General features: G+C 54.6%; 2 protein-coding genes across 2 annotated transcripts; both read left to right on the top strand.

The window, feature by feature from the left end:
• Positions 1-30,849: 30,849 nt before the first annotated feature.
• On the top strand, positions 30,850-32,491 carry LOC149810946 (uncharacterized). The gene is made up of 2 exons (XM_089994052.1): positions 30,850-31,238; positions 32,104-32,491. Exons 1-2 carry the CDS (start codon positions 30,850-30,852, stop codon positions 32,489-32,491), a joined length of 777 nt encoding a protein of 258 aa, XP_089850178.1.
• A 20,579-nt stretch (positions 32,492-53,070) lies between these two features.
• On the top strand, positions 53,071-55,797 carry LOC149810945 (uncharacterized). The gene is made up of 3 exons (XM_089994051.1): positions 53,071-53,334; positions 53,678-54,322; positions 55,360-55,797. Exons 1-3 carry the CDS (start codon positions 53,071-53,073, stop codon positions 55,795-55,797), a joined length of 1,347 nt encoding a protein of 448 aa, XP_089850177.1.
• Positions 55,798-71,614: the final 15,817 nt, after the last annotated feature.

Below are 71,614 nucleotides of genomic sequence, written 5' to 3'. Positions count from 1 at the left end.
TAGGTAAAGGCGGTGCCTTCACCATACGCCCCGGGCCGAGACGCGTCTGTACATATTTTTAAAATTACAATCGGATAAGTATTGAGGAAGTTGTGGTTAGGGGAGTGCCGGAGATAGTCATGACTTTGGCCATAGGGTACTGTGCCTTAATCAGCTCGGATGGAGGCGAATGAGGGCTCTATGGACAGGTCTCAAGGCGTACTACAACGTTTAGAACGGCGGGATTTTGGGAAAATGAGTTTCCAGACCACAGGTGTAGCTGTAAGATGGGCTACACAACAGCAGGTTTTCGCGCGAAACATGGGGTGACTTCATATGGGCCCTACTACCCGTGGCACACGCTACAGGCCATGTACTTTTGGGAGTGATGTCAGAACTCACATTCTCATATTCCCACGCTGCGAGCATGTGAAATTCTTTCATCTGTGCACGTGGGGGCTTGATTGTGTGGCACGGCGACTACGCGCACGTACAGGCCAGCAATCATAGGACTGTATCTCCGGCCTCAGAGCGCACCAGAGTAGGAGACCGCCGCAAAAACATAGCAATTACACTTGTGTATGCTGTCAGGAGGGAGGGGGGAGCCCCTCGCCCGGTCAAGGGTGGGGGGGGGCCGAGGGGGCAGCCACCTTGGCACCCCGAAAATATTCGACTGCTGGGGGTATATGCTGGGTTTGGTGCTATGTAATGTGCATGAAATCGCAGGATTTGACATGTTTGAGCCGTCCACCATGTCAAGGGGCGTCTGGGCTGTCGATTGAGCCATTGCAAGGTGGGTGGTGCAAGTCAGCATGTCGTAAATGTTGCCAATTTCCTGTGTATAGCTAATAAAACTCCACCCTGTATGCCAAAGCAGCACTCCAGACCTGTTCACATCGTCTGCCTCACACTTGCTTCCCAGTGCTTCCCGAACCAATTTTAAAGCGTCCGTGTGTCGTTGAGTCCTCATAGAACGAGAGGGGACCCACAGCTTCCCTGCGGCTACCTTGATAAAAGCTAAAGCTGGAACCAAGCAATTTGGGACCTCCAGCATGCAAGGGATGCGCTTCATGAGGGCAGGCCACACCCGACCCCAAGCGGCCGAAACAAGCAGCTCACGAACAAGAGCTCCTGAATCCCCACCAAGTCCGAGAAGAGAGGCAAGCTCATGGGCGTCTGTTGCTTCCGTCCACCACGCCATCTCACAAGCCCCTTTCTCGGTGAGGCATCCTACCTAGACTGCAGCGCGAAGCTTCAACGCTTGCCTTGCCATACAGGGTGATGATGGCGGCTGCCAGAGCACATCGGTCATCACCGGCCGTGGGCACTGGAAGTTTGAGAAGGCACTCCTTGCAGCCAAAATACTCAGAGAAGAGGGCGTGGAACGAGATGGAATCTGCACAAGTAAATGGGTGGGTAAGCTATACTATGGTTGCCGGTGTTGACATGGCCAATGAGCCTTATTTGACGGCTACATGGTTTGGCAACTAATGCAGACTCCATCATACATGGTCCTAAGTGCTCGCGTTTCGGTCTTGCTGCGAGGGCAATGGGGACAGTATATACAAGCTTGCTTCTGTTGATGCGAATGATCCTCTTGCCTGGCATCGCTAGACAATATCTGAATGAGTGGCAGCTCGTTCGGTGACCACAGCATGTATGCACATCTCCACAAGAACAAGCGTAGTGCTCAATATGCTGAGCACTCCATGCACAAGCACCTTGTTGGATATGTCACTTAGTCACCCGGGATTAGCACTCGATAGTACCCAGAGGAAGGGATATATCTCGTGCATCACTATCATGTCTAAGCTCCCACACCAAGGTACTCTACGGTGGACAACAAAAGATGAGCAACATGAGGATAGTACAACATGTGCAACTCACCTATCCTCAACGCTTCAACATTCTTGTTACCATGACAAGCTCAGTAGCAACATACATCTTCAAGTCGGGGTGTCCAGGGCATTGGTAACGGCTGTGCAAAAGCGTTGTTCTGAATGTCTTTGATGCACCTCTGAACAGCCGATTCCAGTGATGTCGCAAAAGCAAGAACGCTGCTTAAGGGCACAGCGTGACGCAGAATTTGACGAGTGTGCCGCACATGCCCCCAGCCTGGAGGGCAGCAACCACGTCAATGGTCGCGGGGATGCAGGCGACCCTCAACGGCAGCTCTCGTGCTGCAGGACTCGGCCCCGCGCAGGGAACGCAAGAGTGCAACGAGCAAGGCAGCCAGTCCGGAATCTGACCAACGTCTCCCTCATCAGGTGTGCAATCTTGCAGCAGCCGCATTTTTAAGTGCCCGACTGTTGCTGGCCATTCGTGCCCACATGCAAACAAACGGATCCATTTCCGTTCCTGTGGAGCTCAAATAACGTCCGGTGTACGCATGCCGTGTTGGCATCGTCTGGAAGCACGTAGTGACTGTATCATGTCACTTTCATTTGGGCAGAGCTCCACCAGGGCTTCGACATGAGGTGTCGATATTTGAACTGAAACTTTCTCCCACAAGTCTTGTGCCAGCACACCAATGGTGAACGAATGCAAGTCGGCCTTAAGAATACAGGCATATGCAAACCAAGATGCAGCATGAGATCAAAACAAAGTTTGCCAATGCTGCTGTTCACTTTCACAAGCCAAGAACCACAAGTACATTGCCATTGCCCCACGTATTAAAGTGGACATCAAGCGCAACATATATCCTGTCCAGTCGCAAGGAACAAGCAACAGCACATGCTCCATACGTCCCCAGGTACGCTTGCCTCAGGTGATGGTAGCGGCAGCACTGATTTCCAATTAGTTCTTGGAGTTGCCAATGTCCATGTGGATGCGGTAGTGTTGTAAAAAAGATGCATCATCGTCACATGTGAACCCATCTCACCCAAGGTTGTAGCGTGGCGCGACTTTGGTTGATCGAAGGCATCACCATGAGAATTGACACAGGACTGGCGCCAGCGATAACCTCTCACAGACTAGTCAGGGACAAGCCGTCTGACGACCCGGCGTTTCACCCCCAGCTCAAAGTCATCGGAAAAACCACATTCCCAGAAGCGAGGTGGAGTGGCGGGGGGCACATATCGCATGCGGTGTCGACCCGCAAACTGCCGTGCTCCAGCCCCCCCTCGGGCGCCTGACGGCCCAGCAGCGCCATCCACCCCGCATCCAGGGCATGTGAAGCCATCGATCACATCAACATCCATGCCCTGTGCTCTCAACGCTTCATAGAATTCCGCGCATTCCACGCATTCAAATGCTGGCAGCGCTTCTCTCTCTGCGTGTTTTCTCACGCGCTCCTCATACTTGTATCCCACGTGCTCTCCCGTCCGGACAGCGCGCCCCGTCCTGACATTGTATCGTCCAAGAGTAGGCGCGACAGCGGCGGAAGCGCCCCTCCCCCCGGTGCCCCCAGCCTCCCCAGGAAAGCCCCTGCCAGGGCCGATAGATGCAATGTGCAGCGGAGGAGGCCTGGCGGTCCAGGGGTCGCCGTTCCGCTCCCGAGCGCTTCGCGCCGGAAGCGCTGTGGTTGCATCCGTTCCTTCCTGCCTGGTCCTGGCACCCTCTGGTGCACCAGGGTTCTCTGCACTGCCGAGTTGCGCCATCGGCGACTGTGACAAGTCCGTCACAACCGCGTCAGCAAACACACCGTCCAGCACATCGGCAGGTGCAACAGGAGGTCGCACAGAGTCACGCCTCAGGTGTGTATTCCTCAGTGATGTGGCATGCACTGGATCGGCGGCTGGTGTGCTGTTGTTGTTGTTGTTGCACCTGTCAGCGCCGTGCTGCCTATTGCGAGCAGATGCTGTGCCCGCCACGGTAGGTGTGTGGGTGTTGTTCTTCCAAAGCTTGGGGACCGCTCCGGTACGCGTTCCCTGTGCCCCTGGAGCTGCGCGGCGGCCATGGGAGAGAGGCTGTGAGCATCCTTGCAAGGGGATCCGCTGAGTCATCCATGAGTCATCCAATCTTGTCATGGAGATAGGCTTTGCAGGCGCGGCGTGCGGCAAGTCCTGCATCAGATGCCGACATGTGTCATCAGCTTTCAAGAACCCTGCTATGTGACAGCATCACCTTCAAATGTATCAATACACTGTGAAATACAATGATACTATGATTGGCACTGTGTTCCTGTGGCTGGCACGATACCAGACAACCACGAAGCATCGTTGCAAATGCCGGATCGCAGATGGGGCTAACATCCGTTCAGTCACACAAAATCCTTCCAGTTGCTCAACAAGTATGGTCAGTAGGATAGGTCCTTGAAGGCGTTCTGCGAGCCCCGTGCAACGTCGACGTGGCGAGACGGCGGGGTTTGAAAGCGAGAATCCTGCTGAACGAGCACAGCCCTTGAGATTGAATGCATGGGTGTTGAAAACCTGCCTTCCGTTTTGTTGCTTGCAGTACAGGCTTTTGGAATGTTGACTCATGTATCTGTCTGTCGCTATGTTTGTTGACTGCCATACTCATACTGTGTCTAGGTCCACATAGAATATAAACCACGTACGTCTCCATGGATGGGGAGGTCGACTGTCAATGTATAACACAGGCCATGTGCATTCGGTAGTGGTGTTGAAAGATGCAACACATCATCACAGGCAGGCAAGGTACAGCACGAGTATGGGCGTTTTGCATGAAATGTCAAATTCTAGCAAACCCGGGAGATTACAACCTCTTTTAGCATCGTAAGCTTGCCAGGCACCCAGGCAAGGCAAAACCAACCTGACAAGGACAAAGATGTTATCAGGGGCAGTCGCTCGTCAGGGAAGAGCACGCTCACAAGATACGACAACGATCCTTGCATCGCCTGGCCGTTATGCCCTGCTAAACTGCGTAACTTTTCACCTGACCTCTTTTCACTCTCAGTCTTGACCTTACTCTTACATGGATTGGGGGAGCATACGTCCAGCATGGATGTCACAACTTTGCGCTTCTGCCACTTTCCGCTGCCCTGTAGCAGTCTGCATTTGCGTTTCTCCGCTGCTTCCTGCCCTCCTGTCCCGCGCGCAGATCTGGCAGCTCGCAACGCAGGGGGCCCTGGGCCCCCTTCTCCAGTCTGCCTGGAACCATCCTGCTGCCCAGCTGCTTCAGAGGTGGCCGCACGTAGGGGAGCGGCACAATGCGGAGGGGGGGGGGGCAAGCGCATCGGAGCAGCGTCTCGAGGGCGTGGTTGTGCACTTGCAATAACCGACACGCCGCCATCAGCGGGGGGGGGCGCGACATCGCCCCTGACATGCCGCACTTTGCTGTTGCATGGCTCTGCAAAACCGGCACTCGCGGCAGCGTCGGTCACAGCTGTTCCCGGGCAAGGAGGGCAGGTCTGAGAGCCCCTCAGCCCGCCATTCCCAGTTGCACCTCCAGGCACAGTCGAGCAACTCGAGGGTGGGAAATCCTTGCTGCAAGGGTTGGAGTGGAGCCCTGCAGGCCTATGCTCGCGCATGCGGTAGGTCTCGTCCGCTGCGATGTTGTCAAGCCCTTCAGCAGGCCGTCGGCGCTTCTTTTTCCTGTGACCGTCCGTTCTTCGTGTGCCCTCCGTTTCGCATCCCCCGCGTTTCTCGTTCCTCCCCACTGTCGGAAGGACGGCTGCGTTGTGATCTGCTTCGGGTTCGGAGGCAGACTGAGGGTCTCGGCTGGCCCCTTCAGGGATGTCCATGGCCCTCGGCGGAGGCGCTATGGGCGCTTGGGAGCTTGCGTCATACGAGCCGGGTAGCTGCAGGGCGGCGACGGGCTCCGAGGGGTGTGTGGGTGTTGATGGATCGTATTCGCCATATTGGCTGTCTGCAATCGCACCGTTGAATGCATCGGCAAACACAGCAGACTCATCTGGAAGGAGACCTAGCTCACAAGAGGGGGGGGGGGAGGGCGTGAAGGCTCCCTGTTGCATTTGTGAATGCATCGGCGAGCTGTCCGGAAGTGGTGCGCTGCAGGGGAAAAGGCGTGCCAAAGGGCGAGCGCCCAGCGTGGGCATGCTCGGCCGCCGCGGCTGCGGTGTCTACACCGTTTAGCTGGACAATGCACATGGCCTCGCCGATTGTTGCGATGACCGAAGACGCGGAGGGCTGTGACCTGGCCGGAAGATGCTGGTGAGCTTGCTCGCTCATCGACCCGGCAGATGAACTTGCTCGGTGCATGGCGTCTTCACGCAGCGCCTTCCCCCACCCCTCCTCGAGCGTATGAACGGAGCGGAACGTTGCCCGTCCATCATCGTCCTCAACTATCCCCCCTTCACTCGAGGGCTGGACTTCGTGCCGATCGACCCATTCGATCTCGACCTGGCCAACAGGTGCAATTTCTCTCAGCGAGGAACCCTGATGGGCGTTATGCAGAGACAGTTGCTGCGATGTGAGCGAAGCAGGAGAGGGCTTCTCCAGCGCAATGGGGACATCTGCGCAGTACTGAGGGCGCACTCCATGAGCGCTTGAGCCTGGTGCGTCTGCAGACAGTGCCAGGGCTACTGCAGGAGCACACTCCTCTGCAGCGGGCGTGTCCTGTCGCTCGAGGCAGGCGCCTCCGAGAGGGAGCATCTCGAAGCTGGCCGACACAGCAGGCGAGAGGGGGTCGTCGATTTCGCGTTGGGCAGTGCAAGCGGCAGCAAACAGGGGCCTCCGTGGGAGAAGTATAGCAGGTAACAGACCCTGCAAGTCATGCTCGTACCGCACGGGAAAGTCCGCGGCAGACACGGGGCCCTGGGAGTTGTGCTCGGGTAACTTGCCTGCGGAGTCGATGGCGCACAAAGCCGGTTGAGACGAAGGTGGCGTCTGCGCTGCCGAATCCGCAGGAGAGATTGCGTTGTGGGCCTTGTCCTCGGGACATGCCACAATCTCGGCGGTTGAGAGCTGTGCCTGGGAACGGCGCTGAATGGGCACTTCGAGAACGGGCTCCGATTGGAGAGTGGGAGACCATGGCCTGCGTGCTATGGGACTTTCGCAGGGTGTCCTTGCAGTAGCTGTGGCTGAGGAGTTGGCAGCGAGAGCTGCTGAATCACGCGTGAACGGCGCACAGTCATGCATGGCAGCTGTGTCATAGTCCACGCCATCATGGCAGCTGGCTCCGGGGGGAGTGTTCGCCTGAGCGGGCTGAGGGGCACTGCGAAGGCCAGGTGGGGAAGCAGCGCAGTCAGGGGCGCTTGCGGGGGTGGGCCTGTGTACGCATCCCGCAGGAGCCGCAGCGCTGTCCTGCCATGTTGGGTGCGGTGTTGTGGGGTCGACGGAATGTGGATCCGTGCGCCGCGGAGGAGGCAGCGGGTAAGCGTACGATACGATGCGGCGGGAAGGGGGCGTGGGGGGGCAGGTTTCTCGCATTCCTGGGCGCCAGAACGGCAGAGCGGCCACGCAGGACCTCGATGGATCCTCTCCGGCGACCTCCAGCAGGGGGGTGCCTTGGAGCTGGCAGGGTGCCTCAAGACACTGGGCCGGAGAGGGGGGGTGTGGTTCAGGGCCAACGGGGGCCTGCAAAGGCCTGCACGCTATAGTACCGCCACCAGACTCATGCGAAAGCGCCACAGCGCCGACGTCGTCGTCGAGGGCATGGGGGGGAGTGTGTTGGCAAGGAATCGCGTCCCTCCTGTGCGGCGGAGGAGTCAGACCGACGGCTTCAAACACAGCTCCCACGGTGCCGGCGCCCTCCGGAAGCAGCGGTGAGGGCGTCCGAGGGCGTGCCGCGGACCTCCCCCCGCCCCCCTCCACCCGCGAGCGGATCTCGAATACACTCGCGCCTGCCAAGCATTCTCGAAGGCCGGTGTCGGGGCTGTTGATGCCTGAAAACATGTGTGCGAGGTGCGGGTGAGCGCGCTCGAGAAAGGCGACAGCAGCGTCTGCTGAGTGGTGCTGGAGGGTGGGAAGCGCTCTTGCGGCAGGAAAGCGGTTCTCAGCTGGGCGAGCGCATGGTGGTGTTGGGGGGCAGGTTTCCCGCATTCCAGGCACCCAGGGCACTGTCACGTCCTGTGAGTCGGTGGCAGAACTTGGGAGATGCCTGCAAGGAGCAACACAGGTTCGTTCCAATGCGCAACATCGTACGGTTCTTGCAGGGTACAAGACAAAGAAGAAGACAGATCAGGACAGGCTATGGTAAGCCGGGCTGATTCAGGTTTGCTTTCCTCAGGTGATGGTATCGGTATTGGACGCACTGAAGCCATCCCAAGTATCAATTGGAATTGCCAATACCCATGTGGATGCGGTAGTGATGTGAAAAGATACGTAATACATTACATTACATAGATGATGGCAGGAAGTAGTCAAGCGACTAGGCAATCGCGTTCAAATCGACACATCTCATTGAACGTCAGCGGTCGGAACAAATAAGCCTGTCATTATCGCGCGGCCGCTCACACGAGCTAAAACAAACAAGATACATCATTATCAACATGAATGAACCGGGGTACGAATGGCAGTTTCCCATCAACTGTCAACAGTGTTGTGTTGTTGCGATCAGCTGTCAAGGTGAACTTGTTGGCAACTTGTCCACTCGGACATTTTCTCGAACCCACCAGAAGGATTGTGTTCATCAAATGCAGCATTCTCAGCTGTGTCAATCCCGACTCTGGGGTCGGGGTCAATGACCTGTCCAATGTTTGAAAGGACGCTGCATCGGCCAATGCTGCGGCCCTGTGCGGTGGATAGCTTTTGGTGTGATCCAAGGCTGCGGGGTGCATGTCGGTTTACACACAAACGCTCCTTGCCGTCTACTTGGATGTTTTTCCTCTCTGGTGGAAATCGTGATGCGAGGCACCGCAGACCACCATTTGTAATGGGCAGAGATGGCATCAAAGTACACTGCCATAGAGCTGGCTATCCTAACATCGGCGGTTCCTGTGCGTGCGCCAACCCTTGACGTATCTTTTTAAAGCATCGCCGAATCCGAACGCACACCAGACATGGAAGAGAATTAACCCGTGAATGCTCCCAAACAGACCGCAAACGGCTTCCACAGCGATCTGTACTGCATTGACACACCCTTCATAGGTGTGCCAGAGTGCCAGAAACAGAGCATACTGAGGGGGCAGCTGTTCTTGGGCTGCACTCGCACTGGAGCGAACGAGAAGCTCGTTGGAGACTGGAGGACGTTCAGCAAGCGAGGGGCCATCGCTAGGGTTTGCGAACCGACGTGAGGACGTCTCCTGATGATGCTCCAGTGAGTCATGCTGAGCAGGAGGGGGCTGGGGCGGCCGTGAGGCAGAGATTAGGAGGCGGACGACTTGAGCGACGGCTTGCAAATGGCTTCCGAGGTGCTGTCTGATTATATCTAAGTCCGGCGAGCGTTTAAGGGTCGCCTCCTGTGGAGCGAGCTGCTGCTGCAGCTGGTCAGTGAGCGCCTGCAGTTGATGGGACGTTCTGTGACTTGAGCATGCATGCAGGAATGACATCAAATGAGAAAATTGGATAGGTCGAAGTAGCTCTAACTCCCGAGCAGAACATGGAGTTGCCGTGTGGTAGTATTGTAACAAGATACTTTATCACGCGTTAATTCAGGATCTATGGGCTCTACACGGGTGCGAGTGGGGTGCCCGGAGCGAACGACATGACAACAGCAGCTGGGTGTATGTGGTGGTACAGGAGGAAAGCTTCCCAGGCGCCACATGCAGAATCTCGTACATCTCAGACCATCTCAAACCATCAAATGTGAGATTAGTCCAAATCAGTCCACGAGTGCTCTTGATTGATGACTTGCCCAAGCTGCCATTTGTGAATATCAACACCAAATCACATCAAAACACGACATTTCGTCTATGATACATTTGTATCATAATATATGTATTAGCGCTCGGATTGCACACCTGTAGGCACGATGCAGCTGCCTGCTTTGCCTCCTCCGCCTGTCGCAGTTTCCTGTGGAATACCCTAGCTGCTTTCTTCCATTCATTTCGTTCTGATTCAACAACAGCAAGTCGGTTGCTTGCATGCTCCGGGCAGTTCGCATCTTGCTGGCAACCATCGTCCAGATGATTTGAAGGCTTCATGGCTCAACTCTGGCTGTCAGCGAGCGTATGTGGACATGCGCACTCCCCCATCGCAAATGGATCAGCAGACCAGGTACTAGGCACTTCTTTCGTCGCATTGTCCTACAGCAAGCATCAAGCTGCCTTTTGCTGCGAGAAGAAACAGGACTGTTGGATGCCATTGTTACGACAGAAAGTGGCGGCCAACATGACAAAGGGCTGTTCGGAGACCAGTTTTGAACCGAATGCCTTCATATAAGCGCTCTTCTCTTTTCAAAGCCATGCGCACTAGCATAAGCACAACAGGCCAGCGGCACAACCACTGTAAGTTTTTCACCTCACCCCCATCCTCCGGATATTACAGCGGCTCTTGCAATCTTGACATCAAACTCACGAATCTGAAGCTCTGACTTGCAAAAGCGTGGCCCTTCCGCATGTTTGCAGCGTAGCAGATCGTGCCCAAGACATTGCATTTTGGGATCGACAGATAGGTGCAACTTGTGCTGCGCATGCTGTGAGCGTCAGGCCGCCAAACGCAAAAGCAAGCAAGCCGAGCACATGGCATTATTTGTGAAGGCTGGGCAAAAGAATTTGTGCGTGTCGCAGCCTACAACGCCCTGGCAACTTCCATCCAAACTCGATTTGAATTTTCAGTCATCGATTGCAACCGGTTACCGTACACTCGTTCTGAAGCGTCACACAGGTAAAAAAGGTAAATTGTTGCACACATTTTACTGCTCCATATCAGATCCGTCGACACGCGCCATATGTGCCCCTGATTGCTCGTATTTGGCGTTTGCTGCCCAGATACGTTCGACAGTACGATATGCGCACGCTTACCCCGTACGATACATAGCAAACGCAAATGCATAGATGAACGTTGCCATATTTGCGACTAAGAGGTCACGACAATGAAGTTGTTCCAAGAGAGGGGACACCAGTTCACAGCGACACGTAAAGTGCATCGAGCGTCACAGCGAGCAAGCTTGCTTTTGCAACGAAAAGTCATTACTTGAAAGAATTGACAATGTACTGGGAAGCAACGTATTCTTTGGCATTTATGGACACGGTAGATGCCAATGTGAACTACTTGCTGGTCAAGCGCTGCGATGCATCCGTTGGAACATGGAGAAGCCGTTCCTGAACGCTGTCGTGCTGTCTGTAAGCGGCATCGTGTTTGTTGAGAGGCTCATCGCAGCGATTGTCTGCGCGTGCGTCACGGTTGGCACTTCAAAGGCGGGACACATCAATCAGGTCAAGCCACTGTTGCTCCGAGAATCTCGTCGTTATCCGAGTCATGTAGCGTGCCAAGTGACTTGGCAAATCATCACACGCCCGAGCTGACCATACAGGCCATGGAAAGTCCAAACATTAAAGCATTGTACGATTTCGAGATGATAACGATTGCAGACCGCCATCGCTCAAGTCAGTCCGTCTCCACGATTGTGAGTCCTGCAATAACTAACCAACCCTATGCCCAAAAGTGCACCGTTATTAGTCGTACGCACCAAAGTATGTGTGCGTGAAACATCGAATTTGGATCCCGGACTTACAATTTTGTCATCGCAGCGTCCTCATCGCCAGCGCCATCCCCAAAGCAGGCGCACCAACGAGGTACGCGATATCTCGAGCACACCAGATTTGCTTTTCTTACACTTGACAGCACTGCAACCATGTCGAAATTCCATACGTTCTTACATTGAATGAAATTCTAACTCGCGGCCATAGCGCATTGTTTCGTATATGTGTTTTAACTGCATCGATGCATCCCATGTGATGAACCTATGTGCGCGACTGCTCGCATGTCCGCGAGCTCGTGGTTCTCTAGTGGCTTTCAACTGGTGTACGGGACTTTAAATCCATTCTCACATACGTTTGACGTCCTCGCAGCAGGCTTCGTCCACGCCTTGGATTCCTCTCGGATACATCGTGTTCCTGGCGATTTCGTCGTTACGGCAGGTGCGCACCCCTCGTTGTGATTTTTCTGCTGCTATGAAAAGGATGAGGTTGAAAATTGATCCATCAAAGCCATCGCCCTCGAATGCAAGGTCGTTTGGGTTGGCTGTGAGAATGCACACCTGTGTGTGCACATATTTCTGTCCGATTGGCTTTTCATTGTCCATCTCGCTGCAATCATGATTCGCATCTGGAGATATGGTGATCTGCATTCTTGTCTTTGAGTCGGAGTATCGAATGTGAGTGCGTGCGGTGGAAATGCCATTGGTCTGGACGACTACGTGTGCTTGCAACGGCGTCGGCTGGCGATTCATCCTCCGCCGAGCGTATTCTGAAGTCATTTGTCAGCAATTAAGCTTTTGTGATTTCAAGAGCAGCCACGAGGGTTTCATTATTGAAAGATGACGCATCGTGCCTCCGCTGTCAACTCAAGTCGTGACCTCAAAACTGCAATCTTGTTGTGACCCGGTTGTAGGCATTTTGGCGGTACACGCTGATTCTCTACGATATCTTACAACAATAGAAGTGCATGTGCACACTTTGAGCTTGAAAGCATAAGCCTTTCGCTTATGAGGCTGGTGTAATGCGAACGTCCTCGGAATGACGTGCTCGTTCCGGGATGCCCCGCTTGGCAGTTCTGCCTTCAAACATGGATAATCATGTATCATCTGGTGCCTTCATGATCACATGTGCATGCATAATTGGCCCGCCGCGTGAATCGGGACAAACGCGAGAGGCCGACCACGCTTGCGCACGTGCGTTGAAGCCTTGTAAGCAAAGGGCTTGCGATTGCGGGCTAATGTTGAGACGAGCTTTCATTGATGATGAGAAGATGATCAGAGAAGTCTTTGCCTGTAGGGGATACTCCCGTTTCCAAACGCTAGCACGCAAGCCCTCCTAACCGTTACATGGCAACGGGCATGCGTATTTCGGGCGTTAATGGTTGTCTCTGTCCCTCATTATTCTCACTGAGCATGTGCATTCGTACAGGTGACAACGGCATTGATCATTGGCTATGGGCCAGCTCGCAGTCTTGCCTTGATTTCTTTGACTGCTGGGAAATGGTCATTGCCAGCGCAGATGTTGCGATTCATGCTGCTGAAGCGAGTTCCAGCCGTCTCATGAATTCAGATCAGGGACGAGCTGGCAGCACATTGCCTTTGAGAGGGCAGAAGGACCAGAAGCCACCAAAGGCTTCCTCAGCATACCGAGGCGTTACAAAGTGCGACTCGCCTCAACTCTGGTCAAAGCAGCGATTGCTGTTAAACAAGTTAGTAAATCAATCTGGAAGCGCGCCACGCCTCCGAAGGCCAACAGGGATGGGCTCGAGGTGCTTGACCTTCGCCCTGAAGCAATTGCCGGGGCAACAATGCCCTCGAGTGTCTGCTCGAAACGGCACTCACAATGAAGGGAAACACCTGCTTTTGGCCTGCGCCTTCTGGTTCCTGCACTAATCTATGTGATACAGTGATGGTAAGGTTTCAGATGTGATTGTTTGGTTGCCTCCGGTCTGCGCCGTCTGGTTCCTGCTCTTATCTGTGTGATGTATCTGATAATGATTATGTATTTTGCTTCAACTGCATCCACAGGGACATTGACAACCGCAAATGCTACTTGCAAATTGGTGCTACCAGAGGCAAGCGCCCTGACTCGTCATATATCATGACCTGACATGTCTCTTCACATCTGTATCTCGTTGGACCCAGACATGCATGTGAATCCTGATGCAGATGTCAGATTCCAAATGAGATTGCTCTTCTGGATCGGTAGCCAAGGTCCGATGCTGGCTGGCATCCATGGTGTTTCGCCAGACCCTGATGTTTTGGGTCCAGATACCCAAAAATACATGATCTTTTGGGACAGAAATGGGGGTTGAATCCTATTCTAGCGACGCACTTGTCATTCATATTCAGATACATCTGCCCCTTGTGCTGAGTGCATTATCTCTGTACATGCAGGCACCGAGTGACAGGGCGCTACGAGGCACAGTTCTGGGACGCATCCGCAGTCAACGAGGTGAATGGCAGGAAGGGGGCGCGGGCTCGCGGGCGGCAAGCCTATCTTGGCGGCTATCAAAGTGAGTTAACGGCCGCGCAGACGTATGACCGGGCTGCCATCAAATTCCTGGGCAGCAAGGCAAAGCTGAATGTGCGGCCTTACAATGAAATCCTTTTATTATATACAGTCCTTACAATAGTCAGACACATCTCACTGCAAATTGCACCGTCATGGAACGCGTCATCTCTCATCCAAGATCCCATGATGGCAATGATGCGTCTCGTCCATGCCTAACGGTCAGATCATCTTTACGTCACATAAACACTAGCAAGAACTGCTCGGCATCATCATTACATCACATGTATAAGCAGGAATTGATTGAGGCACAGGCCGAGTGCAACGGTCAGATCATCATTACGTCACATAGATAAGCAATTACTCGTCGGCACAGGCTGAAAACAACCAAGTATCAACGTCAACGGACAGATGATCATTACATCACATAGAGAATGGCAGGACATTGTTTCCAAGCAACCAAGTAAGCTCGTTTGGAATAGAACAGCCCATCGAACGTCAGCGGTCGGATCATCATCAGCAGCAGCAAAAGCATGCAACGCAACAGAGCTGCCAGGCGATGAGGAACGTTGCCTGCACAGTACATCAGCACTGCACAACACACCGCAGATGCTCGGAGACTGTGTCTCACCCCTGTCAATGCAACCCTAACGATGGGCCTGCTGACTGCGGAGTGGCGCCTTGCAGTTCAAGCACGAGGACTATGACGAGGACGCGAAGCTTCGAGACAAAATGACGCGGGAGGAGTGGGTGGCTCACCTCTGTTCGCAGAGCGATGCCTTCTCGCACGGCCACTCTCGGTTCCGCGGTGTGACTAGACACCATCACGGCAAGTGGGAGGCTCGTATCTCCAGTGTGGCCACTGTTGGTTCTCGCTACCGGGTGCGTATCGACTTCGGCAAGCGAGTGTTCAGGTTTCGCTACACCGTGTGCTTTGCGGGCTCCTAACGCCTGAAAATGCCTGAAGTTTGGGATGGACTTCGGGGTCGAGCATCATTCTGGCTGTGCAGCTTGTGCGCCCAGACGCCTGGGAGTGCTTGGCTGTTGAAGATAGACTTTGTTGTTGAACCTCATTAGGCCGGCGCTTCTCCAGACATGTGTCATTTGCGGGCCCAGATGCCCAAAATGCATGAATTTGGGGGACAAAGATGGGGTCGGAATTCAATTTGGCGAAGCACTGATCTTGGCAAAATTCTGGAGTTCACGGCTTGCGTATGCATAGTTTATACCTAATTTGCATACGGGTTGCAGTATCTGGGGACGTTCGACTCAGAGGAAGCCGCAGCAAGGGCTTACGACCTCGCATCCATCGTGTGCCGGAGGCAAAACGCAATCGTCAACTTCCCCATCACCGACTATCTAGACATGCGCACCGGTCAGCTCAAGGACGCGCTGCCCTGGCAGCTCTCGCCCACGGTCACCAAGAACCTCACCTCCCCCCCCCGGCCAAGCAATGCCATGCCCCCCCACCCAGCCCAAGACAGCCTCAACGAGCAGCCGAGTAAACGCCACAGCTCCGTCACCAGTCACGAAGCCACAATCTCCGCTACAGTCAGCGAACGGTCATCCGCGGCAGCTACGAGCGCTGCCCCCGCACTTGCCATCTCTCATGAGACTTCGCAGGTGTGCTTCGTGGCATGCGTTTGCAGTGGCTTGCACTCTACACATGCTATGCCCTTTGGACGTAGCGCTTCAAGCTTGTTCAAATGCGGATAGACAAGTGTTGACAACAGTTGTTGGATGCCCTATTCCAAGGTAGTGTGTCAAGTCAAATTCACTGAACGGTTTAGATTGCTGAACGACGCGTGAGAGATTGTTTGGCAATGTCTTGTCGATCTTTCATCAAGTTGACATTGTTGATGCAGCAGTGCTGCAATGCAACCAGATAATTGTGAAAACTTTGCCAGAATGGATTTCGACCCACATTTACATCCCAAAAGTTCAGGCTTTGTCGGGCATCTGGACCCAAAAATTGACAGCGCCCGGCGGATCACCGCCTGAACCATGAACCCGTCATCTACAGGAGCCTCGTTCAAACGTCTTTGCCGGTCCTCGCCTCCGCATCTCCGCCGCACGCTCGCCGCCTACGCATTGCACGGCGCGAAAGCCCTGCATGGTGTGCAAGCAGCGACTCCCGCTGGTAGCTTTTGCATCCCGCCTCCCCCCACCCTCGACAACCTACCTCCCAGCTGCGCCCTCTGCTGCCTCCAAGCCGTGCGAGAGAAGCTCTCCCAGCCCCAGCTGCAGCTCTTGGCAAGCCTCGGCAAGATCGAGCTCGACGCCCGCAAACTGCAGCCTCCCCTGTCCAGCGTGCGTCTCCCTCAGCACCTCGTGGTGACGTATCTCTTTATTATCTCGTCAGCTGTGATGAATGGTCTTCACGGCCAAAACCCTGAGGCAACCCTCGCGAGTTGCGCTATCAGGGCGAGCATGCAATCCGAGTACGCATGCTAGAAGGGCAGGCAGGCGCATCACAGATGATTCACAGGATCGCTTATCGCAGACTATCTATAAACTAGAGTACCCCGGTACAAGCACCCAACTCTGCCGCGCTCACATGCACCTCAGCCGGACAATCACAGCCGCTCTGAGCGCGCAGTTGCCAGCCTGGCGAGCGATCCAGCCAGTGCTGTCTCGTGTACAACCACAATCGTAGTTGGTAATGCTGTAGCAAAGCGATTCAGCCAACAGATTCCCAATAACGGTTGCCATTGTCCATGTGTATGTGTTATTGTTGTGATGGGTCACATTTCCATTCGCGACTGCACCCACCAGTCCTGTGCATATCTGATCATCAGCAATAGAAATGACGACAGCGAAATTGGAATCTGACATTCGCCACTGCTGCAGACTGGGCTGCGCCAGCCCTCGAAGGCGTTCACTACAGCAAAGCTGACCAGCCCAACCTGCCATCGCACGATGGAGCCCCCACTCATGGCAACGCCATCGGGAGAAGTGCGCGCTCGTTTGACGGGCCAAGCCACACCGGCACAGCCCGCAGTGGCAACCCCCCTCACCGGGGGGCTCTCAGGCCCGCTCCGCGCCCTCAGCTGCGCCAACCGCGATCTCGACACTGTCCTCCAAACCCGCCGCCGTTCGCAAATGCTGTCGCACACATCATGCCACACCAGCCCCTCGCTCGCCCCCCCCCCCGGCTCAGCAGCATGCGCTGGAATATGCGCATGCCCAACCTGTCAGCGACGCGCCCGGAAGCGGCTCCGATTTGCACGCCTCCAATGTACACTACTCGATGTCTGAAGGCGATACCACCGAGATAGGCTCCGGTGCAATGGACCCCCACAGGTCCCCTCTCGCTCCTGCGGACTCTCAAACGCCGAAAAAACCGCCTGCTCATGACGTGGCTGCGTTGGGTGAGGAGATGCCTCCCGAGAATCCCAACAGCAACACCACACACCACGCTTGCTCTCCACAAGCTGCACTTGCCATCGGAGGCGTGATTCAGACGGCATCCAGCAGTGCTGATCGCGAGATGGACGATGCACTCCATCTCCCAGGCAACCACGTGGCACCCACTCCCGCGGCCGTAGACATCGCGCTGTTATGCAGCACCAACGCAGCTCTAGCAGATGAGCAAGTCGACCACAAGCGCGATATCCACGCGGCCCATGATGCCCCCGCAGGCGCCCATGGGAGCTCCTCCTCCGACGCAGATGCAGCCACACAGGGCGGCGCGCAACCCCGCCCTGGAGGGTACCCGGGTGCAGGAGTCGGGGGGCCCTCTGGAGCCATTGTGCACAATGGCATGAGTACCGCCACCCGAAAGCCCCGCAAACGGCACTTTCCGCTCAGGCCGGGGCCCGCTGCCATGCATCGGAGGAGGTCGGAGGACGTCGGAGACGAGGAGATGAGCTCGGATGTGGAGGCCGCGTCGGAGGGAGGGCGGGGGGCGCCCGCACGGTGTAAGGAGCGCAAGCGCTCCGAGGCTGTCCAGGCGCCTCCACGAATGGCTCCACGGCTTGTGCAGATGCTCGCGGTGGCGTCCACTGGAGAAGAGGTGGAGAAGATCATGGGCCTGCATCGGGACCATCCTAACCTGTTTGCCTGAATGTTGGTTTGTCTATTTGTCTGAGTCCCGCGCATTGCCACTCGTTTGGTATGTTTGTCTGAGCGCGAGTATTGCCGCTCCATTTAGTCTGTCTGAGCGCGCTGCATGACGTCCGGTCATACCTGCATCCCAAGGGAATTCAAGGTCTTTAGGGAAACATCACGTCACACCTGATGTTTTTCTCCGTAGACCTTGAGATCCTTGGGCATGGACAGATAGGTGTAGGCTGATTGTTGTTGCGCTTGTGACACTGCCGAACCTGTATCGAAGGTTTGCCTTTTGGCCTTACCTGACCAATGGCCAACAATGCTGCATCTCGGGTGACGCCATGTACAATGGCCGATGCTGCATCTGTCCATTCTGCATCCTGTCGAGTCTCGTACATGTTCAACAAGTTTGTTTTGTACGACTGATGTGTGGGGATGATCACTTTCCCACGACCTGCCCATGTGTGCCTCGTTGAACGCTGTAATTGCATTCAGACAAACGCGGGGATTCTCAGTCCCGCCAGTGCCAATTCTGTGCCAATTGGACTGCTTATGTACAGAACTCGTCCAAAGTTGTGCTTGGAGGTCCTTGTCAATGTGACTGTATTGAAACTTAGCTTACGCTTTCAGGCTGTGTTCATCATTTCGAACGGAACATGAGAAATGCGCCATCATCGCGAAAGATCGACCTGAGAAAATGGCATCCTTCAGTCTTTTTGCACCACACATATCTTCATCGCAACTCTACAGCATGGCCCTAAGGAAGTGATCTTGGCCAGACTGTCTTGGGGAGCTGATTCTCCTCAATGGATCAACGTTGTGCCATCCATGCCTATCACAATTATCTATTTCAAGTACGCATGCCATTGAGGGAGCTGTGCGGAGAACTTTGGTTCATTTGATTACATCCCACGTCAGTCAAATGTCGAGGAATCATTTAGCAAAGAGATCCATCCCAGGAAAGGTACGTGAATCACATGGCAGTGCATGCGCATTTTCAGCGCAGTGCTGCTAGACAGTGCTAGTGGGAACACAGCATCAGCCACAAAGCAAGTGCCAAGTCTCTGCATTGGTAAAGACACACGGGGATTCACCCCCAACATGCAGTACCTATTAGAACCTTAAAGGTTTCATGTTGTGTATGACATGCGTCCATGCGTCTCTGTCATAAAACACACTCACAGCATAATTCACAGTCATGCTGAGCTCACGGGCAAATGGGGCCAATGCCCAACGTTGCGAACGTCATGAGATGAGGCTTGCCCACAGAACAGTATGGTCGTATCCATACCAGGAGTGTGTTGATGTTATACAGTTCCATGCCTGGAGGCATGCTTGTGCACATGCATGCATGCCATCCTTCTCAACTGCCCAGAGTAACCGCGGTAACCATACACAGTCTCAAATGGACCCATTCAATGCACCTGCACCGGCAAATCAGCATATACTTGGCTGATAATGGGCATGCTGTGCTTATGAACAAGATGTCCACGAGGAGCTCTTTTGCATTCATAGCTACATTGGAATGGGACAGCAGGTAAACGAGGGCATCAAAACTTGGCATTACCCAAGATGGGAATGCAAGCGACAAAGAGCCATGTGCAGTGGTGCGATGGCAAAATACATCATGATCAGTTGCTGATCAGGTTGTAAGCGAGCACACACTAATGGAAGGACACAAGGGTAGCTGCATTCTGGAGACACAGTGAATACGTTATGACTTGCTTCACTAGTAAAATACTGCTGCACGAGCAAGTGTGATTTGAGTCGCAGTGTACGGAGCATACGCAAAACCATGCGGTGCTTTGCCACAATGGCTTTGGGCCCCATTTCTATCCCCCAAAATCATGCAATTTCTGGCATCTGACCCGCTAGATCACAGGATCTGGCGTAACACACAACCCATGTCGGTACCACACACATAATCTTCCCCAAAGGCCACGCCTTCAGCGATACTGCTATTCCAGATTGAAGACAACCCATCAGCTGACGCAGCTACCTTGTGCAAGCCCAACCCAGTTTCTGGCATTATGTCCCCCAGGCTACCCTTGGGCACACAAGACCAAAGCCCCTTGGGTACGTACCCCTCGTCAACGACGGGGGAGGCATGGCATAATAAACGAGTTATTCAATCATTAATTCAGAGCGTACTGCATTCGTATATTCATAAACAAATCCAGTGCGCTCTGAAGTTTTAAGTGGTAGGGAAATCGGGCCGGAAAGTCTAGGAAAGTGGCGAGGATCCAGTCACAGTCAGAGGACTCGAAGTCATTCTTATTTGGCAGGTGATAGAATGGGATGCATCCTTTGATCAGTTGGCAGAAGCTTGCAAACCACGCCAAGTACAGGACTACTTATTGAGAGCTCAGTGAGCATCATGATGGGAGGGCAAAGCTTCTCAGATGCATATAAATTATTCTTCGCTTCGTCAGACCAAGCGCTTTGCAGGCGCAGATGCCCGAAAATGCATAAATGTCGGGAACAAAAACGGGGGTCGGAATGCAATCTGGCGAAGCACTGATGAATCTAGTTCAGCATCTCAACAGCTTACGTGTTGTGTCGTACCGCGGGCGACTAGCTCACACTGCCACAGCCGAAACTTGCATCACTTGCAGTGTCTGAGCCACATTCAACCTGAACATGTGATTCGCGATTTATGCAATAACATCACACACATACACAGCATGTACGCACCCACGCTGGCTCGGTCCTCAGAGCATTCCTGGCAATCCCAGAGGCATAGAGAGGAGCGAGATATGAATCACGCGCAGTTCTTGAAGCAGCACCATGTGTCGGCAGGTAGCACAGGTGCGTCGAACGCCTGATAGCCGCACCCAAATGTCGGAGTTCTGCCGCAGTAGTGCCGCATGCAGGGCTGAAGTCGCCACCGTTGCAAGCGCCGGGAGAGCCAAGGGGAATGCAGCCAAATGTGTCAAAGCACACTGAGGCCGGAGGGGAAGGGGGGGGAGATGGGAGGGGGACTGCAGGTGGCGGTGCCATGGCAGCAGCAGGGGGGGGGGTTGGGGCCAGTGGTGGTGGCGCGGAGACGGTGGCAAGGGGGGGGGGGGGAGTCAGCCCTGGTGGCTGTGATGGGTCGATGCAGAACCCTGCGGAGCAGACACCGCCGGCGACGCTGTTGCAGGGGTAGCCGTCCGGCAGAGGGGCCGGGGGCGAGCAGATACCGCCGGCTCCGCAGCTGCCTGAGAGGTGGCAGTCATTCGGGGTCGGGGGGGCAGTCGACCTCACTGCAGGGGTAGCTGTTGCAGTTCTTGAAGCAGCACCACTGGTCGCTCGGGAGAATCGCGGCAGCAAACGACTGGTACGAGCATCCGCCTCCGAGGCCGCAGTAGTGCCGTGCAGGGGGTCGAAGTCTCCGCCGTTGCAGCCCGCAATCGGCCCCCCCGTCATATCGCAGCCAAAGTCCGCGCACGAGTTTCTCGCAGCGGCGACCATTGTACATCGGCTCGCACTCGCATCGCCAGTCCGTGTCGCCTTGCGCGACGCATTTTCCGTGCGCACCGCACGACTGGCCCGCGCCACGGATTGATGTCGCAGAGGGGGCCTGACCAGGACGGCTCACAAACGCAGGCTCCCACGCTCACGGGTTGATCCCCCCCCAGGTACTTCGCCGCGCAGCGGCCGTGCGGGCCGCACCGCGCCATCGCGCAGACGTCTACCGTGCACCCAGTTCCGGAGAATCCTGCGTTGCAAATGCACTTCTTGAGGCCGCAGTCGCAGTAGCCGTTTGTGCACCCCCCTGGACACGCGCTGCTGCATGCGAGAGGAGCGATCGCGGGGACGGAAGGCGCGCAGTTGACTGCCGGCATGTCGGGGAAGCTTGAGCAGGCACCGCGACCCCAGCCTCTGGCGGGAGATAGTTTGAGCTATCCGTGAAGATGTATCTACGATCGTGCTGCGAGTGGACGATGGCGGGGCAGGAGCGGCCTGCAATTTTGAGAATGATCTCATCGCGCGCCCAGCGGTTTCCAAAGATTGGATCGGAGAACTCAACAATCCAGTCGGCGGGCAGAGGGTTGCCACCGTTCAGAGAGATGCGGTACTCGTGGTCCGTGCCTGGATAACTGGGAACGCGTAGCCCTGCTTGCGCGTCGAGAAGTCGTCACCGATTTGATGGTACGGCATCGAGAGGGTGCTCACCGGGGCGGCCCCGCCCTGCCATAGCTCAACAGTCAGAGGAGGGCCTGTTGCCTTTATGTAGCCCCGCGTCCAGACCTTGAGCGACCGGAGCGGCCGCTTGCACAGGATGCCATCCGCGTACACGGTGGTGAGATCGTTGGTCGGCGTGCTGAGTGAAGACGCTCGCACGCACGTCTGTCCGCCGTCGATGGCGAGCAGGTACGTGAATGTGTTGGACGCGAGCGAGCAGAACCCGGGAGGGAAGACCAGTCCGTCGGGATTGGCCTCTCTCCGGTGGCGAGAGCGTGAATGCCGCCGTAGTTGTTCGCCTCAACGTGGAACTCAAACTGCAGCCGCGACACCTCAAAGACCGCATTGACAAACACGTAGATGGGGCTGCACAGCGCTCCGGTGACGCCGATGTTGCAGTGGTGATTGCTCTCAAATAGCATGTTGCCCTCAAAATGCGTGCCCTCGATGAGGAACGTGGCCTGGTCCGGCAGCGCGATGTTGCCATCGCGGTAGTACCCATCCTTGAGGGTGCGCGGAGCAGCCGTCGCGAAAGTTCTTAGTGCCCTTCCAGTACACGAGGTTATGGTTCTCGATGGACGAGTGCCCTGCATCTGCACATCGCCCATGTCGTACGCCCCCACAAATACGTTGCTATAGTCCACGTTGTTCGCAACCACCATGCCCCAGCCGTTATCGGAGCCGTCCGGTAGCAGCGCGCGGCAAGTCGATAGGTCCGCAACTCGGCCGTCGTTCGCGAGGCTAACTCCAGTGTGCTTAGGGAAGTCGTTGCCGAGCATGTACGTGCCGAAGCGGCCATGTCCGTGGAACGTATTGCCCTCGAGGCGTCCAAACGCGCTGTTCTGCGGACACACGGTGCCAGCTGCTAGGTTGCGGCCGAAGCCACCTGAGTCGCCCGTGTCGTACAGCATGCCGTTGAAGGAGTTGGCGAAGCGGTTGCCAATGACGTTATTCGTCTGTGTCAGCGCGTAGAGCCCGGCCTGGTTGAGCGCGGTATCCGACTGTCCTCCGTCAGTTCCTGGGACCGTGCAGCCGCCCTTGGGTCCGTGCATGGGCCAGGGGCAGATGCCGACGTTATTCAGGATGTTGTTGTACATCTCGTTGCCGTCCTCGAGGTACACTGTTGCTCCTCGGATGTCGTTAAATACGTTATCCTGTACCGTGGAAAGGTGGGTGCCGTGCACTGACACCCCCCGCTGCTGCCCAAACTCAACAGCGTTGCCCTTGAGAACGCACTTTGGGCACGAGCTCAACGCGTGAAGATGCATGCAGTACCTCCCGACAACACCGCGCTGCCCACACTTTTCAATGCGCGCGTACTGCATGGACATCACCCCCCCCTTCTCATGATTGTATGCAGGCCCATCGTGCATTTTGTGCCGCCCCCCACAGGTACGCACGCAACGTGCTCGAAGTCGTCCCCGGTGATGAGGACGGTGCGGCTCAGATTGATGACCTCGGCCGACATCAGCGCCGCGTTGCGGGTCGCCCACGTCCACTGCGCATCGGCACGGAAGGCTTGTGTCGTGAGAGCGGTCGGCGACGTTGCGAGAGGATCAGCGGCGAGTTGCACGACGTTCCCAGGGGACAGCTGCTTGATGAAGAAAGTGTCCGCTGTGCGTCTGAGCCCCTGCTAGTTGGTGCAATGACGATGCGGTCGCCGACAGCCCACCCCATGATGACTGTGTCATGCATCAGCGTGATCTTCGAGTCGCCCAGCGCGGCCGGCTGCGCCAACAGGCTCCACGTTCGGCGCATTGCTTTGCCGGAAACGATGATTTGAGGGCCTGCGGCGGGGGGGGTCAAGGATGTCATGCCACCAAACGCGCGCTCGCCGAGGGTGGGGTGTGTAGCCCCGTTGCTCTTGATGTACACGTAGCTTTTCTTTGCCGCGGTCGTCACCTGGAGCTTGAAGACTCCGCTGTCCTCGACCGCGACGTAACCAGCACAGAGCACTGGTTGGCGGAAGTCTGCGTTGTGTCGGTCCATAGCAGCGTGCCACGGACAACGAGCGCCGCGACGTTCAGGTTACCGTTCATGGTGATGCGAGCCCCCGGGGGAACGACACAGATGGACTTTTGCCCGCAAAATGTCTGCGCTTGCGCGCTCGTGACCGCGCCGCTAATGACTTTGGTTAGCAGCGTCGCCGAAATGGCGCCCTTTGCCTTGCAGGCGTGATGAGGCCTGTGGGGAGGGGAGCTGAGTACGAGTCTTTGATTATTTCGGCCCAGTTCGCAAGGTACGGAGCCTCGTCGCCCTGCAAAAAGCCCTCGCTGTGCGCGCCGCCGAGGAGGGAAAGTGTGAGAAGAAGCGCGCTCACGGTGCTGCTGGTGCACCGCTGACAAACGTGTCCCGCGGCTGTCATTGTGTGAGTGACGCTGTTGATGAGGGTGCAGTGCAGCGGTGGAAGGTGCGGTGTCCTACTCGTGAAGACTCGTAGCAACGACCGAAGTCGCAACAGCCACTTCGTAATTTAGGAGCAAGTCAGCGAAGGAGCTCTCCGGTTGCGTTGATCAAAGACCTGCAGGTCAAGTGGGATAAGACGAAGCAATGCAGGCTGACATTGAGTTTCACTGCGATTCTGGTGACATGCGACAATGTTGAGGCTAGCTTCTGAAGTGTTACAGGTAGGCTTGCTGATTTGATGTCAACTGGCTCATGCATTTTGTCTCGTATCAGGCAAAGTTGCATGTCGCCAGTGCTTCGCCAGTTGGGTTTCGACAGCCATTTTGTCCCTAAAATTTGTGCATTTTGTGTCCTTGAATTTTGGGCATCTAGACCCCCAAATCACATAACCTGGCGAAGCACTGAGGAGAGGTTGTACTCAGCATAGTGAACAAGGGGTGTGCCTGTCAGTTGTTTGTTCTCCCATGAACAACAGTGAGACCCGACTTCAGCAGAACACACATACTCAGCACACGCCCTGATTCAGCCCCACGGCAAGGCTCGATGTGTGTCTGGACTTTGCTCCTGACACCAAGCATATACCGGAAAAGGCACGTTCACGTCCACAAGCATCTCAGGGCATTGGCGCTCCTGCGGTCATGATGATAAATGCATTAACGCTTTGCGGCCATTGGCGCCTTCGTGCTCAATCCAATCGGTTTCACTTTTCGTTTTCCAAGGCCAATCCCCAGAAGAACAGACTGAAATGACAGACCAGGGGAATCGCGAGGAAGATGGGTTGATCATGCAAGACAATTGGCAGACTACTCTATCCAGCAGGCGAGACTTCCAGGTGGCATGACCACTGTATGCGCTGCCACGCCCAGGTACGACGAAGGGCTGTGCTGTTTGCACAATACCTCACAAATTCATTCAGATACGCAAAACCTTGTCTATTCAAAACATGGACAATCTTGCTCGATCATACATTACTTGCACGGACAGATGATGCCTACATAACAATATACACAGACAGATGATGCCTACATCTTGAAAATAAATCAATCAATCAATCAGGAATCATGCAAGGTCCCTGCGCCGTGGAATTCGACGAGGGAGACGTACCCAGGGGGCTTCGGCCTCATGCCGTATTGTACCATCGATGATACTGGCATGCTCCGGTGGGCAATTGCAAAGTGTGCCACCATCTTAGGGGCGTGGAAGGTTGCAGCATTGAGCGAGGCTGCTTGCTGCCAGATTATCTTGGTGTGGTGCCAATTCCGGCCACGTGGCATTAAGTCGCTTTCGAACTCAGTGGCATGCGTTTGCGCTCATAAAAATATGCTGTGATAGATAAATAAATCAATTGAGTACCGTGCGGATGCGGTTGAGTTGTAAAAGGATACATCATCATCGTCATCGATTACCATGCCATGCCTCCCCCGCCGTTGACGAGGTGATGAGGTGTGGTTATGATTTTCAAGAGATAGCTAATCAAGAGCGAGCCATACGTTACACTGGAAGAGGCTGATCTTGTCAGCCTTTTACATGTCAGATAACCTGGTTGAGATTGGTTCGCACCTTGCCGCATCTGGACCTTGAAGTGTAGGGCAGCTGCTGGTCAAAGGAGATATGAGAACCTTGAGTTGCTTTCTGCAGACGGAGAAGTGCACTATGGTGAGTGTCTTACGAATCAGAACATTGTACCTGATGTAGCACAGTCATCAACACATTCGAGCACTGGTCATCAAAGATTCTCATCATAGGCAACGCTTTGTCCACAAACCCAGACAGTTTCCAAAACCTTCCCGAGTGGCACCCCTTCTTGGTGTTGCCTCTAATAGGGCGCAAATGTGTAATCATGGCTGACCTGCCCGTTGTCAACATCAAACATTTACTGGTGCTATTTTTCATGCCACTCTTCCAGACTCCTTTATCGCTTCATTTGAGCACATGAAGCTGAACCCTACACACGCTCCTGTTTTTTAGCGTTGTGCATTGAACGATTATCTCATCAATCAAGCCTTGCGTACGCTTCCCTACTTGCATCTCTTCCGGGTAATGCTCAGTCTTCAACAGACTTCACCAGGCCCCGTCATTTTTCGGGTCCAGATGCCTGAAAAAGCATGAATCGGAGAATGGGGGTCCGAACACATGCTGGTGAAGCGCTAGGGATGCTGCATCCCTCCACTTCGGCACGAGATCAGCTCTGGCTGTTGCGTCCGTTCTCAATGCCACCTTTTGGCCGTATTCAGTCGTATTTCAATTTCGCTCTCCTGGAGCTACTTGCATGGGAGCACAAATCTGGAACAATGCTTCGCCAGAACGAGCCCCCCATGTTGTCCCGGATATTCATGTTTTGTTGGTGCACAGTAACCCGAACAGTTACAGGGTCTGGCGAAGCACTGGTCTGGAAAACACGGCAAAGTGCCGCTCAACATGATGATGTGTCCTTTTGCAACACTGCTGCATCCTCATGAACATTGGCAACTCCAAGAACTACCTGGGAATCATAGTGTGAACATAGTGTGGATAATGCTCAACAAGGTGTATAGCTCCATCTATAAACTTGCTGAATCCAGGTTTGGTATTGCACTTGCACAGTGAGGGGATTCGGTGGCAGTAAGGAGAGCCCATGGGTTGTTATCTCATTTGCACTGCGAGGGGCAAAGGTTGTCTGGAAAAGTTATTCACAGGTATGTTGGAACCTTTATTAATCTTCGGTACAAATGTTTAACAGTGCAGCTTCACTCGTGTGTGCCTATCTATGTTGATAAGTTCAGCAGTGTTGGCATCGATGATTCTAAGGGCCTCCAAGAGTGCAGACATGTTGTGCTACCGGATAGATTCGCCGTTTGCGCACAGATTTGGGTGTCCTCCTTGTCTAGTTCACACTACACCCACATGGACATGGTGGAGATGAGATGTGAAGCATTCGTTGCAGGCACGTCAAAGCCCTTCGTAATGAGTGTGCACTCAACGAGGCAATTCGAAATGCAACTCATTTAGTAGCTAACAGTCACTATCATGGGCGTGTTGGGATTTAATGCGTCTGCAACAACGGGGCTCATTTTCAGGCCCAACTTTAGTGTGTGCATATGTATGTGGTACATCTCTACGGCAATTCTCTACGCGGATGATAGTTGACGCTCGTTGACGCCAAGCACTCGTGTCAGTGCTTCCGTTGTACAAGATACTATGCAAAAATCAGCTGGATATAATAATCGAGTTGAATGTTGGATAGGCATGCTATATATCGTCTGTTACGATGCGTCCTTCCAGGTATAGCGGACAGTGTTACACCCTATACGCAGCACAGTCTGTTGATGATTGGATTTCGATAGGACAAGCTAAGGATGCTACAGAAAATCTTCACAGTTATATACTTGAGTGAGAACTGACATGTACATGCATGTCGGTCTCTGAAAAAGCATACATTCAGGAGCGCTACATGACGCCTCCTACCAAGAACTTACAGGACGCTTACGTATTGTCGGCACTTCAGTTCCACAGAACAGCTAATCAAGCATAAATCTGATCGTACTGTCCAGCGCAGCTAGTAAATGGGCATTGGTACGTCACAATGCTGCCTGCATCACTAGTAGGGCTGCTTGGCAGATCAGGCATCAACGGTGCAAACCATTGCGGCTCACGTACGATTCCCGGCAGGAAACTTACACGCATACTGTATCGATAGCTATATGTAAACGTTCAGGATGCAGGGAACACGTGCCCCAAGCACATGACGATAGGCACCAAACACGTCAACCCTGTCTTGCGTCGTGAAGTCGCAGGCTCTCAGCATCCAGGCCATGGCCCAGATAAAACCCACATAAGGTCTTTCACACTTACAATGAAACAATTGCTGCGACGGACATCCTTCTGACTGATCATGAGAAGCAGACAGCATACCTTGTTGTTATATACATTTGTCGCCTTTATGACAGTGCCATCGGTGGAGAGACTTCTTCTGCATCTATTAATACGAAAGCCAAACAAAACGCAATTCTTCTGTAGTTGAAAGTATTTCAAGCCAGCACGACGTTACTGCGTCTGCAGACAAGGACAGCAGCCTCGTGTAATGCGCAGCGACAAGAACACGGTATGAAGTCTACGGACTTTGGTCCCCCTGCAAGAATGAAACTCAGCGAGTGATATCATCGTAAAGGATACTCACGTGTTTGCAAGTTTGCCCATCATTTGTGAAAGCATGCAAGTGCGAAGTCGTGTGCATTCGAACTTGGGCTATCCGACCTATCTACGTGAGCTAATTCGCAACCTCCTGGGCCAGGATCGGGCATCCCTGGCCAATTCCATGTCGTAGCATATTGCAAACTCAAATTCGATGCTAACGGCCAGTATTCAGTCCGGAGCCTCCTGGTGCAGCAGGCTGGTGACATAGTGGCCCAACATGGGTGCATATTGTATCGACAAGGTCCAAGAACTGCGAATGATAGTGCAACGAAGCTTCATCTAGTTTAGTATTAACCCATTTAATGTAGTCTTCAGCATTAACTGACTCCACGCATACAAAAAGTTTTACAAGGTGTGGCTCCGCTAATAGAGGTTAAGGTTTTCAACAAATATGTTACTAATGTAGAACAAATAGCTATAGCATTTGGATTTGGGAATACGTATTTCGCAAAAGGAACCCCCCGCCTTAAAAGGTTATATTGTGCAGCAAGAGAATGGCATCAGTGTCACTCTAGTCTCAGATGCATTATCCAACTGGGCACCAGTGCATGTATGCCACAGCTTGTGGCGTGATGACGGAAGATTGGTCCGAAAGCGTTGGGAAACCATTCCTCTAGGTGCAGGTCTTTTTCCCAGTCAAGTGACCTGGGCACAGCATGCTAGTGCCACTAGAAATGCCTTGGAATCGCCATGCCTCGTCATCATGTATCCTTGCAAAACCCGCAGGGCCTGCGGCAGGCTTCAATCATGCCCATCACCAGATGTAACACGTCATGTTGCTTTCCAAACCATCACGGATGTACATTAGCATCTTTTGGCTACATCTTCTGAGGACGACAGCGTTCCAACAACGCGCAGAGATTTGTTATTCGAGTAGATCGCCAAGGCGGACCCCTGCAGGACATCATAAACATACAATCGCATTGTCAAAATGGCGTCGTCAGTAGTATCTTTCAGGAATTGTCGTCCACCCGGAGTGCATCCAAGCAGAGTCGCGCCTATCCGAGCAGGGTTCAAAGAGAAAGTTACTGTCCCTGACATACGCTGCCATTGCTCAGAAGTGTCAGCTGTTACATCCTCGTCGGTTCGCCACTGCTTTCCCGTGTTTTGAAATGCTCCTGGAACCACAAGTTGCATAAACCCTGAAGTGAACGAAGAGAGAGCACCGAGTACTATTTCAACCTCCCCTCACTCAGATGCCTCTGCAATGGTGTATTCTGAATATATGGAAGCGCATGATGTGTTGTGCGTCGTCAACGAGTTGCTGAGCCTAGTGTTCCAAGCAAGGTGGGTGGCATCAACTTCACCTGTTCGTGCTGGAGATGGCACATCAAGCACTGTTTGATGACAAAACGTACGTGATGTCAATTCGAGTGGCGGTACGCATTCAACAGTTTGCTTGTCAACGCGGCGCCAGAGGAAGCCCAGAGCGGTAGCCTGACGTGACTTTCGTATTTTCGCAGGACGTAGTGAGCATCGGGGATCGCCAAGCGGGTTTGCGGCGCGTGGACGAACTATTGAGCCAAAACGATGCAGCCGCGGAAACGAACGCCGTCGATATCATGTCGGACTTGAAGCAGCGCGGCCTCCTGACCGCATTTGGCTCGGCACGTCAAGTGCCGAAGCGCATGTACTCCTTGGATGAGCTTAGGTTGAATCAGGCACGTCCATCGCTGACATATATATGCATGCTATCATATATGGGAAGCAAACATGAACCTAATGTGAATAGCAGTGTTGACCAGACTTCAAGGGCGTGATGTCAGGTGAGCTGTGTAGCCAACGTCAACGTAACGTATCATCGCTCGCTCTCCGCCAATCGTAAATGGCAATGCGCACAGACCATGTCCATGACGACCTCGAATTCCAGTCAGAGCCATGCAGCAGGTGGACACCATCACACTGCCCAGCATCAATATTGGGCACCTGACATTAGGCACAGCGGTGGCATACAACCACCTGCCCAGGCTTGTACCATCCATTCAGGATTAGACTTGCTTGCCAGCTGGAAATCCCCAATGCAGTTCTCCATATCTCTCAGCAGTTCCAGAACGCCTGGAACTGAGATGCAAAGCACGATACAATTGATCCGCCATACGTGAAAAAATGCATCTCGCATGGGTTCACGTGACCAATCACGTGATCCGACCGATCTGCAGATAGAGAGCCGCGATTTGCTTGCGCCGACGGACGAAACGCTCAACACGGTGAGGAACCAGCTGCAAATCGCTTTCACGAGCGGCCTGGCAGCGGCATTCTTTTCAGGCACGTGTGACTTGCCTCAGCTGGGCTGGGCAATGCTGGCAACCTTCTTCGTTTTCACCGTGGATCAGGTCGCTAATGGGGGGGGCGGAGAAGCGCTCATCGTCGACACCATCGGCCGCGTGCTTCGTCCGCAGTACAACCGCCGTGTTGCCTTGCACGAGGCGGGGCACTTCCTGCTGGCGTACCTGCTGGGGTTGCTTCCAGCAGGTTACACTTTGTCGTCTTTGGATGCCTTCCAACGGTGAGAATTGCTCCACTCGTCCATTGCATCGCCGCCTATATAGCCATCTTATGTGTATGAGAAGCATACTTGGCCGGGAATGTACGTGCGTGGGGAATGAAGAGCAAGAGTTCACAATGCCCACAGTGTTGCAAAAGTGATTACAATCAAATAAGTGTGTACAAAGTGTTTGTCTGGCATCAGCAATGCTGTTTTTTGTTGTCTGATCATGTACGTGCTGGCCAACAAACAATGGGCGGCAGCATGCGATGCCAGACCCATGATCATGGAATACTTTGCATCTTCCAGTCTAGTACCGTATCTTGACTAGGTACGGTATCTATCACTGACATATCTAAGCAAGATCGGTTCACAAAGCAATAGTGAGTGAGAATCATACAAGTCAATCACCCTTCTGGGTTCTACAATGGCATGCACCTCCAGATACCTAGCCCCCAATGGAGATCTTGACACGCTTGGCATGTCCCTCCAGGGCTGAACCCTCAACAAAGAATCTTGACAAGTGTATACTGCTCCATGCTCTGGCAAACGGGTGGCTTTCAGCCGCGTGGGTTCGCCCACAGGCAGGGTTGTTCAACGTGAATCTGACGGCCACCTCATCACGCTGGCGTCCCGTAAGCGTCCGTAGCTGCTCTTGTGGAGGATGCTGCATTCCTCTTTTTAGGCCCGAGGTCAGCTCTGGCTGTCTCACCCTTTGTCACCGCCCCCTTTTTTGGGCTGGCGTATTTCTTCCTTTCTTTCTTACTGCTGTATCGAAAGTCCTTCAAGATTCTGCGTTCGCACGCTCCAACCCGTTTAGCATACTCCTCCAGGAGCCTGCCCTTCAAACCTTTGAATCTTGACACGCTTAGCATGCTTCCTCCAGGTACCGAGCCCTCAACGTGCAAGCTGGCTGCCGGTTCGCTGACGGGGAGTTCCAAGCAGAAGTCGCTACCGGCAAGCTCAAGGCCTCCACCCTCGAGCGCTTTGCATGCGTGGCGCTTGCGGGGGTGTGTACAGAGTACCTCCGATTTGGCCGTGCCGAGGGGGGGGTTGCAGATGTCCAGCAGCTGGATGCAACACTCCAGGGTCTTCAGTTCACACAGAAGAAGGCGGACGGCGAGATCCGTTGGGCTGTGCTCAACACCGTGTCGCTTCTCCGACGGCACGCTGCTGTGCACGACATGCTCGCTGACGCTATGCTTCGGGGTTCTTCCATCGGCGACTGCGTTGCGCTACTCGAAGACGCTCTTGCTGACTGCGATGATGTCTAGATCTCATGAGATCTTCAAATTTGAAAGACCTAGACATCATCGCAGTCAGCAAGAGCGTCTTTGAGTAGCGCAACGCAGTCGCCGATGGAAGAACCCCGAAGCATAGCATCTACGAGCATGTCGTGATCACTTGATGTGCTGTTGGCTTATAGCATGCCCTTGGATTGTGAAACATTTAGATGACCTCGCTGTCTGCCAGAGCGCCCTCGAGCACAGCAATGGAGTCGTTGGCGGAGCATGGCTTACATGAGTCGTGAAGAGCAGCGTGCCGGTGGAGGTCGGTTCCGTGTTGAGAGAGTGTAACGCAGCTGACCGGGTTTTTGAGAATTGCAAACTGATTACGGTGTCCCTACTTGCGCGAGGGAGATCTCTAGAGGCACTGTTCAGTTTTGAAGATTGCGTTGATAGCAGCGCAGGGATATGGTTGTGCTGACGATCTCGCGATCATTTGCCTCTTGGCTTTCCCTTTCTCTCATGCCAGCGTTGTCTGTTCGGTTGACGCTTTGTGCTTTGATGTGTTTGGTTGCTCTTCGGACACTGTATGGAGTGTGGGTAACTTGAATGTCCTGTCAGTAACAAACTGGTCGAGGACAAATGTGTTTTGTCAAGTTGTGTCCCACTGCCTGGCGATTCCTGACAGACGATGCCTGTTGGGGGTAACGTGGCATCCAGTGCTTGGCCTTGTTTGAACAAAGGGTGTGACACATGGTTGTCTGAGGCCCCTGAGAAGCTTCAGGAAACCTGTCTTTACATGCGTGCGCTGCTTTAAGCTGTAGGCGAGAGCCTGATAATGGTGCGCACCGTATCCATGCATCGATGTAGGCCTTCGAACCAACTGCGACTCTTGGAGTCCACCATTCTCCGACCCCAATGGTCCAGAGGCATCGGGCGTGCACAAGTGATCTGCGCGTACAAATTGAGGAGCGTATGGACCTTCTGACATGCTGTGCTGCACTGTGCCCATGCGTACTAGACGCGAAACACGTACAATGTTACGTAAGGTGGTTGTATAGTCGCTTCATCTACTATGCGTGCAACTTGCAATTTGCACTCAGCACGACATGTTGACGGCGAGCCTCGAGGCCTGAAAGTAGACTTTGTAATTTGCATTCACTACGCCGTCAGATTATCTCATCGTACTCTATGGCTTATGAGGACCGTCAGCTGGCGTTGAATCTCGGCAACTGGATGCGGACAGGGAAACTGCGCACATCACGGTATGACCCACTGGCTGGCGTTCCATAAGTGGGCAGACTACATTGCTTGCTCTTGTATACATAAATATCACGGTGTTTTTGATGATTTACAGAACCCACAATTGTCGTGCGAGGTCGGCGTGTGACTACCAGGGTATCCTAATGATAGCCAGTGAGCCCCATCTGTCTACCGGTCCAAGACATATGACTACTCCTCGAGAAAGCCCATAAGCAGAAACACATAAATGTCTTTCAGCGTATATTGTGTCATAAGCATGCCTATACGCGCAGTTTTGGGCCACCTGCGTGCGCAGTGTCCCATGTTGCGCACGCATGTGCGCAAGTGCTGCTGATGTGGCACCCATTTCGCAGAGCGCATGATGAACCTTCCCATGAACATTGCAAGTGACTTAGATGTCACGTGTTTGACTGATAGCATCCATTATTCTCGTGCCTTCATTTTGAGAGTATCAAAGAAGCAAGCGAGGGTGTCAGGGGTGTTACGGAAGTGTCAGTATCACCAAACAGTCTCCTCCCGTTGAGCATATAAATGTGGCAATGCTCTTCAGTACTTCTGTCATTCACCTGGGGATCATAAGACGAGGCTGTCTATCCAATTTCAAGCGCTTTTGCTCTCGAGCAGGTATACAGAATCCAAGAAGTGGTGGTCCCAGCTGCATCAGTCCTCAGTGGTGTCTGATTCATGCCAGCTTCCGCTGAGTGAAGCACATCCCCACCTCCCCGCTCCCCAAAAGGGGTGGATCCTCGTTTCCGGCAGCTTCCCTGTTTCCAATCATTGATGAGACAGACATGCATCTCAAGCTCCAGCCACAACGCTTGCGGTCCTTGACGAGCCATCCAGCGCCTGTTCGCCACCATGCGCACCTCGAACAGGCCCTCCGTTTGGCGACCCTTTCCCTGCTTTTAACGGCAGTCCGCTGCATCAGCTTTCTCCAAGGTGATGAGGCACCGTACCTCGCGAACTGGAACGAGATTGTAAAAGACTCATACACCGCTCCACTGCCCGGTGGCCTCGTCACTCAGTGCAAGGGCAAGGGGGCCGCGGCCACCAACCTCCCGACGAAAGTGACGACCGGGACGATGACAGCGACTCAGGTGCAAGCTTTCTGCGGAACAGACTCCATCTGCGTAATTCCCCCGGGAGCCAACCTAACAATGAACAACCACCTCAACGTCGCAGCGCTCGTTGTGCGGGGGGGGCTGACGTGGACCGACGACACACAAGGTGCAGAAAACCAGTGGCTCTGTGCTGGCTACATCGCAGTTGAGGACCGTGGAGTCTTCAGGCTGAGAGTCGAGAGTAAGAAGAGCATTGTGTACATCAAGAACAACCGCGCTTCGCACTCCACGTTAGGTTTTCGCGCTTTCGGCGGCCTCTCGACGCTGACGCCGCCGGAGAACGGACCCGTGATCCGCGTGACGGGCAAGAAAATGAGGCGCACATGGAGCCTTCTTGCGAAACCGGCTGCCGCGGGGTCGACGTCGATTACACTCATGCACAACCCCACGCTCATGGGGTGGGAGATCGGCGACCGTATCGTCATCGCGCCAACCACAACAGGCTCCTACGGAACCGCCGATGCGTTCTTCATCAAGCGCTTTGCTGCAGGTAACATCGTGGAGCTTGGCGCGGCAGCTTTCGCGACCGCGCCAGATGCGCGCACCACCCAGGCGTTCAAAGCTGACTTCGTGTGGACGTGGGAGACGAGCAGTGCCGCGCTGATGTCGGCCGAGGTCATCAACCTCAGCCGAAACGTCCTCATCACGGGGGATGACTTTGAGCACGTTCCCTGCGCTCCGGTGGGAGGGGGCACGAAGTGCACGATGGGGCTGCACACGATCATGCGCAAGGGCGGCACGATGTCCATGTTGTATACGCGCGTGGAGAAGTGCGGGCAGCGGGGTGTTCTGGGCAAGTACTGCATGCACATGCACGCGATGGGGGCGTGTCGGTTTTGCCGATTCAAGGGCAATGCTGTCGAGTTCGGTCAGCAGCGCGGCATTGCCGTCCACGGCACGCACCTTTCCACAGTGCAGGACAACGTTTTCAACGACATACGCGGCTCGAGCATCTACATCGAGGATGGCAACGAAATGTACAACAACATCCTCAACAACGTCGGCATCTGCCCCTGGCCCATGAACGGCCCCAAGGGTGGCTGCACGGTCCCAGGCACTGACGGAGCCCAGGGAGACACATCCCTCAACCAGGCGGGGCTGTGGGCTGTGAGTCAGACAAACAACGTCATCGGCAACCGCTTTGTCAACTCATTCAACGGCATGCTGTACGAAACGGGCGACTCGGCGGGATTCGGCCGCGGGTTGGTCATTGGCAAAGTGTGTCCGCAGAACAGCGCGTTTGGACGCCTCGAGGGCAATACGTTCCACGGGCATGGCCGCTTTGGCACATACATGCTCGGCAACGACTTCCCAAAGCGCACTGGGCAACGCCTCGCTCTGGACGGCACCGTTGATAACCTCACCTCTTGCCGCGCACTTCTACCGGACGGCACCGATAACGGCTGGGGCATGGTGCTTGCAAACAATGTCGACTACAGCAACGTGTTCGTAGGGACGTACGACATGGGCGATGTGCAGCTAGCGCGGCACTCGTCCATCGGCAACCTCAACCTCGTGTACTGGAAGGGCACAAAGAACTTCCGCGACGGCTGCTCCGCGCATCTCAAGGATGGATACTACCGCGACGGCAACATGGCGCTGCCGGACCAGGCCACGTTTCTCATTGAAGGCACCCGCTTCGAGGGCAACATGCACTTTGAGAGCAACCACCACTGCAACATCGGCATCACCGGAGCGCTGTGCAGCCCCATCTACGTGTTTGTCAATGCGGTCTTTGCGGTGTCACGGCTACAGTTTGAGTTCCACGTCGAGGCGAACAACTACGGCGGCATGTTCACGCTCTCGCCGCCGGAAGAGGCCAACCCCAATGGACTGGTCTTCCCTCCCGGGTTCTGCTCGCTTGCGTCCAACACGTTCACGTACCTGCTCGCCATCGACGGCGGCAGGACGTGTGTCCGCGCGTCATCGCTCAGCACACCGATGAAAGACCTTACCACCGTGTACGCGGATGGCATCCTGTGCAAGCGACCGCTCCGGTCGCTCAAGATCTGGACGCGGGGCTACACAAAAGCAACAGGCCCTCGCCTAAACGTCGAGCTATGGCAAGGGGGGGGCGCCCCGGTGAGTACCCTCTCGATGCCGTACCATCAAATCGGCAACGACTTCTCGACGCGCAAGCAGGGCTACGCATTCCCCGTCATCCCCGGCACGGACCACGAGTACCGCATCTCTCTGAACGGCGGCAACCCTCTGCCCGCCGACTGGATCATCGAGTTCTCCGACCCTATCTTCGGAAACCGCTGGCATCCGGATGAGCTTTTGCTGAAAGTTGCGGGCCGCTCATGTCCCCCAGTCATCAACTCGCAGCACGACCGCCGATTCATCTTTGCGGATAGCTCAAACTATCTGCCGCCAGAGGCCTGGGGCCACGGTGCTTGCACAAGTTTCCCCCCCATGCCGCCTGTCGGCTGTCCGGCGTCCATCCGCGCGATCAAGCCAGTGACGTGTGACTCAGATTGCCCGGGAGGGTGCGCAAACGGCTACTGCGACTGCGGCCTCAAGCAGTGCGTGTGCGAGCCAGGTTTCTCAGGGGACTTGTGTGAGGTGGACGTCTGCGCGGAGGCGAATTGCGGACCGCATGGGCGCTGCGCGGCAAAGTATCTGGGCGGCACGCTTCCGGTGAGCGTGGGGGCGTGTGTCTGCGAGCCGTCGTGGGCCGGGCCGCGCTGCGAGGTCAACCCGTGCGCAGGGCAGTCGTGCGGTGCGCACGGAAAGTGCGTCATCGACGGCGAGGTTGGGTGGAAATGCGTGTGCGAGCCGATGTATGAAGGCCTCCGCTGCGAGAGGTCGTGTATCAACTTTGGCTGCATTCTGGTGGGCGCGCCCGGTGGCTGCAACAACGGGGACTTCAGCCCCCCGCGCGGCACTATTGCGCACGTGGCGGCGGCTGCAGCTATCTTCCGTTCGACGCACCTCCTGCACAGCCCGACACCTGGTGCTGCTTCAAGAACTGCATTGGTGGCTGAAAAACAAACAAAATATGCCACCCGAGGAGGTTGGAGTTGACATCGGGCAAGGCATTGGCGGGTGACACCTTCCATACTTGCACCTCTTTGGCGTCTTCGATGCTGCAACAGCATTGCTCTCCTGGGCGGTAGTTATGAGGCCTTCACCAGGCGATGAAGATTGCCCAAGCTCGCTCTAAACAATATTCTCCAGCACAAGGGTACGTGCTGTCTTCCATGTGTGAGTTGATGCAAGAGCAATGCCGAGGATTTGCAGGGAAAGAAAGAAATGCGTCAGCCGAGAAAGGCGGCGTTGACATTGGGCGAAACAAAATTTGCAGGGACAATTATGCCAGTGAATCTAACAAGCTGTTAGATTCAAGTGATGTTTGTCTCTTCATTTACAGGAGCCTATGTTGCCACTCCCTGTTAACATATCAGGAACTGCATCAGTCTCGCCTGAGTAGCATTTTGCCAGCATCAGCTTCTGTGATTTGCGGGTCCAGATGCATGAAAAATACATGTACATTGGCGTTTGAAGCGGGGGTCGCAACCTGAGCTGGCAAAGCTCTGTTCAAGAGCAATTCAGAGCGTGTGGTGCATGATTTGAAGCTGCTGTCAAGTTACCAATATCCTCACGGATGCGGTGGGTTCATGTCGAACCCGTTTCTGGTGAAACTGATTGCTTCTGAGACTATCACCCCTGCTGCAAAGGCCACGAGGAGCCGAAGTGTCATCCGCTTGTGACAGAATGTTGCCTGACCGTGCGATTTCCTGGTTCAGATGCCTGAAAAAGCATGAATTATTGAGACCAAAATGGGGTTCAAATCCCAAGCTGACGAAGCGCTGATTTCACGAGGAAATTCATTGCGTGTGATGCATGATAACAAAGGCGCTGTCAAGTTGCCAACATCCTCGAGGATGCGGTGGGTATATGAGACCTTGCTGTATGGCTATATTATATCGCAGAATGAAGCTGTGCTTTCTAGCTTTGCTTTATAGCGTTGCCCTACATGAATGCAAGTAGCATTAACTTGCTTCCCTAAAACACTAACAAACAGAATGCTTTATCTCGCGGCTAAAACTTACTTGCTATGGTTCTGGAGTGTGTTGTTCATGGCCTGTCAGAAAGGTTCCAGGGCTGATACTCATGGCTGCCAAGTTTTTGTTTGTTTGCATTGCTTGTTGCTCACACCTCACAACCAGGGCCGAAACCCATTCTGGCAAAGCCCCGATCTATATGTAAGACCCCAGTTGCCAGTGTCTACGTGGATGCGGTAGTGTTCATATAAGATACATATCATGCATGATATGTATCTTTTTGCAACCCATATGGCATGGATCCTCCAGACCTGTAGGCCAGCCATACACATCTACCAACATGGTTTGCTTGGGCTTGCCATCGCAGCCTTTGCTAAAAGCTAGCATACGCCCAGCTGCTGGTTTTAAGCAAACCCATCACTGGTGATGGGAATGGTAGCATTGATTTTTGGGAAGTGAGTAGTGCTTGGAGTTGCCAATGTCCATGTGGATCCGGTAGCGTTGTGGGAGATACATCATTGGATACATCAATACATCAAATGGGTAAGCAATGTCCATGTGGATGCGGTGGCGTTGTAGAAGATACACCATTGCACCAACATCACACGTGGCAGCAAGGTGTGTAGTGGTGGTGTCTATGCTGTGAAGCTGGTTCCACTGTTGTCAACACAAGGCTTTTGTTTTTGGTGAATATTGCATGAATGATTCCATCAACTATGCCAGATATTCAGTGATTTCTTAGTTTTGCATGGTACCTCGAGCAGTGAGAAAAAAGCCATGGTGCAATAGCTTTTGCATGGTGTATCTGCAGATGGAACATTACTGAGGCGCTGCAAGGCACTTCGTTGTTCATGGATAGTAACGCAAGCGCGGCTTCCATTTCATTCACTATGTACTGACTCCCAAGTAGTTCTTAGAGTTGCAAATCTCCATGTGGATGCCGTAGTGGTGATACATTATCATAATCTTCGCGCGGAATCATGACAGGCGGGGATGCGCACTCGCTCCTTAATGGATCACTTGGGTTGATTTCGCTCCATCCGTGTTCTCTGTACGCGGGACAATCTGTTGAACATCGACCTGGTCAAACATCAGAGTCAATGTTTCAGATGCGCCTGGCTTGGAGTCTGCAGATCTACCAGCAACAGACCGTGTCCCTTACTGGTTGATTGCTTGCTTGCGGTTCCCAATATGTGTTTTGTTACATAATCCCCATCCACATGCATGGTGATCTGGACACTTTTTAGCGGATGTATCGCACTTCCTTGCCACCTTTCAGCCATCTTTCGGGGCCACAGAGCGTGAAGTCAGCAAGGTCAATATTATTGCCGGATGTGCTACAAAAGTAAAGAGATACGCCAGCCCAAAGAAGGCGGCGTTGACAACCGGCGAGACAGCCAGAGCTGATCTCGCGCCTAACGGACGCGCTACAAGATACCCAATCTGATTCTGTCCGTGCCCATGCTCACGGCCACAAACCTCACGGGACGAATGACATGATGCGGTGCTTTGACAGATTGGGTTCCAACCCCATTTGTGTCCCATAAATCCATGCATTTTTGGGCATCTGGACCCGCAGATCATACTGGCTGGCGAAGACATGTGATGACATGTGACATAGGCTCTGTATTGCTTGCAAGCCATCCACGACATCGCCTGATTTGCAAAACGTGATCACCATGTAGGAAGTGTGTGCATCTGCAATGATGCATCACAAGGCAGAACATGATGTATCTTGGGTCAGCACCACCGCAGGCACAGGACATCGGCAACTCCAAGGACTACTTGGGAATCAGTGCTACTGCTACCATCACCTGCAACATGCATTTCATCATGCAACCACACCAGGCAACACCCAGTATGCGCAGCAGTGGCACAATGGCAAAAGTGCCTGAGGTATTCATTCAAGGAGTTACAGGTAGGACTGCCGGTTGGACCGTGCCGAACGGTCTGAGCAAGAGGCTAGGTATACAGGTAGAACGACATCAAAGCAAAAACGTTCGTTAACGGCAGGCAGAAGTCAATTGCCTGTCGTTCGTTGCTCTGATGTACGTTTCACAACAGCGCAATGTATGACATGGCAATATCGAAGACGAATGATGGTGGTCATGAATGCCGAGGTGGCGAATCTTCTTGAACACCACCACATTCACATGGGGCGTCGCCAAAGCTGTCACTCACGGTTACAGTATCACTCAGGAAGGCGACAGGATTCAGCCGCAATTTAAAACAAGTGTCACATCCACATACTGGCATGGATATTATCCTTCAAAGGGATAACTCTTTCCAAAGGCAGATTCAGCCGACTGACATGCTACAGTTCATAGCACATCTTGAGCCTGGCCTAATCAAGAGCCTGGCCATCTAGCGCTCATCTAGGGCTCATCTAGGGCTCATCTAGGGCTCATCTAGGGCTCATCTAGGGCTCATCTAGAGCTCATCTACAGCTCATCTAGGGCTCGTCTAGGGCTCATCTAGGGCTCATCTAGAGCTCATCTAGGGCTCTTCTAGGGCTCATCTAGGGCTCATCTAGGGCCTGGCCATCGCAAGACTCAGAAAAACTTAGGTACTAGCAAAGACATCACATGCAATGCCAGGTGAGCTGAGTGCAGCGCGCAATTGCGGCGCGCATGCACCAACAGGCAGCTTGAACTGTTCTCAAAACTCAAGGATGCCTGAAAGGTTGACATCTGCTAAGGAAAAAAAATATTATGTGGCCGCCAAACGCACGCCACGCCAAACAGCTATACAACTGTCAGAATCGTACAAGCAGCACAGAAATCTAACCATTGGCCGGTAATCACATTCAAGCCGATTTTGCACGCTGAACAGGTGGTCAAACTGTCCACCCTCGAATCGAGGGGTCGCGCGTTCAAACCTTGGGTCGGCGCTAACAGTTTTCCGGTGGTCCGAGGCTGCTACATTGATGTTTGGAGGACCTAGCTGCAATCGCGGGCGGCCTCAGACCTCCTCCAGACTTCGCGTTCTCAACGCAGAGTCGAGCGCTGTCCTGAGCTTGTGCGCCCTCGGGCCTCGCTGAAACGAGCGAGAGGAGGCTGGAAGGGCGGTGAGAAGCCCTTGCAAAGCCTTCACGACCTTGTGCGCTTCCTCACCTGCAAATGCAGCTCCAGATGTCAGCAAAAGCTAGAACAGCAGTAACCTCTCTCTCTATGGTAAGTCAGGTTGGTCCAAGTACGCTTGCCTCGGGTGACGGTAATGGTGGTACTGATTCCCAGGTTGTTCATAGAGGTGCCAACGTCCATGTGGAGGCAGTAGTGTTGTAGAAATATGCAAAAATAAAATAAAAAAATGCATCGCCATCATCATCCACCGACTGCCCCCCAAAGGCCCTGCTCCTCCTTCCCCATGAGCATCTCTACACTTTGCTTTGCCAGATTGGGTTTCGACCCCGTTTTCTGTCCCCGAAATTCGTGCATTTTAAGCGTCTGGCTTTCGACCCCTATTTCTGTCCCGCAAATACATGGACATGTCTCATGTCCTTATTTCTTTTGTTTGCACATATAGTTTCGAAGCACGCATTTCCCTAGTGTACCCGCTCGCCGCCTCCCCCCCTCGGTCACGGCTGCCCGATGTGACATCTGTTCTCACCACTTCACATCGCCTGCCTGCCTCTGCTGTGGATCCGGTCATGACTGCCTGATGTAACTAGATGATATCTATGTTTAGTCCTTCACATACAAGGTGGGATATTGGCAACTAAATTGGAATCTCTGTTGGCAGTTGATCCCTTGACAACCATTTTAAGTATGGGTTGCGACGATCTCCCAAAGGAGTTGACGGGCCATTTTTGGTCAGCTGTGGCTGATCTCCTTTCTTGCAGGGTACAAGACAATGAAGAAGACATGTCAGGTCAGGATATGGTAAGTCAGGCTGGTCCAGGTACGCTTGCCTCAGATGAAAGTAATGGTAGCACTGATTCCCAAGTACTTCTTGGAGTTGCCAATGTCCATGTGGATGCGGTAGTGTTGTAAAACGATACATCATCATCATCACATGGAATTCATTAGTAGATTTGACCTCTGAACAGCCCCTAGGCAGTGCTACCACGATGATCCCAATGCCGAATTACCAAGCAGAAAGCATCGGGCACCAGAGCGTCCCCAGAATGGTTCTCGGCACCCCTTTCCATCCAACAAAATCATGCATTTTTTGGGCATCTGGACAGGGTCTGGTGGAATGCTGCCGGGCGCACCTGTCGGCTGCTCCTCCTGATGGCCACAGGCGCCTCTTCCTCAGCTGAGAGGAGCAACGCCACCGTCGAGAGGAGCTCCAGACCGCCCTCCTGCACGGAACCAGCCGCAAATAAGTGCCTTGTACTGAACCGCTGCTGTCTCAAAGGCGGTGCAGAACCAGACGCAAAACTAGACTGATTCCCATGTAGTTGCCAGCGTCCGTGGATGTGGTAATGTTGTGAGAAGACACCTCATCATCATAACATTACATGGATAAAACTACGGAGCAGGCCAAAAATATAATTAATGGTCAGGCCGAAGCTTCATCATCAATACGACACATAGATGAGGCAGGAAATAGGCACCAAGCGACCAAGTCTTTGTCATTACATCACATGGATAATGGCAGGAAATGTACAATAAGTAACTGCGACAGCACATTCGAAGTGACAAAGCTCATTGAACGTCAGCAGTTGGAGTAATTAACATCTCGATCATCAGACTGGCTCCGAGACGATTGTAGCGCACCTGCTCGGACGATGGCTGAGCCGGCTCGCCTCCAGCAGCAGCTCCATCGTCTGCTGCGGACGATGCAGCAACCGCCGGCTCTGTGCGGGCCACGGACGCCCCCCCCCTCTCCACGCGCGCGCACTTCCTCGTCACTGCCTCCACGTTATCGACGATCAGCTCGCGCGGCCCGTGGAGGGCCTCCGACTCCGCCTGCCGCGGCATCGCAGGCGGATGTGCCGCCGCCAAGTCCGGCAAGCGCCCAACGCCCACCGGCATCGGTGGGAGCGCCGATTTGAAGAGGGGCAGTGGGGCCCCGTCGTTGCCGCCAACCCACTTGTGGCCCCGCCCCCCCGATCCATCGGCGCATGCGTTCCCAATGTAGTGGCTGGGAAAGTCGAGCGGAGCCGGGAGCAGGCAGGACCAGCGCCCCACGACGTGCAGCGATTCAACTCTCAAGCGAGAGGCTGCTTCGGGCGCCTCCGCGTCGCCGAAGCCATCAAATCGGCTGCGCTCGCTGCCGCTGCTGGGATTGCCGCGCTCCCGGTCCGCTTTGCCGGACCCTGCCGCGTGGCTGCGGTCGCTGCTGGCGGACTTCTGCTGCTGCCGCAGCTTCTGCGTTTGGGGGCCGCTGTGGAAGACGCCGGGGGCCGCAGGGCGTCCGTGCTGGGGTGCGTCTTGCATGGCGGCCAGCTTCCGAAGGAACTCCTTGTGCTGCGAGAAGAGTGGGAGTGGGGGGCGGTTTGCAGAGGGCGCGAGCGCGCCTGCGAGCGCGCTCGCGAGCTGCGTGCCGCCGAGCATTGGGCCGCCCGACGTGTTGGCGAGATGCATGGGAGGCATCTCGCACGCAAGTCTGCTTGACTGCTGCCCTGCAAGCGTGCTTTCCGGCAGCCGTTGCGCGTGACAGGTGCTCGGGCGGAATGGTGGAAGGCTTAGGGGAGCCCTCCTTGCAGCAGCGTCTGCTCTGTGCACCTGTGATGGGAGGCGGCCCATGCACATCTGCGACAGGCCCCTGACCGCGGTCGCCAGGTCCTCCCGTGGCGAGGGACCCGCATTCCCACCGCGGATTTCGAAGGGCAGCTCAGACCTTGTTGGCTTTGGCACTCGCAGGTCGGGCTGCGCAGGTGTCGCCTCCGTGTCCCATGAGTTGTCGAACATTTTCGTCCTTTTCGACTCTCGCTTGCCCTTCCCGTGAGCGACGCTTTCGATGTCAACTTGCTGACCTCGCTTCCCCATCTCTACTGTGCTGCGTTTACAGATACTCACCTGCGAGCAAAGTGCTGCTTGTTGGGTCGCCTCCAAACAGTGACATGCCAATCTAACAGTGTTAAAAATGACCGAATCAATCGGTTCGTGTGCCAAGATGCTGGTTAGTATCTCTCGAGATGCGTGCCACGTTCGACTACTTTGCGAAGCGAAACGTCAGCAGTCCAAGATCGCTTTCAGGTCAATGCCCTCACTTCTCAGCTGCTAATTGATTTATCAGACACATTCGCGCTTCGAATGAAAAGCTTCGGGTGTGACAGCGTTGCTCGGCAATACCTTCGAGCTCTTCATGAGTGTCACTTAGCAGAGGTTCGCCAACATAGATGCACGTACGAGAATTTACGCATATCGCGAATCGAGTTATCATAATTTATTGAATGTGTCGAGCTTATCATTTTGGACATGTCCCTGTCTACACCTCCGCTTCATGCTCAGGGTTCGTATGCATCGTTTGTCAAGTGTGGCAAGGCATCGGCACATGTGCAAAGCGACGACGCACGTCCGAAAGTGACTACATACAATGAACTACCGATGTTTCTCGCATGTTATCACATAACGCGCTGCAGAACCAGCCGAGACATTGCTGCTGATGACCAAGACCCAGCTCATTGCCCAGAGCCGCTTCAACGGAGCAAGTTGAAGCCAGACAAACGGCAGAAAAGAGCTTCAGAGAGGTATGCGATTTCATATAAAAGGTGGCTTGATAAAAGGTTGCGCGCAAGGAAAGTTCTCTGACCACGATTGCACATTTCAGCACGGCGTTGCAGAAAGGCGTTCCAGGCTCTCACACACCATAGCGTTGCGCGAAAAGTGTACATAACATGTGATATGCATACATAAACAGCGACGATGCTGCACTGCATAAGGTTTTGCTTTGCCTTGTAGCTATGCCTTGCGCATCTTGTCGCCTTGCCCAACGATACGACACTTTGGCTAACGTACAGCCTTTTATGATGTTCCATTCACTCGCATGACACGAAAAATAGATTTCAGTTTCATTTTGCGCCAAACAATTTGCGGCAGCCCATGGAAAGTCATGCAAGGCCCCAAGCAAAGTGCGCCTACCCACATCATGCCTTTCAGAAAACACGCTGCAACAACTCAGCAACATCACAGTGATTAATGATGACACACTGAAAATCCAGGGCCGATGAGCAAGCAACGAACAACCTCCTGGCGTGGGTCGTACCTTTGGCAACGGATGAAGAAGTCGACCTTGCCTGCACAGGAGTTTTCCGATACATCATGCAGCTCTGCGAAAAAATACTTGTAGTTTGAAAGGCCAGCCATTTAATGAGATGTGCTTGTCCGCACGTCATTGACAAGGACATTGAGGCCATTTGCATCGTCAGATAGCTCCGGTTTTCGGGTTTTCAAATTGCTCATACCTGGTCGTGCCACAGTTCTTCAAGGCACGCGCAGGTGAGCGAATGTTGCGAAGAAACAACTTAATCCAGACACTAAACGTGACGAGCAGGAAAGCTTCGGTGTTGGTTTGCTCACTGAAGCGGCGTGTATCCAGCGAATTGAACCCTGTGGGTGCCAACTCGACGTCAGCACGCAGGCACAGGTCTCGCTTGAAGTGTGGGCCTGCGATCGCTATCAGAAACAATCATACCTGGTGTCTTTGCATTTTTCCTGCACTCCGCTTTCGTCCTGCTGACAGGTGCCTGTGCTGCTTTCAACTGGCGGGTTTGTCAGCGCGGCAAACGCAATGGCCACCTGGCCCACCTTTCAAACGTAGCCCTGAGAACATATTTCAACTGTTAGTCCAGCATTTGGCACAGGCTGTCCGATTCGCTTGTGCTAAACCTTCAAAATCGTACTGACGTCAGCACCTCCAATCTGATTGCGATACGAAAAAGCGGAGCATGCTTCTCATGTCAGCGGAAGTGCCCAGCACAAGTGGACATGCCCGCTGCATTTCAACGTTCCCCGTGCGCCCCAGGAGCGCCGTGTTTCGACGGACTTGCAGGAGTTCCCGACGTCGCTCACATCGCAGGCATGTAGCCCCGGTGTACGAGTCCAGTAACATGGTGCGCTAGCCTCCTGATCATGTCACAGCTGTTTGACTGATCGTGATTGTTCGTGTGTGCGTTGGCTAACGTCGGACCTGGTCCTCGTTTTCTTCATGTTCCTCCTTCTGTTGACTGCGCCTCGTTATCAGCCCGAAAGGATGATGAGCGCGCCAATTTGTATGGTGTACTTCTTGATTCTCGCGGCGTGCACGACAGAAGTCGAGTGCGGTCCGGTTCAAGCGACCCGTTCAATCGAGCCGGTTGGGGGCCACAGTCGGGGGCCAATGCTCTGTTGCGTGGATTCTGGTTCAGTTTTGATTTGACTCTTTCTTGGCCGATATCGACACAGCATTGCAAGGGAGTAGGTCGAGGACGTCGAAACAGATGTCTTCTCGAGAACGTCCGCCTCGCAGAATTCAGCCGCAGAGAGCGTGACGTCGTGTTTGTGTGGCGAGGTTTCATCCCATTCAGAACACTGAGCGTTTGAAAGCGGGTGAGATGATTTTCGCGCAGCAATGTTCACTCAGTGAACACGTACTGGGGCAAACATGCGACAGGCCCACTGAACTCGACGATATTTTGCTCAAGGCAAGTGGCCATGAGCACCCGCGAACTTGAAAGCCCGCGAAACATTGCACGTTCGTCAAAAGCTGCTGCTGTGGTTGCGTGTGATGTCCGCTTAGGGCGTCGTCGTTGTTTCAGCCAATGGCAAACAACATGTTCCCTAAACGAACGCGTTGACCACCTTGCCGCGCTCAAGGAGCGGACACAAGCGCTCCCGGATGAGTCGCAACAAATACTGCCAGTACTATACTACAACAGAGTTGGACCCCGATTCCTGCCGCCAGAAATACTTTGATTTCAGCCATCCAGAACCACAAACCAACTGCACGACGAAGCACCGAGTTGTACGCGCGGTGCTTGTTCCTCTTAGAGTTGCCAATGTCCATGTGGATGCGGTGGTGACTCCAGGGGGTTGTAAACAGATACATTGTGTTGCAGGGCATAGAGGGGGATGCATTGGCGCTGGCTCAAGCCATCGACGCGCTGGAGCCTCCAGGGGGGGGGGGGGATGCAGGGGGTGACTCAGACGCCGCGTCGAAGGACTTGCACCCTGTGCTATTGGATAGCACGCAGCTGAGGCAGCTCACCAGCTGCACAGACGCAACTGCTTGCTTTGCGAGCTTTCTCGAGCTGTCCGAGAGTGGAGACTACCTCACAGTGCTCACTGAATCAGACTGCCTGGCGCTGATGGCTGCAGCATTTGATCGAGGCAATATCACACTCGCGCAGGTGCGTGTTGGAAGCGATGTGTGTTGATGATGCACCTTTTTACAACACTACCGCATCCACATGGACATTGGCAATTCCCCAAGAAGCACTTGGGAATCAATGCTACCGTTACCGTCACCTGAGGCAAGCGTACCTGGATAATGTGTCTGTTTACAACGCTACCGCATCTACGTGAACATTGGCAACTCCAAGTTCTTCTTGGGAGATCACTACTTGCTACCATAACCAACCCCACATCATTACACCACATAGATCATGGCAGGAAATAACCCCTGACCTCTAACCCCACATCATTACACCACATAGATAATGGCAGGAAAGAACCCTGACCCCTAACGCCACATCATTACTATGCTTTCGTTTTGATGGAGGTTGCTGTCTGTGACCCTGTTCAGGAAAACTACTGAAAACAACTTTCCAAATCATGTAGTCAAGACATCGTCCTTAAGATGTGTGCGATGCACACTGTTGACAAACTGGCTACCGCAAGCTAAATCTAGCATTGTCCGCAACTAAACACCTATATAGGACTGCGCATGTGAGCACAGGCTCCATCTTTGTTGTGGACAATGACAAACCTTGCACTAGCCGCAGTAGAGCTAGTTGAGGTAGTTGCTACCGATGGTGACGATGTATCTTTCCGCGAGTGCCGGAGAAGGACGGATATGTCACTAACGCGCTTCGCAAATCCAGCATCGGCCTATGCAGGGGCAATGCTGTGATGTACTGGCGCCCTCTTCAAGTTTTGGCTGGTGCGACCAGCCGTGCGTTCATGACAGGCTTGCCTGTCCCGACCTCTTGACGTTCAGCTGTTTTGTTTCGAACGTGTTCACTACTTCGTGCCGTTGTCTATATGTGATTCAGTGAGGTATCTTTTCACGACATTACCGCATCCTAATGGACAGTGGCAACTCCAAGAGCTACTTGGGAATCGAAACAAAATCTACTAGCAAGTCCAGACAAGAGTCTGATCAGAGGCTGGTCCTGATGGGTATGGCACTGAACAGTAGCTCAAACTCAACAAATCTGAGGCAAGCCTCACGAGTTCCACTGTAAGGTCGAGCCTGCAATCCGAGCACGCATGCTAGAAGGGCATCACAGATGAGTCACGGGATCACTTCTCGCAGACTGTCAAATAACTAGAGTACCCCGATACGAGCACACATGTGCATCGGTGAAAACCATAACACACACTTGCAACGGTACAACGACCGCTAGTTTTACTACTCACACATGATTCCCAAGTAGTTCTTGGGGTTGCCAATGTCCTCGTGGATGCGGTAGTGTTCAGCAATTGCTAAACATTTCCATTTGCTCCATGACTTCCAAACGCAGGTATTTATAGGTACCCACGGAGCGGCGTGTGTTGTCTAGACAACGGTATGCATTAGATCGGGATAGGCAGCCACTGCTCCGCCGATAACACGCAGGTCATCTATTACCTGCATGCTTTCGGCGAAGCAGTGGCTGCCTCTCCCAACCTGATGCATACCGTAGTCTAGACAACAACGCCGCTCCGAGGGTATCTATAGGTAGATAACTGCTCAGCCGATAGTCATGAGATGATCTCATTGGACGATGAGAGGGTTTGCTGTGATGCTGGGCTGCAGCGCGTTAAACTGAACATTGATTTGCAAGGCCTCTAGCAACACCGTGTCGCAATCGAAGCACGTTCCGCGTGAAATCACTCGTTCAGGTCCGTTTTCGGCGACTCTGCACTCCTTTCGATTACCTGACATAAATCGCTCCAGCACCTTACAATCACGTGGCCATAAATCGCTTCAACACCTTATTTCTGGCACAGTTGACTGCATCAACCTTCTAAACACCTTCCGATCGCATGTTGATTCGATCGCGTGTCGAATCCGATCACGTGACGATTTCATATACCGTACTGCCGCTAAATATTCAACCCAAATCGCAAAAATGGCCGTTTGAAAAATTTCCATCCTAAATCTCCAGAAAATGTCGGTCAAAAAATAGCGATTTTTACTATCTAATTTTCGGGTCTATTTTAATAAATAATCCTGATCTATGTCACCTACGGTTGAATGGTTTGCAGGATTCGGACAAAGTTTGAATATTAGCGTGATTGAACAGTTAGCAGCGATACGGTAGTTTGGCTATAAGCTATGATGATGCTGTCTCTCCATGACAGACTTGCTCGTTCCGACTGCTGACGTTCAGTGAGCTGTATCACTTCGAATGTGCTGTCTTTGTTGCTTGTTGATGTCCTGCCATAAGCTATGTGATGTTATGATGTATGTTTTATGACACTTTGTTGCTTGTTGACTACTTCCTGCCTTTATCTATGTGATATTATGAAGCCTTCTCAAAACTCGCGCCATGATGATCCAGACCCTTTCTACAGCTCAGTTCTGTTTGGTAGTGAGGTCTGGTCAACCTCACAAGTCAATAGACGCTGCTTTGACGTCGTCGCAAAGGAGGCGATGCGAGCAGTGATGGGATTGCAGTGCGTACAAGTTGCCTCAGAAGTCTTGTTCACAGACCTGGGCCTACTGCCCCCCTCGCTTCTAATGGATGCCTCTAAACAATGCTATGACAAGCATTTGTCCACCTTACAAGGAACTCGATGGTGTAAACTGGCAAAAGCGAGTCGCTTTCCTGGGCATAGAGCCGTCGGGCGCCCAAGGGCAGGGGCCAATTGGCAAGGCGAGGTGCAGAAATTTTCAGCGGACATTTGCCACGACCTGAATATCTCTGACATCTTCAAGGCCCCTAAAAAACAGCAGGTCGCTAGGCGTACCTCCTCCAGATCTCAAGGGGGAGTGCGTACAGTGAATATGCCAGTGCTGAGAGCAGAGGCGTTGCCTACTGATGAGGTTGATAGGCAACACCTCCTCGACAATATCTGGAGTTGGCACCTAATTCGGGGGAAAGCCAGATATGTTGCATCGCCGCACTCTGCAGTGCCATGGAAGTGGACGTGCATCGGTGAACAACCACGCAGTCTTGCACCATATCTGTCAAGTTTGCCCTCTGTTCGGGCTCGGACTATCATGAGCGCCAAGAGTGGTAAACTGTTTGCCCTACGAAGCCGACTTCAAAATCAAACTTACGAGTTTGTGGATCCCTTACAGTATCACTGCAATGACTGCGATGAGCATTTGGGGATGCTCACACAGGCTGTGTTCACTGTACTGTGGATTGTCCCATCTTGTGGCCTAAAATAGACCAATTTCTTGAAACGGTTGGAGGTCTTGGGTTACAAGGCGGGAATTTGGCAACTAAATTGGAATCTCTGTTGGGGGTTGATCTCCTGACAAAGATTCTGAGTGTGGGTTGCGACGATCTCCCAAAGGAATTGACGGGTCGTTTTTGGTCAGCTGTGGCTGATCTCCTTTCTTGCAGGGTACAAGACGAAGACGAAGAAGATATGTCAGGTCAGGTTATGGTAAGTCAGGCTGGTCCAGGTACGCTTGCCTCAGGTGGTGGTAATGATAACACGGATTCCCAAGTAGTTCTTGGAGTTGCCAATGTCCATGTGGATGCGGTAGTGTTGTACAAAGATACATCATCATCATTACATCGCACAGAGAAAGAGCAAGAGCTACGGCTTAGGCCGAAAACAACCACATCAACACATTCGAAAAACAATACAGCTCATTGAACGTCAGCGGTCGGGACAGGCAAGCCTGTCATGAACGCGCGGGCCGCTCGCACGAGCCAGAACTTGAAGAGAGCGCCGATACATCACACCATTGCCCCTACAAAGGCCGATGCTGAGTTCACGAAGCGCGTTTGTGACAAATCCCGCCTTGATAACATCCCCTCCAGCGCTCGCTGTTGTCGCTAGAGTATTGAGCAGCTCCATAGCCCCGTTCCCCATGCGCCCAAAAGTTTCATGCGACAGTGGGCTGAAGGCATAGCTGTTGGGGTCAGCGGATTGATACTTTGTCCGCTTCAGTTGATCGCGATGCGCCGCTGCGCCACCCTCTGTCTGTGCGATTTGCGCAAAGGAGGGTGCGCAGGGGTGCACCACTGAGATGTCCGCGACCGTGAGTCCGCCGGGTAGAACGAGCAAGATGTCTCCACGCGCAGCAGAGTGGGCTGCGATTGGGGCAGCTTGCACGCCAGGCAACACTCGGAGTGTTGGCTCAACAGATGATGCAATTCCAGCGCGGGAGGCAATGCGGCGCCAAATCTCTGTGAGAATGTTGTGGCGCAACGTCATTGACGTGCACTGTGACCGGCAGGTCATCGCGTGGTCGACATCCCCCGCTTGCATGTACTGCCCACAGCAGCACCGGACGCCAGGTGCATTGGTAGGCATGTGCGTCAGACCGAGACGGTGGCGCATGGCGCCGGTGAAGTCCGAGTCTGTGAGCTGTAGCGCCATGGATAGTGGCAGCGTGTCCATCCATATGGAGGAAGCGCGACATGCGCAGCTGAGCATGCGAGCTAGGTCGCGGCGGCCGTCTTCGGTGTTGGTGTCGAATGATGCCAAGAGCTCGTCGCTGCGGCGCTGAGCCACGAATCGCGCGTACGTGCGCTGTACACCCGGGAGGACTGTGTCGATACATTCCTCATTGATGTCCAGGGCGTCCGGGGGCCAGAGCTCTTTCGCCGCGCCTTCCGCGTGTAGCACCTGCCAATCTTGCGTAAGACAGGCGCCAATGGGGCTAGCAAAGGGGCGGAATTGCTGTGGCCTGTCACGCATGGTGGTTTCAGCCATGGCTGCGGCGGATAGAAAGGAAGCCTTTGCTTCCAAGGCTGTGGTGGTGCGAATACCCATGCCTCCGTGACGGAGCGGCAGCGTCAATTGGCCGTCGCGCACATCGGCTTGTTCTGGGCGTTGCATGATATTAAAGGTGGCCTGGGCTGCCTTGGCCTCAACGCGCTGGATGGAGTCACTGATCAGACTCATCATCATCATCATCATCATCATCATCATCTCTCCATGTGGTGTAATGATGTGTGCAGAGTATCTATGACGCGATGGGACGCAATGCCAGCGCGGCAGCTTCAGGCGCGCTGCCATCAATGATGAGCCCGACTGGAGGGGCAAGCTCCTCTTGGGGTTGGCCCACAGCAACCATCAAGTCCACCGAGCTCCTCGTCCTCCTGCTAGCCAGGGAGCTCAAAGTAAGCGACGCCCTGGCAGTGGTCTCCCAAATTCGCAGCCGTGGCTTACCGCGTAATGACGAGGTGCCGTTTGGCCTTGTCATCGACTCGCCCCTCGCGACCGGCATGCCCTTGACAGTGCGTCACTTCAGCTGCATTTTGCGGCGATTGCCATTATGAGTGTCTGCTGAGACGTCATAACATGGGAATAATCTAACCATAGATTATAAAGCACTGATCTCCAAGTAGTTCTTGGAGTTCCCAATGACCGTGTGGATGCGGTAGTGTTGTGAAACGATACATCATGATCATTGAAAGCACTGCCTGAGTGTATCAGGAGCTAGAATCACTGTGGAAGTATACATGGCCAAGTATACATGGCACTTTTGGAACTGCACTAGACCCTTTCGCTGAAGCGTTAGACCTCAACAGTTTTTAGCCCTTTTTAGTCCCCAACACTCGTGCATTTTTGGGCATCTAGACCCACAAAATCACACAGGCGGGCGAGACACTACGCGCCGTGCAGGTCGTGCTCCCGCAAGAGGGCAGCAGCGTGGTGGCATGCGCGACAAGCCGCTTCGAGTTCGAGACGTTTTCGGGAACGGTGGTCGAGGCAAAGAGCGAGGCGCTTAACGCAGGCTCCGGCAACCCCGTCCTGCGCCTCCTCCTCCGCCGCCCCCCCTGCCAGGCAGTCCACGAGCTCCTCATACGCACCCCCGACGGCGTCGGCCGGACTTTCCGCATCGGCACGGCCTCCCCGGACGTTCCCGCGCAGGTCGGTGAGCGCGTCACGGTCGTCGCGTCGCCCTCCGGCAACGCGCCGATGAAGAAGGGGGGCCTGCTGTCGTCGCGGCCCCCCGGGACGCGCCCGGGGGAGCCCCTCTCGATTACGAACCACGCCACGGGAGCCACCACAGCCGCCCTGCGGCCCCCCACCGACAGCGCGGGGCTCCCAGCGTGGCTGTTTCCGGTTGCTGTGCTGCTACTAGCGGGAGATGCGGGCTCCGCGCTCTTGGACCCTGCGTACCCGCTGCTTATCGCGGGGAGCGTCGCCGCGGCGACCTCGTCGGTGGTTGGCGGGAACATATTCTTGCTGCCGAAGTGGAAGCAGCTTCCCGCCGAAACGGTATGTTGTCCGCAGCAACTTTTGCCTGCAGCTAAAAGCAAGGAGGCAATCATATTGTTGAGTTGCTTGAGATCACCTTAAAAAAAAAACATCCCCCACCTCCCCTTTTTGTGACTCGCCCTTTGCTGGTAATTCACGGTGCCACCATGAAGCTCAACATGCACGCTAGGCTGCCCCTCACGCAGCTGGGCTTTTTGGGGTTTGCTGGTCTGGTCGACTGTGCATTGGAATGCGCCTTGTGCTGTAATGAAGATTCAACGTACGTACTATGGATCGTATGGGACCCATGGCATGCTTGAAGGCCGTTTGCATTGCATCGATGGTAACGCCTCTCGTACTGCGATGTCGTCCTTGTGCAAGTGACATTCCATACATCGGCGTGCTTCAGCCCATGTGTCATCCGACATTGATGTCAGTGTTGCGTGTGCAATGCCTCTGCGTTCCAATATGCGGTTTGACAACACTTTCTGCCGTTGAAGGTGCCGTCGAATCACCAGTGCTTGGCCAGAACCTCTGATTTTTTGGGTCCAGATGCCCAAACATCCATGTTTTATAGAATAAGGGGGTCGAAACGCATTCTGGCGAAGCACTGCGAATCGCTTAACCCGCGGACTTCAGTTTCACGCATCCTCCTGCACCTCCTTGTTGTCCGATTGGATACCGCCTCATTGAAAAGTCTGTCAACCGCTTAGGAGGCATCAACATCAAGTATCCCGCCCAAAAGCGAACCCACATGAACTTAGGAGTGCAGGAGGGATTGGTAACAGCCGTCCAGTGATTCGCGTCCAGTGATGCGCTAGAATACGGTGCCACCCCCAGTTTTGCCTCCCAAACTCATGCATTCTAAGTCATCGCGGCCTGCAAATTCCAGGGTCTGGCGAAACGCTGGCGGCGTCGACTGCCCTGTTGTGACGAAATGCATGCAAGGATCTCTCGTTGCAAATTCCGTCAATACCTGTCTCTGCGACCGCAACAGTGGCCGAAATGCGTTGCTGTACAATCATGACCTGCTTGCTGACAGGAGTCTGTGCTGACAGGAGCGTGTGTTGCAGCTGGCTGCCGAGGAGATGAAGCAAGTGCTGCTGACTCAGCACTCGTCACTGATGACTAAGATGCGGCGCCTCATGACATCACTCAGCGAGGACATCATGTCTCTGGCTCGTTTATGGCAGCTTCAGGCCAAGATGCAGCGCCTAGGGGGCGCCAGCGCGTACAACGCACGGCTGGACCGCGTAGTCAAGGCGCGTAGCCAGCTGGAGCAGGCTACGTGTAGCCGCCTCGCGATGCTGGAGAGCTACAGCAAGATCGCAAACATGATTGAGATCGAAGTCGAGATGAACGTACAGGTTCCGAAATCGGAGCTCAACAACATCGAGCGGCAGATCAACGAGCTCGCGGAGGCCGAGGAGATGCAGCAGGCTTGGCAAATGCAGGTGGAGGCGGAGGACGAGCTTGAAAAGCTGCTGCGGCAGTGATTTGGCGGGTCTAGAGGCTTGCATTTATAGTAACCGTAACGGAGGGGTAACCGTGCTTAGCCCTTGGTGCACACACTCTCTCGGAACAAGCCCACGCGGGGGCAGGGGCGGGGGCGGGGGGGCATTTGCGATAACTTCTGTGCTGATGTGGCTGTTGGGGTGCGAACGGTCGAGGGCAGCGGGCTGCTGCAACGCCCGTTCTGAGTCTAGCTGATTGTGTTTCCTTGGCATGCATTGCTGAAGCTGCAAGTGCCAATACTGCGGCTGTGATGAGGTCGCATTGCAGCAACTCGCCGTTGCTGCAGGCATGTGGTACAAATAGGGTCTCATGGCGCACTCATTCTCAAGCTGCTGGGCCGTGAAGTGACGTCATGACAAGTGTTGACCCGCTTATCATGCATGTAATTGGAGGGTGACACACCACGTCGTTCCAGCGACGGATCTATGCCCGTCACGATGCGCTGGCGAAGAGCATGTCTGATTGGTGTGTGCAAATGCAATGCATGTGGACAGATGCAGCGGGCTATGTTGGGCAGCTAGTAGTCGTCAGTGTGCATCAATCTGTTGAAACAGCTATCGTTGGGTAGTTTAAGTACTTTACACAAGTGAGTGATGCTAGTACCGAGCAGGTTTGTTGTAATGGCAAACCTTGTACTAGCCGCAGTGTATGCGCAAATCGCTACCTCAAATGGTAAATCCAACACAATGTTGTGGTCACCTATGTCCATCAGATGATCTGGGACAGGCTTTGGCACGTGGGCCACGACGCTGCATACCGGTACTCTTCAATTCGTTTCTCTCTCTTGGCGGTTATCCTTCTTGCGACTGGTAACATTTTGAGTCATACTTACTTGCAACAAGGATCCTTGATAGTCAAGGAATACTCAACCTGCTTATAGCTTGTCATCAACCACAGGCGGCACCGTCTCGCTCCCGCCTCATTTGTGACGCCTCAAACGCCGACTCAAGGTGTTGCCGAGATCAAGCCCAGTATTTCGCCAGACCATTTAATTAGCGGGCTCAGATGCCGGAGGACAGAGATGGGGCTAGGGCACCGTTCTGGCGAAGCACTGATCATGCCGTCAGAGGTCTTAGCTGCTGCACTTGCCGTTTGGACGTCTGTCTATACAGCGGTGATTTCAAATCCACTGCGTGCGGCTGCTGCGTCATGTTGTGTGCGACCATACAGGTGAGACTCTTTCAGCACTTTCCGGGGGGCCTTGCCATGCTGTAAGCTGCGCGTGTGGTGCAGATTACATTTCATTATGACACCCTTCATGGGCCATGACATGGCGGTCTCTCTGATAACGGTCTCGTTCCATGTCTCTGGCGATATCTGTATCCGGCATTTCACAAGCCTCCATAGTTGCGTCCTCTTGTGGGGGATGCTGCATCCCTCCAATTAGGCGCGAGATCAGCTCTGGCTGTCTCGCCTTATTTGGGCTGGCGTATTTCTTTTTTGGCGGTATCTGTATCTGGCGGTATCTGAGATAACGGTCTCGTTCGCGGTTGCGAGCTGCTGGGCCGTAACGTGGCGCTAGCGTGCCACGGCAGCGTGGGCACTTACGATATTGACTTTCTCATTGAGCATGTATGAGGAGTGCGCAAAAGGTTCACGCATCGGTCGTTCCCGCCACAGCTCTCCCTTGCCACGATGCTTAGCTTTTCTGGCAAAGTCCATGTCACATCGGTGTGTCCAACCGCTGTGCATGTGGACAAATCCAGCCGGCTATGCTGGGTAGAGCTAACCTTAACCCGGGGTGGCTATCGGTGTTCGTGAGATGCATGGTCTCCGATGGTCACCAGATGATCTGGGCCAGACTTGGCATATGAGCCATATCATGGCGATGCACTCTGTGCTCAACTCCAAAATACTTAATTAAGCGTAACCACGCCAAGTAGAAAGGAGACGAGGCCAAGCGGCCCCCTTCAAAGAAAAACAAGGTCAGGAGGGTAGAAGTAGAGGCGTCTAAGTGCGCATGAAAAGCCGGTGACTGTTGGTCTGGTAACCGGAGCTAGGGCAATTGGACATAGGCCGGGCGGCCATTGGACGCATCTGGAGTGTCGTCCTCATCAGAGATGAAGCCTGCAGGGAAACAGGCCATTGCCGTGCGGATATGAGAACGCAGGGTGTGCACAAGGTGAGCAGGCAAGCGGCGGGGATGAAAACATCTCAGGAACAGCGGGGGAGTGTGCTCCTCGTCAACGACTGGTCAAAAAGGACATCTGCGACCAACGGCATGGGCTCAGGACATGTCTGCAGGCGTAGTTGGTGGTGTTTTGCCAGATAGTGTAATCTGCGGGTCCAGATGCCTGAGAATGCACCAATTGTTGGGACAGAAATGCGGCTTGCACACCATTCTGGCATAGCACCGAGTCTCTCGGCGGTTTGGGAGCCAGCTCGCTCGGTGTGTGGTCGGCACAGCGGTATCTGTGTTGACCGCTGGACTTGCTGCATGTCTCTGGTAGTTTGTTGAGTGTATCGAAGCCGTTCGGCACACGCTGCTGTCAACGCAGTGCGCACGTACAATGACATGGCATCACTTGCGACTAATTGGTTTGTTTATGCACGTGGACGATGTTGCTTTGCGAGTGCGTGACTGGTGCCGCCTTTCAGCCTGAGCTGTAGTTCCGATTGTCCACGTGGTATTGTACGTAACATTTGTTATTCATTTGGGTGCTCGGTGTTGATCAGCAGCATTCACTTCCCCACATGGTCTCGTTCATTCCGGCGCATGGCACTTGTAACAATGATCATGCGCATGTGGGGTTGCTTGCTCGAGTCGCTCAGATGGCCCACATCCAACCCAGCGCTCACTGTTCGATGGCGGGGGCTTGTCGGGGCCGGAATACCGTGCGTCTGATCGGGGCGCATGCCTGGTCACGATAGAATTGGCCAAAACTGGTTTGCTGGTGATTGAACGCACATGAGACTGACAGGAACCCTTGGGTGGAACCCCACAAAACGTCTCGTCCAATGCGACGTATCCAGGTACATGCATTCTCAATCATTTACACGAATGAATTACTCCACCCATGCCACGAGCATGCGTGCATTCACTGGCAGTTGTCCAAAACACTTCCTTTTTCGGACAGAGTCTGACTTCCGCAACCGCAGTACGATGCAGGCTATTAAGGCATATGACCTTGTAGGGTACGATGCAGTCTGTCCGGGTCCAGATGATGACTCTCGGGTAGCATAGTTGTTTTATCCATTTGCTGCATGAAATTCTTTCATCTTTGTCAAAGACTGTGAATGAGGCACTTGCACTCGACTGTTGTACATGTGACGTGATGTAGGCTCTCGAACTCAAGTTTGCCGTCAATGAGAACATTTTGGGTCGCCAGTCAAATAGGCATTGAAGGTTGCGAGTGAATGACAAAGCGGGGGCAAATAGGCGTAATGCACGTATCAAGCCACGCCCGTCTGCTTTGTACTGAATGATAGGAACGATATTGCGGTTCACCTTCCAGGGGGTTGCGCTTGATGGTTGATGCGCTGCAAGGTCCAAAGCCCTTCGGCGAAGCCATTGTCCGCTGTCCTATCGAGATCGATGACGTTACGACTCTGCCAGAGGCTCTGGCATCGATGATTTATCGATCGTTAGGGTCTGAAAGAAGCAGATCACTTACAACAAATGAGTCCAGTGGCACTTGACGTCATGAAATCCTCCAGCTCTTTGACCATATCAATGCGACGGGCGACGTCTGTGCAACGCAGCTTTCTGATTTGTACGTATGGTCAGGGTCAGGTGCAGTACTGCTAGCTCCGAGCGTAAGCTCCTTGCTTATCAACTTGTTCGAAGAAAAATATACAACTATCTTTAACCGTTCAAAAGAAGGAGCACCCATCTGCCTCCACGTACGGACGTCAATTGTGCATAGTCGGTGTGGTATGGGACATTTAATGATTTGACAAATGACGTCACCTCTGCCCATCGCGTCTGACAAGTCGAGTGGTTGTTATGATAGTTACACTGACAGACCATGGCAAAGCATTCAAGTGTCACCACCATTTTGTAAATGTCATCAGTTCCAGACTTTTCTTGTGATGCATGTTCCAGCCATCTGTACATGGCTGGTTTGGGTGGACGTTCATACAGGGGAAAGTCTTGCCCAATGACGCGAAGGAACTCTGGCAGTCTGAAGAGTGCGCCGGAAGAACGTTGATCTGACAGGTGCGTACACATGAGGCATTCGGATATGATTGGTCTGGCACAAGCGTCACCTACTTCTCGCTGTTGAACTCTCTGGTTTGGTGGCTTCGTGTTCGTGTACGTGGCACCCTGTCGGGTCGTGGACGCTAGTAATATCAAGCAATATCATATTCAGAATATGCAAACATTTCTACTTTCATTTGTGTGTTGGTTGCTTTTGATTGATTGGATTGGACAGGACAAGTAGGCAAGTTCTGAAAATTCCACGATACCCGTGTCACACAATGCATCCATCAAGACAAGACCTCGTCACATCCATGCGACAGAATTTTGTGTCTTTCACACATGGATTTTTTTTTTTTCTTGCTTCACGATATGCGCTGAATCACTCGCTGATTTGGCACTTGCACGGAATATTGGTGCCTCGCTATGCGCACACCCTGAAAGCTCTGCAAGATGTCGAGCATGGTCAGTACTCCGCTGTCGACGTAATCAACTTATGAGAACAGGGATTTAGGAAAGGAAAACTTACCTACGCAGTCTTGCACTTCTGTCAAATGGAGACATGCGTGAATAGTTCTTTGCCCGTACGTCTGGACAGCAACATGTTGCTGTTGGCTACTGGAGAGTGCCAATTGCCCGAGCATTGTCCATGCGTCTCTGGTATATTCAACAGATATATTTTGGTGCATATTGATTGAATGATCGAGTCCGCTTACGTCGCATTAGGTCAAGAATCTCATCGGGGCCTGTTTACCCAGAGCCTTTCCAGAGCGGACCGAAACAGTTCTAGATTGCGGCGTGCTGTCTGCATCATAAGAAACTGTTTGTGTATCGGATTATACTTCTTGCATGTTTACGCCACATGCGGCATTCGGTCATCGATGGAACGGAAGAATTTGTCAATGCTAGACAACTGTCAGTTGGCAGGTAAGCATTGAGGTAGGAACGAGTACCGTCTGTCACTTTCACCTGTGCGAACACGGAGTAGAGTTTGCGCTCTATCGATAAAACTCGACTTGCACGTGTGGCTGGGGCCAGGAGCAATGTCCACCAGAATTGTTCAGTTTAAAGACTTGTTTTACCAGTAAATATCTGGTAGCCTCCTTGTCTGGTGAGTAAAGGTTCCTGCACCATGTGGAACAGAAAGGACAGAACACCATTAACAGCAACCATCAATACAGATACAGGGTACTAAAACAGTCAATCAATCCTTAAAAGTTGGAGTTGGTGGAACTGTAGGAAAGCTCCTCCCCAATTCTATCAAATTCCAGACCCCCATGAATGCTCAGTACGCAGGCAAGTGCACGATTCTTTTGATTGGACAGGAAGTGAAGCTTTCCCAGGATTGGGTTGCTAATCACAAATTTTCCATGCAGTCCGCATCCTGTGCATGCGGGCATCGTGGTGGCATGTGTACACCCTGTAAGCCGATCCCACCGAAACTGAAAACGGTTGCTGCAATGTGCTAGGGCTGATTGCTTTTGTTTTACCAAACATCGCTTCCGCTTGGCAAAGGCAAACCTTTTGCAACCACTTATAATCTTCACTGCAGTGTCAGGCTACAGCCTGACCACATGAGCACTGGAGCCCGACCTTCAGGAGCTTTGCTTGGGGGCTCTAACCTTATAAACCACTTGAATTAGGAGTCCTTGGAGTTGCCAATGTCCATGTGGATGCCGTAGTGTGGTAAAAGACACATGAATAACGGTAATGTCAACATTTTAAACTTGCAATGATATTCTGCAAGCCAGCACAGCGGCGAGAGAAGGGCAGCCTTGAGTGACAGCCCATATGCAGTGCTTTCCTATGATGGAGTTCGACCCGCATTTCTGTACCCTTAAATTCATGCATTTCCAGGCAACTGAACCCACAAACCACACAATCTGGCGAAACTCTGCCCATGTGGGGTGCAGAGAATCGCTCAAGGCTTGCATCGGAAGCAGGATGAAGACATCCGGCAGCGCTTGGAGGCTGCTGGTGTCGGTGCTGGTGTTGTCGACCCTAGCTCCAAGCATTGCTATAGACCCACCACCGCCATCGCCACCGCCCTCTCCACCCCCCCTGCCACCCCCATCACCGCCACCATCCCCACCACCGCCAAGCCCGCCACCAAGCCCCCCGCCCTCACCACCTCCAAATCCCCCGTCGCCGCCACCCTCCCCATCGCCACCCCCGGCGCCCCCAGGACCACCGCCATCCCCCCCACCATCACCTCCCCCATCGCCGCCTCCGAGCCCCCCCACCCCGCCCCCTCCCCCTCTACCGCCACCATCCCCGCCATCGCCACCACCACCATCTGGATTCGAAGGATTTGTGACTGGCAAATGGAAACGATCCGGCCAGTCACCTTACGTTGACCTAGGCCTTGAGACAAACCCTCACGGAGCTTGGTGTGCTTGTGACTGTCCCCCTCCAGTGCCCCCCCTCCCACCACCGCCGCCGCCATCGCCACCACCATCCCCGCCCCCAGCTCCTCCCCCCTCCCCCCCTCCTTCTCCACCACCTAGTCCCCCCCCTAGCCCGCCTCCCTCACCCCCTCCTTCGCCTCCGCCGTCTCCGCCGCCTCCATCCCCCCCTCCATCCCCGCCCCCATGGCCGCCACCACCATCTCCTCCACCCAGCCCACCCCCCTCCCCGCCTCCCTCGCCACCGCCCAGCCCCCCTCCCTCACCGCCACCTTCGCCTCCGCCCTCACCACCTCCCAGTCCTCCCCCATGGCCACCTCCTCCATCTCCCCCTCCCTCCCCCCTCCCGCTCCTCCGCCATCGCCCCCACCTTCACCCCCTCCCTCTCCCCCTCCCTCACCTCCGCCGTCGCCTCCACCATCACCCCCTCCCAGCCCCCCTCCCTCACCCCCTACACCACCTCCTCCCTCACCACCGCCTAGTCCTCCCCCTTCCCCTCCCCCTCCACCCAGCCCTCCTCCATTGCCGCCTCCTCTGCCGCCTCCCTCACCACCTCCCAGCCCACCTCCATTGCCACCTCCTAGCCCTCCCCCACCCTCGCCTCCCCCTTCACCTCCCCCAGAGCCACCGCCGTCCCCTCCCCCATCACCCCCACCCTCTCCACCACCATCACCTCCCCCGTCGCCTCCACCATCACCTCCACCATCACCTCCGCCGTCGCCTCCACCCTGGCCGCCCCCGCCAACACCACCTCCCCCATCCCCACCCCCATCCCCACCCCCATCCCCACCTCCTTCACCTCCTCCCTCGCCCCCACCATCACCCCCACCATCACCTCCCCCATCACCTCCCCCGTCACCCCCCCCCGCACCCCCGCCCCCCTTACCACCTCCACCAAGTCCCCCACCCACTCCTCCCCCTCCATCACCACCCCCAGCACCTCCTCCCTCTCCTCCACCTCCCTCACCGCCTCCAGCACCCCCCCATTTCCCCCCCCGTCGCCACCGCCATCACCACCACCTGCGCCACCACCATCGCCGCCACCATCGCCTCCGCCGTCACCACCACCGTCGCCTCCACCATCGCCACCGCCATCGCCACCACCATTGCCTCCCCCTCCTTCTCCCCCTCCATCCCCCCCCCCAAGCCCCCCCCCTTCTCCACCTCCCAGTCCCCCACCGCCATCACCCCCACCTTCCCCCCCTCCAACACCGCCCCCTTCTCCACCGCCGTCACCTCCACCATCACCACCACCATCGCCTCCACCATCGCCTCCACCATCGCCTCCGCCATCGCCTCCACCATCGCCTCCACCCTGGCCGCCACCACCATCCCCTCCACCGTCACCACCCCCTTCTCCCCCCCCCTCGCCCCCTCCCTCACCTCCTCCGAGCCCTCCTCCAACGCCACCCCCATCTCCCCCTCCGTCACCCCCACCATCTCCTCCACCCCCTCCGTCACCGCCTCCTTCCCCACCACCATCGCCACCTCCAACGCCACCACCTTCCCCTCCCCCGCTCCCACCTCCCCCCCCATCACCACCTCCATCTCCTCCACCCAACCCTCCTCCAGCACCTCCCCCCTCCCCTCCCCCATCTCCTCCTCCATCCCCTCCTCCTCCCAACCCTCCTCCGCCCCCCCCTTCTGCTACTGCCCATGCCCGCCGGCGCCTCCTCCATCGCCCCCCCTGCCCCCCCCCCACCAAAACCCCCACCATCGCCCCCACCTCCCCCACCCGCTCCTCCCACACCGCCTCCTCCAACCCCACCAAGTCCCCCCCATCACCTCCACCGCCGCCCAACCCGCCACCTCCATCACCCAGCCCCCCATCACCTCCAGCTCCCCCGCCCCCACTTCCTCCAAAGCCACCCCCGCCATCGCCGCCCTCTCCCCCACCACCGCCACCAAGCCCTCCACCGCCCTTGCCACCACCGCAATCACCGCCCCCACCCGCCCCCCCTCCATCGCCTCCTCCCAGCCCCCCATCACCCTCCCCCCCTCCATCTCCCCCGTCACCCCCGCCACCCCCGCCACGCCGTTCACCGCCTCCAGCCCTGGCCGTATCCGTGGCGGATCGATGTGCGGAGGACCCCAGCCGCGCAGAGTGCCTGGTGGATGCAGTGACAACCCTCAAGTCCTTCACGACCGAGTACAACTGGTTCGTGACCGAAAAGGTCATCGAGGAATGCACTGCAGTCAGCTCCGACCGTTTCGGGTTCTGCGGCGACAAAAACGCTATGCAGACAGTTGACGTTGTGTGCCAGAAGGTTGCGGTTGGAGCCTCTGCAGCAGAAGTCCTTCAATACAACGTCGACGTGTCGACTATTCCTGCCAACGCGACCAACAATTGCAAGGACTCCATCAAGGCAACCTTAAAAACGTCGTTCCAGTGCGCAGCACGCGCGTGTGAAGAGGTTAAACTGGAAGAGGTCATTGGCCAGTGCTTCAGTTACACGGGTGCGTCGCCCTCCTCTCATCACTTGTTCTGACGCATTGCTTTGGGCTGGAACATTTTGTGTGGGCTGAAAAGCACTCAGTGTCTTGCCAGACCCGGTCATTCTTTGGGTCCAGATACCCAAAAATGCATCATTTTTTGGGGGTCGAAGCCGATTCTGGCGAAGCACTGAAAGCACTCGAAGGGCACCTCATCGCCATCCATCCTGTTACCAGTAGATTGAATGCTGCAATATGTTGCGGGGACTGAATTTTTGCTCGCTTGCGATGCACTTATGGATGCTTTTCTAGCCTCATGATGAGCCCAAATGGCCACCCTACATGCTTTGATTGTTGCGATTCCCTTAATGAAGCTCGCTGTATCAAAGCATGAGGCGAACCCCTCTGAGCAGGCTCCATGGGGTGGCGTTTGTTGTGTCGCACATGGCCTTGGTGTTGGGTTGGTTCCCATTTGTCGTTGTTTCTTGTTGGTTCTTTGAGTGCAGGATATGTAAGCCTCAGGAGCGTCACATGGTGGTTGATTGAAGCCTCAATGATGTCTACCCACTGCTCTTCCAGGAAGTCTCACATGGACATTGTCAACTTCAATTGTACATGCGACTGAGAGTTGAGACCGCGTAGCGGTCGAGGACAGTATACATAGAGAAATGAAACACTTACAAGAATGCTCTGCTGCAGGTCTGACATGTGGAGAATCGAGCAAGCCCATCACCCGCCGCTGCTTCTCCGTCACGCTCAGCATGTACATCTCGGACCCTGCGGAATGGACCGGAAAATGCGCCAACCTCAAGCCCATCGGAATTCAAAAATGCGACAACAAGCTTGCGAGCGATGCCCAGTACAATCCATTGCCGGACTGCAAACAAGGCGCAGTGCTTCAATACAACCCCTGGAACGCATGCGCAGACTCCAACAACAAGAAACTTGACTGCAAATCATGCACAGAGTACCCTGGCGGGGTGTGCTCGCTCACCGGTAAAAAGACGCGGACCGCAACCTGCGTCAACGTCGATGCGACCGGCGCGATCAGCGCCACCGTGAACGACATTTCCGTGTGCAAGGACCTCCCGCAAGAGAGCACATCGGAGGATTGCTCAAAGACGTGCTCTCAAAGCTTGCAGTTTGCCGTTTCCGAGTGGAGCACGTGCGCGTCCACGTGCGCGTGCGCCTCTGACACGAGTGGCAGCGGCCTCGAGAAGTGCAAGGGCGACAAGATGGTCGGCGGGAAGACACGCACGGTCACCGATTGCAGCAGTGATGCTGCGCTCGCAACCCCTGCATGCGCCGACGCAAAGGTCTATGCCACGAAGCCGAGCGACACGATGGATTGCGTGCTCGAGCGCTCCTCCTGCAATCCTTGCTCGCTCGGCAACGAAGACTTCTGCATCACCGCAAACACGGTGAGCTGCAAGGCACTCAACGGCGCAGCGGTGTGCGAGTGCAAATCCGGCTTCAAGGGCACTCGCTGCCATCTCAGCGAATCGTTCAAGCTCGTCACGCTCGACGGCAGCACCTGCAAGGGCATCCTGGACCCCAAGGACGGATCCTGCTGCGACAGCGGCGTGATCGACTCGGCTGGCGTATGCTGCAAGAGCAATGCAGCGAGCCTCGACATGTGCGGACGCTGCCCAGACTCTGTGAAACGCGCGGGCTTCGACATCTCGATGAAGTGCTGCACCTCAGATTCATTCAACCCCTCCTCGAACGACGTCTTCCTCACCGGCGCCCTCAAGTGCTGCAGCGGGCCGAAGAAGCTCGACGACTGCGGCGTGTGCGACGGCGACTCGTCGACGTGCACGAAGCAGATCGTCGGCGCGTTGCCGCTCGCGGCCGGCCAGTCCGTCACCGCGTTTGACTCGGTCCTCCTCACGACCGTCGGCCAGGGTGCGGGCATTGCAAAGCTCGACAAGTCCTCGAACAAGGCGACCAAGATCGAATCCCGCCGCCACCTCGCGCAAGTCTCCACAACCGAAGTCACGTACCAGCTGCCCCCCGAGCCGGACGTCGTCCTGACTTCCACGCAGCTCGCCGGAAGCTATATGACCGCTGGAGTTGCGGCCGCGACAGCCACCCCGAGCATTCTTTCCGAGGCACCCGCGTTCCCGGATGCCTCAGTGATTCCGGTGGCCGGCAACGGCGTGTGCGAGACGGGCGAGGTCCCCGCGACGTCGAAGGGAGACTGCGTTGAGATCAAGCAGTGCGCGGCACCGAAGACCATCGGTGACACGACCAAAGTGTGCGGAGGCGTGGGCGTCTGCAACGTCGCCCTTGGAGTGTGTGTCTGCAACGCGGGCTACGTCGGCGACGACTGCGGTAGCTGCGATAGTGCCAATTCCTTCGTGGATGTGCCCTCCGCGAGCTTCTCGGTGTGTAGCAAGCTCGCTACGGACTTCAAGGCTACTGCCACCGCAACCTCCCCCCCCGCGTCCACTTCGCCGGTGGTTAAGGTCACGTCCAAGTCGAAAAAGGAGGGGCTCAGTGCAGGTGCCATCGCCGGAATCGTCATCGGTATTGTGGCAGGTGCGTCTTGTTCTCTGCCAATGTGTCGGCCTTTGTTCTATCACCTTTTTGGTGCCGGTTCTTCATGCCTTGCTACAGGCACTAACTCGTACTGCTATTTCTCAAGTTCTTGTACGCTGCCGAATGGCGACAGCCGTAATCTACGGCCGCATTTGCTTCAAGACTGGTCACGTCACTATTGATGTACAAGGCCTCGACGGCCATGATGTATCAGCTCTTGCAGTACATTGCCGTTTAGTGTCGTTGGAATACGGCCTGTGAGCTCGTCTTTCAAATATCTTAGCTCCTTGGCTCTATCGATTCGCCATATCAGTCGAATGGTAACTTGACCAACAACAGAACGACCAATAACAGCACTCTATACATTGGGTTCTAACCTTGACCCCTATCAGGTTGTCTGCACATCCTGCATGGCATTTTTGAGCATCTGGACCCGCAGATGACACGGTTTGACGAAGCGCTGACATGTTGTTGTAGCTTTCCTTTGTTTGATAAGTCGTAGCATTCTTTTGCTTCCTGGGAGCGTGGGATGGGGTGTGAGCCATTTTGTTGCTATCAAGCGGGACGGATCAAGGGCACCTCACACATGTGCGTGCAAGTGTAACGATGGCAACGGAAACGTGATAGTTCGTGGTCGACGCGTGCTGGTTGCCCTCATAAAAGTGCATGAACGCTGGGGACAAACCGGGGGTGGAATCTGACGAAGCACCGCTAACTGTTGACACCGTCTTGTGCTGTGCAGCTGTCGGAATCGTCGCCGGTGTTCTTATATGGAAGCTCCGATGTGCAAAGCCAGTCAACCCCGCACCCCCCCCCACGGATACATCATAAAGAAAAGGACAACTTCTGCCAACTACACGCTTTGCGCGCTCAGCGCCCGGCGTGGACGCTGGCAGCCGCATGAATAAGAAACGCCCAAACTGCCCGGCGCGCCGCACCTATGAGGTTTCCCACTCCCGCTTGCCCAAAGCAGTGAGACTGGTCTAGACACCTCGGTGCTGGCACTCCCAGGGTTTTGCAAGAATGGAGTTCGGCCCGGCTTCTGTCCCAAAAATTCATATTTGCAGGCGTCTGAACCCATCAATCACCCTGCCTGGCGAAACTGTGGGCTTTCCTTGTCGGGCATTTGAACGTTTCCGGATCCTGAGCCGCAGAAATCAGCGGTGAACAAACCCTGTGCGTCGTCTCGCCTCGAGACTTGTGGAGCTCTACTCTTGTGCACTTGGACGAAGTGAGAACATTGGCTACATCGGTCGGTGTTCGCCAGAGCTGCCGCCCCAAGGGATACGTGTGCATGATGCTGATGTATCTTTTTACAACACTACCATGTGCCTTGCAACACACCCGCCGCATGTGATCAGTCTGTAGCTCATGGTTTAAGACACGCTACAGCCGTACGCAAAATCCAGGGCGCAGAGAAAGCGCGGTGGGGTCGAGCGTTCGTGTTGTGGTGGTCTGTTATGCGCACCAGAATGAGAGTCGGAGTTGTTGATTTGTGGCATCTGCTGCGTGAGCCTCTTGTGTATCACTGGTCCTTGATATCTTCTAGCTGCAGGCCCGAGAAATTGCATGATTCTGGGGTCTGAAATGACAGGGAACCTATTATATGCAATTCATCGACATGTGGCCATGTGAGTGCGAAGATGCGTACAGTGTGCATCGCATGTCCAGGCCATTGTGGGCCTGTGTGTTACGTGTTATAGCCACCGAGATGTGAAGCTAGTTATGATTATGGTGATGCTATCGTTGTGGGGTCAGCAAGTGTCGTGCATGACTCAAGAGTGTCGGTTGTAGAGAGGGAGTGGCAGCGTCAAATTAGCCTCGATGATGGATAGCAAGGCATGTCTATGAAGGTAGCGAGACTCCGATCGGGCACGCATGAAGGGCGGAGAGGATATCCACCCATGTAGAATATCATTGAACGGTGTGGGTGTGGCTCGTGTGTTGTGTTTCATGTGTGTAACGACCCACCAAGATTTGCTGGACGGGTGAGAGCCTAGAGACACCAAGATCCTAATTGAACTTTCCCAGCTGGAGGGGCTCAGACTGGGCGATGAAAACGAAAAAGCCACCTTAAAGAAGGCGGCGTCGAGGATTGACGTTGGAGGGGCTCCAAGGCTTAGACTGAGCGATAAATGAAAACGAATACCGAGTACGTCGCGGCCTGAAGAGGTTGGCGTCGACAATCGATTGACGTGGACAGCCAGAGCTGCTCTCGCGCCTGAATGGACTGAGCGATCGATACAATGTTGGGAGGTGCACAGTAAACACATGCTTGAGAGTCAGGCCAATACACTGCTTGGGCTTGCCTTGAGACCAACTTTCTCAAGGGTCAATGAAATCATTTTCTTCGCCTGATTCTTCCCAGTGGACCTTTCGATCACAAACGTGACCGCATGAGATACCCGGGGCAGCTTTGCCACGTGTGAAACAGGATGCTTTTAGTACAGTGGAGTATCAATGCGCACTCTCATGGACACAACAAAGCAATACATACCGTAGTATATTTCATTACACAGAGAAGCAGAATCATCAAAGCTCGAGCTGTACCAGTAAACCAACACACACTCGGAAAGGTGCAAAGACCCCTCAGGGAATATCAGCAATTGGAACTAGCAGGCCCTTTTCGAAAGCTCCACCAGCCAAGGTCGCAAAAACTCCTAGGCCGCTTCTGTACATGAATCCATTCCCCCTGCACAAAGAGACACTGAGCTCACGCAATGCGCTTTCAACAAAGTCGCCCTCGAGCACGACGCCCGCGGCACTCGCAGCAATGGCCAGGGTGTTGAGCAGCTCAGTTGCCGGCTTTCCCAGTCGGCCGTAGGACTCGTGCGAGAATGGGACAAAAGTGTAGCCGTTGGGGTCAGCGGTCTGGTACTTCAAGCGCTTTCGCTGGTCGCGCGCAGCTGCCGCACCGCCCGCCGTGCGAGCAGCCTGTAGATGGGAGGCCGCTGCTGGATGCACCACTGAGACGTCGAGGACGGTGAGCCCATCTGCCAATACGGCAAGAATGTCTCCGCGTGCTTGATCCTGAGCTGCGATGCCGGCACCTTGAAAGCCAGGCAGTGTGCGAAGAAGCGGCTCCACTGACGTGGCAACCCCCGCGCGGTGAGCAATGCGGCGCCAAGTCCCGATGAGAATACTGTGGCGCAACATCACTGCTCCCGCGAGAGAGCGACAAGTCCTGGCGTGGTCAGTGTCACCTGCATGCATATAGCGTCCGCAACGGCACTGTAAGCCTGGGGTGTGGGTGGGCAGCAGCGTCAAACCGAGGCGGTGGCGCATGGAGCTGATGAAGTCGGGGTCCGTAAGTTGCAGCGCCCTCGCCGTGGGGAGGGTGTCCAGCCAAATGGAAGCTGGGCGGCAGGCGCAGCTGTGCATACGGGCGATGTTACGTAGGCCGTCGTCGGTGTTGGCGTCAAAAGACGCAAGGAGGTCGGCGTGTTTGCGCTCAGCCACGAAGCGGGCAAATGTCCTTTGGACGGCAGGTAGGACGTCATCGATTGTCTCCTGAGTGACAGCGATCGCTTCGGGGGGCCACAGCGAGTGTTCCGCCCCGGCTGCGTGAAGCGCTTGCCAGTCTTGTTGGAGGTTTGGAGCGTTGGGACCTGCAAAAGGGCGAAATTTCTGCGGGCCATCTCGCATGGTGGTTTCCATCATGGCTGCCGTGGACAAAAAGGAGGCTTTGGCTTCTGACTCGCCGGTGGCGCGGATGCCCATGCCCCCGAGGCGAAGCGGGAATGTCAGTTGCCCAGCGCGCACATCGGCCTGCTCCGGGCGCTGCATGATGCTGAAGGTGGCTTGGGCGGCGCTCTCCTCGACACGTCGAGATGCGGCGTTGACAAGGTGCCAGGGAATGACTCGCGGAAGGTGCGCGAGGCGCATTTGCGCGGATTTGCTGAGCAGGAGGAACTTATCTTGGGCGGGTAGGGGGGCCTCGAGCATGTGGTCGATGCTTTTGCAGATGCTATCGGCCCTCGAGTTTGCGTAGGCTTGAACGTATGCATCTGATCCCAGTGGGCTCCCGGCGGCGGCAAGGCCTTCGGTGCGGTGAGGGACGGCGAGGGCTGCTGCCGTGTCCAGCGCGGCTTGCGTGGTCGCCAAATATACCCCGCATTTGCCGAGGTGCATGCCTAGCCCAATGGCCGCGCGAGGGCGCGCAGAGCAGGGAATGCGGCGATGACGGTTGCGGGACTGCCTTGGAGGAATGTGTCGTCGAGGTAGGCCCACGGGGGCTGCGTCGGGGTGTGCTGCACGTATGGCTTCAAGTGGGCCTTG

This window comes from Nuphar pumila, unplaced genomic scaffold, assembly GCF_984573655.1.
Source record: "Nuphar pumila unplaced genomic scaffold, dmNupPumi1.hap1.1 HAP1_SCAFFOLD_163, whole genome shotgun sequence".
Taxonomy (NCBI): Eukaryota; Viridiplantae; Streptophyta; class Magnoliopsida; order Nymphaeales; family Nymphaeaceae; genus Nuphar; species Nuphar pumila.
Note: the sequence above shows the minus strand (reverse complement) of the source record. Positions and strands in the feature narration are given on the sequence as shown.

Coding starts and splice junctions, on each gene's coding strand:
- LOC149810946 (XM_089994052.1), top strand. CDS start 30,850: ATGGGTTCACGTGACCAATCACGTGATCCGACCGATCTGCAGATAGAG. Junction 31,239..32,103: donor TCTTTGGATGCCTTCCAACG/GTGAGAATTGCT, acceptor TGCTTCCTCCAG/GTACCGAGCCCTCAACGTGC.
- LOC149810945 (XM_089994051.1), top strand. CDS start 53,071: ATGGGACGCAATGCCAGCGCGGCAGCTTCAGGCGCGCTGCCATCAATG. Junction 53,335..53,677: donor CGACCGGCATGCCCTTGACA/GTGCGTCACTTC, acceptor TTGGGCATCTAG/ACCCACAAAATCACACAGGC. Junction 54,323..55,359: donor AGCAGCTTCCCGCCGAAACG/GTATGTTGTCCG, acceptor CTGTGCTGACAG/GAGCGTGTGTTGCAGCTGGC.